Source organism: Ascidiella aspersa, chromosome 5 (genome assembly GCF_963924565.1).
Source record: "Ascidiella aspersa chromosome 5, kaAscAspe10.2, whole genome shotgun sequence".
NCBI lineage: Eukaryota > Metazoa > Chordata > Ascidiacea > Phlebobranchia > Ascidiidae > Ascidiella > Ascidiella aspersa.
The window spans coordinates 2,136,574-2,199,408 of NC_139451.1; the positions used below are offsets into that span (position 1 = coordinate 2,136,574).

General features: G+C 37.8%; 4 protein-coding genes across 4 annotated transcripts; all 4 read right to left on the reverse strand.

Annotated features, from left to right (window-relative positions):
* Window positions 1-1,874: 1,874 nt before the first annotated feature.
* Window positions 1,875-6,706, reverse strand: LOC146141457 (adhesion G-protein coupled receptor G2-like). The gene is made up of 7 exons (XM_083390129.1): window positions 6,686-6,706; window positions 5,912-6,021; window positions 4,888-5,095; window positions 4,283-4,433; window positions 3,401-3,567; window positions 2,867-3,037; window positions 1,875-2,203 (listed from the first exon to the last, which is right to left on the reverse strand). Exons 1-7 carry the CDS (start codon window positions 6,704-6,706, stop codon window positions 2,015-2,017), a joined length of 1,017 nt encoding a protein of 338 aa, XP_083246255.1. The 3' UTR covers window positions 1,875-2,014.
* An 8,256-nt stretch (window positions 6,707-14,962) lies between these two features.
* On the reverse strand, window positions 14,963-30,474 carry LOC146141458 (adhesion G-protein coupled receptor G2-like). Its single transcript, XM_083390131.1, has 13 exons — window positions 30,391-30,474; window positions 23,831-23,989; window positions 23,340-23,437; window positions 22,753-22,858; window positions 21,999-22,202; window positions 21,005-21,124; window positions 19,948-20,076; window positions 19,364-19,473; window positions 18,340-18,547; window positions 17,735-17,885; window positions 16,851-17,017; window positions 16,317-16,487; window positions 14,963-15,653 (listed from the first exon to the last, which is right to left on the reverse strand). Exons 1-13 carry the CDS (start codon window positions 30,472-30,474, stop codon window positions 15,465-15,467), a joined length of 1,896 nt encoding a protein of 631 aa, XP_083246257.1. The 3' UTR covers window positions 14,963-15,464.
* A 3,305-nt stretch (window positions 30,475-33,779) lies between these two features.
* Window positions 33,780-48,825, reverse strand: LOC146141459 (adhesion G-protein coupled receptor G2-like). The gene is made up of 13 exons (XM_083390132.1): window positions 48,742-48,825; window positions 42,277-42,435; window positions 41,786-41,883; window positions 41,199-41,304; window positions 40,445-40,648; window positions 39,451-39,570; window positions 38,394-38,522; window positions 37,810-37,919; window positions 36,786-36,993; window positions 36,181-36,331; window positions 35,297-35,463; window positions 34,763-34,933; window positions 33,780-34,099 (listed from the first exon to the last, which is right to left on the reverse strand). The coding sequence occupies exons 1-13, from the start codon at window positions 48,823-48,825 to the stop codon at window positions 33,911-33,913; spliced, it is 1,896 nt and encodes a 631-aa protein (XP_083246258.1). The 3' UTR covers window positions 33,780-33,910.
* A 3,054-nt stretch (window positions 48,826-51,879) lies between these two features.
* On the reverse strand, window positions 51,880-56,984 carry LOC146141460 (adhesion G-protein coupled receptor G2-like). The gene is made up of 8 exons (XM_083390133.1): window positions 56,964-56,984; window positions 56,723-56,851; window positions 56,139-56,248; window positions 55,114-55,321; window positions 54,509-54,659; window positions 53,648-53,814; window positions 53,114-53,284; window positions 51,880-52,450 (listed from the first exon to the last, which is right to left on the reverse strand). The coding sequence occupies exons 1-8, from the start codon at window positions 56,982-56,984 to the stop codon at window positions 52,262-52,264; spliced, it is 1,146 nt and encodes a 381-aa protein (XP_083246259.1). The 3' UTR covers window positions 51,880-52,261.
* Window positions 56,985-62,835: the final 5,851 nt, after the last annotated feature.

Below are 62,835 nucleotides of genomic sequence, written 5' to 3' on the forward strand. Positions count from 1 at the left end.
GCACCACAATGGCACCACAATGCAGACATGCAAGGGGCCTGTGGCTTGGAATCAGTGTTTTGAGGTTCGTACGATTTCCTTAAGTTGTTTGATGAATGTACTGTTGCTGTCAGGCATTGTATCAATTGTAAATTGTTTTTTCTTACGTTGTTTGCCGGCCAGAACTAAATGTTAAATTCTTTAATTTTAAGCATCATGGTCCAATAGCTAGAGTTTAAGTTTAACTGTGTTACTTCAACTTTGTAATTACCTGAACAAGTTTTCAGATTTGTGTTAATATTCCACCCTTGAAACACACCAACAATTAAAAAATCATTTGTGGTACACCTAACCAAATGTTTTAGAAACACTAATTCATCGGCTTTCTTTCACAGCCTGACTTTTTCTACATTTTTGCTTGACATAATCATGTATTCATGGCTGTATGTATACAGGGCAGTCCGAAGTAACTCATGTGCTTAAATAACTTATGCTTACACGTGTCAATATAAAGACAAAGGCGAAAACAACATTTCCAAAAAAATGCGTCCGAGCATGTTGTTCTCGGGTTTACGAACTTTACTTTAGTGGACTTACGTCGCAGTAGCTGGTCGCACCTAGGCTGAAAAGAATTTCGGATTTGAAAAGTCTTCAAGCGTTTGTCAGGTTTTAAAAGGATTTTAGCACAAAAGCACAGGTATGGGTTATTCTTTAAACGACGGATTGAATACAATTTCATTCAGTGAGCAATGTTCACGTGTATGGTCTTGGATTATATCCCCTTTAATGTCAGTTGCAATACAATAAAAGTAAGCCAATATTTCCAATTAACATCAAAAGGCGAAAACAATACATATGCATAGAATATCATCTTAAAATTTTTACATAAAGTACACAGAAATACGTTCGATAATAATTGGAACTTTACAAGCAATAGAAAAGAAACTTGATATTGAAAGCGAAATAATACAAAGGTGTTTCCAGAGCGAAACAAAATAAAACACGATTTTTAATGTAACCAACTAATTTACAATTTAAAAAAAAAATAAAATAAAAGATTATACTGAACTTTGTAGATGTTCTAATTATGGCTTTGATTGGGTTGCGAAAAACAAACAGAAAACTAAATCAAACGCAAATAGCCAACAAAATAACAGTGCTAGCTTAACATCGCAAGAACTCAAAATACAACACGGTTTCAGGAAATAAAACCGACAATAAAGCTACAGAAATCCCACAGATACTGCAAAATTAGTATTTACTTGTTATCCGCAAAAATGCAACTTTTTTGGCCTGTTTATAACAAATTAAATTCAGGCACTTTAAATTACGCAGAAAAACACACAAGAAACCAAAATAAACGATCAAAAGCTCTTAGCGGTAGATTTCAGTAATTCATGGCGCAATGCATTTACAGTACTCGTATTGCACAAATAAAAAATATCAAACAACATCTCTTTTAATACTTTAGACGACATTGGTTTTTCGAATCAGCAAAACAAAATTAATTAAAAAAACGCTATTTGGGTGCAAAGAGATTTTAATTAAATTAGACCAGACTGATAGCTGTCGTTATATAAAGCGGTGAAAAATCGAAAAGATATCGCTTTAGACGGTGGTACTTTTTGACCCACTTTACGTATTGTTTTCACGTAACATCATCGAAAAAATACAACTATCGGGCAACCCCTAATTCATCGAAAAACAGAATCGGCTTTCCAATTCAGTTGTCCAATTATATAAATTGCGTCATAGCGTTGGCTAATACGACCAGTTTGCAGAAAGTTTGTTATAAAAACGTGTTTTTTATTCAGTTAACCAGTTACAAAAACTTGATTAAAAATTGTTCAATTTGACCAGTTTGCAAAACGTTGGTTGTAACAAGTTGTTTTTTTAAGACGAGAATTGGTTGTGTATTGATTAAAAAGACCGTCCAGTTGACTAAATGTTGGTTGTTGATTGGTAATACAACTAACCAGTTTACGAAAAGTTATTCGCCAGTCCAACAAAACGTTCGTTGTAATCAGGTTTACGTCTAGGATTTTTTTCTTGGCAATGTTGAGGTTGTAGTGGATAAGTACTGGGGGTTTGAAGACGACAAGTTGTTGACCCGAGATCCCAACTGGTCGTATTTGCCACAACTTATCTTCTTTAGGAGAGGGTGGAGCCACAACTTTCTGATATTCGGTTGGCGAAGGCAGTTCATGATAAACATGGAGAGTCCCTGTGCAATTACAAGAGTTTTTAGCGTTAAACTATTGATACTTAAGCCCTAATCGTTGGTCAAAATGCGGGGACTGAAGGGCCTAGATCACAGTTGTTAAAGACATGTGTGTGTGTATCGTACATTTAACTCAGCGGGTAAAGCGACGGTTATGGTATGGCCGGAGGTCGTTAGTTCGAACCTCACTGCGGGCTAGTTGTTTTTCTAGCCTGCCTTGCTTGCATCAGTGATCGACAGCTTCGGTGAAATTGTAATGGTTTCGGGTGTACTAGTGATACGTTAGTTGTAAAAGTGGGTCAAAAAGCAGTTTCAGAAAGTCGGATGAAGGTTACTCAACACATATGTGTGTGTATTTTTCCGTTAAACTAGTATTTTGTATTAATATTACGGGTAGTTGCAGCTCGAATTGCAAAAATTGTACAAACATGATAAATCCTTTTTTTCTAATTGAGAGGCAAAAATTTTCTTTATTGTTAAGTAGTTTAGTTACCTTCAGTTGTTAACCTAATATTTTTTAATAATTTGCTTTTCAATGCAAAATCGCTGCATTGGATCACAAATAACGTCAAGAGTTCAATAATATGAAAAAACTATTTGCATATTGCCCGAACAGGTGGTCGAATTTTGGTACTTGAATAAAATAAAAACTTTTTTCAGGCTTACTTGTAGAGAATTGAAGATCGTGAATAGCCAAGCCATTATTTCGATGTAATAAACATTCTCGGAAAAGAGCATCAGAAATCCAAACACCCACGTCAGTCCCATCATAAGCACCAGCGTGACGACGACAATCAAGTCTTGTGACGTGGTGCGATCCGCTTTGGTTGATTGAACCTAAACAAGGTGAAAGTTTGCTTCTATTAACACAGTTATTTATCGTTGTGCTTCAAATTAAATTCCTTTTTATTGTGAAAAGGGGAGTTTCACACAACTTGAGCCAGAGCAGAGGTACCGTGTTTCAAACAAGTCATTTTGAAATGACTTAAGTCTTGCGACTTTAGTTCGCTTGAGTCAAGTCAACTCATTTATAAACTACGACTTAAGTGCGCTTAATCAAGTCAAGCCATTCACCAACAGTGACGTAAATGCACTTAAGTCATCTAAAAACAGTCATTTAAATGTCCCTAGTTTAAGTCAAGTCACGTAAAAACAGTGCCCAAGTGTACCCAAGTCATTACACCACCGATAATTACTTACAGTTCTTCGTTTGCATGTGAGATGAACCGTGATAGTGATGCAGAATACGGCGTTGGTGAGGGCCAGAAGCACCATTGGAAGCAAGAAGGCAAAGTTGAAGACGTGCTTGCCAACAGCCAACCAGCAGATGTTGGAAGCTTTGTAGCCGGAAACGTAGAATAACTCGTCTGCAACGAACAATCAAAGTTAGTAGTTTGTCAAACAAATGCCCCAATATACGAACATAAGACGCCCCAAAATACAAAAAAAAAAATTAGTTCCAAGGCTTTAAATGAGTATTTGGAGCTGTGTGCAACAGAACACATAATCTGAAAATAAAACTTACCCAAATAGTTATTACCATTGATAGGACATTTTTGTATTTAAAAAAAAAAAAAAAAAACAATTTTGTATTTTGTGGCAAAAATGTTTCGAATTTTCTTAGCAAATGATACCATGAGAAATTTATATTATTCTACGCGAAAAAAATATCTCGACTGGAATTTTTTTTATTTTCTAAACGCAAAAGAAAAAAAAAAGTTAAAAGTCATTACCGATAAAAAAGTGATTTACCGTTGCGCTTATTAATTAAAAACAATGCTAATTTGACTTCTTTTCGAAACGCCAAGAAAACTTACATTGAATGTTGTAAACAAGGCCCCAATATAAAACGCGTTATTCTATGTGAACAGATCTAAAAGTCATTAACAAGAAATGAAAAACTTATTTTCAGTACATACTATGCCTAATAACAACAACATATTTTTATGTAGGCTGAGGTTGCAAAGAAATGATTAAGAAAAGTATTGCCCCTTTAACCTCAACCGAAACATTGACATTTAATATTAAAAATAAAAAAGAACTTACTCTCAGTCAATTTTTTTCGACTTGCTTAAAACTTACTTCGCTCGTCGGGCAGAATCCCCGGTTGTTGGTCTCTGGGGTCCATGTAGAAGATAGTAACCCCAGCACTGAACGCCACTATTATGAATGGGACCCCGTATGAGAATAAAGCCGCGTATTTGCCAGTTGAAGGCGACGAGGCACCTAGGACCTTAAGCGAGAAAATTAAGTGTTATCTAGGCTTTCTGTCGTTATTAAATTATGTCATTTTTCATGCATTGTGCAGAGATATATATTTCGCAAAAAAGGCATTTTCGTCTCTTAATTGGATTGAATTATATTTTCAATTATAATTTCTATGAATTATATTTTAAGGGCAAGCTATCTTGTTTAGAAATATAAAAATAACGTTTAATCGAAGACAAATTGGCAGCAGGTTAGAACACTGCTCCGCTAATGCTTGTGTGAAAAATTAAAACTAAATATCTCCTTTACTTAATCTGTTAGATATCGACCTTTTTGGCTTTGGCAGTAATTATCAAGCTACATTACAGATCCGTGCATAGTGTACCTAAGCAATAATTTTACAGCTTTTTTTAAGTCTTTGTGGTGAACTTATAAAGGTGCTTTGCTAACTCTTATCAGATAAACGACCTTGACCTCACCTTGACGAGCACGCGGTACATGTTGAGTCCATTTGCAGCCATCCAGCACCACGCAACCAGCAGGAAATAGTGGAGAACTACTGTGTTGAAGTAGCAGAGAGATGTGTGGCCCACATTGGTGACCCCGAACAAAAAGGTAAGGTTAACTGCTAGCAACGCAACGCACGTGTTTGCTAGGTAGAGGGTAGGCTGGCGGCTTCGAAGCTCTCTGTGGAAGAATGTTAGGTGTTAATCTTTGCAAATTGTCCTATTTGTCTAAGTCTAAAGATGGTAATCAGTTGGCAGTATATAAAGCAAATTGTATCGAATTCTTGACAAACTTTCGCGTTATTAGGTCAAAGTAAATAACTTGGCTACTTTCCACATGATTTTCTACTTTGACCTGATAAAGCACGGTTGTGCGAAAGGGCACATGGTTTGCTTTCTATTTGACCCTTTCGTCCGGCTTAGGTGGTAATTTTTGTAAATGGCTGTATTTGTCCAATTCTTAATAGGGTAATCAGGCATAGGCGTAGCCAGGGGGCCACAGGGGCCATGCCCCTCATAAAATATACAAATATTTTACTCTTAATAATTTGTTTTGTAGCATTTATGAGCATTACCAAATCAGTCGATCACAGGCATGCCACACCTTCAATTGTCATGCACTGTTACGTCACGAACGATGTAGTTATTATTACGTTTGCTATACTTATTAATCTAGTTTTGCTACTTTTAAGTCAGTTTGGTTTTGCTCTCTTGGGTATTGCGCTAAAACTCAGTCAGGTTCTGCTCATATCGGCCATCCTTAACCATTTTTTGACTTTTTTTTTTCTGGAACCAATTAATGCCTTAAAGCCATGTTTTTACCCATTGTTTTCCTGGCCTAGACCAAATAAAAGCCTTGAGCCCATTTTTCCCGAGCCCAAAAAACACCATGACCAAATTATTTCACCCAATTTTTTTCCTGGTTTAAAAAAATGCCTTGCCCCAATTTCTGGACCCATTTTTTTGCTTGGCAAACACAGGTTAAAATAAAACTTACGGTACACAGACATAGACACAGAAAGTTATCAGGAGTCCAACTGTAGAAATGCCAAGTCCGATATAGGTGAAAATTGTGAGCGCTCCCGCAGATGGAAGGACCTCGGAACGCTGTCAACAGTCGAACAATTGAAACGTAACAATGGTAAAGAATGAATTGGAGGATCAATATCGAAGCCCATACAGAAGTGGGCGGCATTTTGTAAATCTTCGGAATAAATCCTAAGATGATGACTGGAGGTTGTAGTTAGACGTAGAATGAGCATCAAATATATTCGAAACGTTCCAAAAATGCTACGTACTTTTGTACGGGTTTTCATATTCATTCTACGTCTAACTACAACCATTAACCATTATCTTAAGATTTATTTAAAACGTTTAAAATGCTACCTACGTCTGTATGGGCTTTAATATTCCTACTGCTTACTACATATTTATCATATAACAAAAATGTGACAGAGTAACAAACGCTACCCAGCAAAAATGCTACCTACTTCTGTATGGGCTTTGATATTTGTTCTACGGCTTACGTTAAACCTCCAGCTATTGTGCCACAAAAATCAGACAGACTTACAAACAATGTCCAATGCTGGCCGATCGAATTCGTTCAAACTCAGCCAGTTTTTCGTTCCAAATCGTGCAGTAATGGATTGTGAAATTTCGCTGAAAACAAAAACATCTCCGTCAATTTTTATGGAACCTTTTTTAATTATTTTACTGTTTCTGAAACCATTGGCAGAACAAGTAGTGATCATAAATTTGTTTCGCTCATTACCTCATTAATGGGTTCTCCCATATTGTACACATCAAGTAGTGGAAATCAGGCAGACTTTAGCGATAAATTTTAACACAATCTCAAGCTTTCACACAAGCGTGCTTCGTCAGGTCAAAGTAAAGAAAATTACTTATTTTGGAATTGGTCGATTTTTTTTGAGATTCACATTAATTTTAGTCATTTTGGTCAATCTACTTGCCAAGTCAAGTCATTAGAATATATAGATTTAAGTGCACTTAAGTGTAGTCAAGTAATTAGAATATAATAGATTTGAGTGCACTTAAGTGTAGTCAAGTCATTAGAATATAATAGATTTAAGTGCACTTAAGTGTAGTCAAGTAAAAAAAAAAAAAAAAAAGTGAATTCTTATCATTTGAAATTCGGGACTTAAGTGCACTTAAATTTTTTAAATCATTCGAATTGACTTACCGTTCCTGTGTTAAATGACTTAACTTAAGTGACTCATAAGTCCCTTGAAAATATGGACTTAAGCCAAGAAAAACCTCACGTTTTGAAAAAACCCTAAAAAACTCACGTTTTTAAGAACACTTGCTGAGGTAGGCGGCGGCGCAAGGCACAACGGTTTGGTGGAAACGCTATATGCTCGAGCATATATCGAGTGGCCTGAAAAAAAAGAAACGAAAGAAATCTTTTAACACGAGAAGAATATAAATAAATAAACTACAATTGAGGAAACACTATATGCTTGCTAGGGATGTTCGTGCATTTAAAGTTAATGTCGGGTTAAAACCAAAATATCTAAATATCAGATATCGAAATAATTAAAAATTTGCCAAGTAAAACTTTTAAGCATAAAAGTTGAAATATGGTGTTTCGGAAAAAAAAGTTTCAGATATCGGAATTAAATTGAAAAATCTGGTATTGGAATAAAAAAAATGAATATCGAAAAATAAAATAAAATATCGCGTATCTAAAACAAGATTGCAATTTTGGGTATCAAAGTGAAGTGAAAAATAGGAAATCGCAATAAAATTAAAATATCGGGTATTGGAAAAAACAAAATAAGCGGTATCGAAGTAAAGTCAAAATACGCAGTATCAATATAATTTAAAAAAGTTGGAGCCATTGGACTCTCTGACTTAAATTGACTCAAGTCAATGTCGAGTGATTTGTTACGCTTTCTCAAGCCTTGGTTAATTTCTGTAAACAACTTATTTTTCACTTCTAAAAGCCCATTGTTTTTTCTTTTCGTTCGCAGGTGTTATCGCCAGCCAGCCAGCCAGCCAGCCAGCCAGCCAGCCAGCCAGCCAGCAAGCAAGCAAGCAAGCAAGCAAGCAACGTCGGTTAGAGCACGGCGCGACTGCCGCTAGACGTCTCGCGTGCAACTTGTTATTCCTCGGTGTTTTTTCACTTTTCGATGTTGCCGGTGGGTGTCGGATGCGGGGAAATCCCAGAGGCGAGCGCGGCTCTTTACCGTAGGCAGACGCTTTTCGCTTTCGATCGAGTCTTGTAAATTTACTGTTTTTGTTGAAAAAACAAGCCTCGTTGAAGTTTGCGCCGCGTATCTGTTTTTCGGACGTTTTAAAGATTTTTGTTTTAAGATTATTTTGACTTGATGTGGTTTTACGGACTTTTCGATGCTTTTTTGTTGTTTTCACCATTTTTAAGGCGTTCGTTTTCTTGCCGATTGTAAATGCATAATTGCGACGATTAAAAAAATGACATTTGCATCGTTTTTGTTGAATAAAACAAAGGCCCGAAGGAAGTTTTCGCGTTTTCGAAAGTCTTTTCAACTAAATATGGCCAATTAAAGTTGGGTCGAGTCCGATTGCGACGGATATCGAGAGGCTTGCTAAGACAGCGAGCAGTCGGCGAAAATTGAGCGTTGAGGTGCGAAATTTTTTTCGACGACTTTGAGCAGCAAGACAAAGACGGGCGCAGTTTCAAGCGAGACAAAAGGGGTGTCGTTTTTCCAATTTTAAGGCGTTTTCTGGCCGATTGTAAATGCGTAATTGCGACGATGTAAAAAGCGACATTTGCTTCGTTTTCGTCGAATAAAACAAAGGCCCGAAGGAAGTTTTCGCGTTTTCGAAAGTCTTTTCAACTAAATATGGCCAATTAAAGTTGGGTCGAGTCCGATTGCGACGGATATCGAGAGGCTTGCTAAGAGAGCGAGCAGTCGGCGAAAATTGAGCGTTGAGGTGCGGCGAAATTTTTTTCGACGACTTTGAGCAGCAAGGCAAAGACGGGCGCAGTTTCAAGCGAGACAAAAGGGGTGTCGTTTTGTCAGTCGATGGCGAAGGCCGCACAGCTAGAAAGAAAGTTCACTCCAACTGCGTCATATGTTAAAAGAAACAAGGCGGCCGCGTGGGGTGGTTAGAGAGCGTTGCTAGGTTGGAGGCTCGATGCGCATGTAATGGAGCAACGGGCAAAGTTTGTTGCTGAAGAGAAGAAACAGCCAGCACTGAAAGCAAAGGTCTGACCTGAGCGGTTGTGACGTCACAGCGGGCCGAGAGAGAAGCGAATATCTCGCAATGGTTTTAGGAAAAAAGCAGCTTTAGTATTAAAGGTTTTTGAGCGAGCGAAAGAAATGGCGGCTGCAACTTTCCAAAGCTACAATTTAAAAAAAATGTCTAATTCTTTTCGCAAAATCTCGGCACTAGTTATGAAAACGTAAAAAATATATACCAAAAAAACTGTAGTATAGGTATCAGTTTTTCGATTTGAACGACACATTATCGGGCGTTACCGATAAAAACAGCCGCCGTCAGCAAGCTTAGGCAACAAATTCCGCAATGAAAATGAAAATGCGCTGATTTTGTCGGTAATGTTGTGTTTCTGCCGTAACGTTTTGCTCATTTAAAAGTAAAAAAAGCAATATTTTGTTAATGTATTGCCGTGTTTTTTTTCATTTTAGCATTGATATTATTGGCGGTAAGCAAGCTCGCTTGAAAAACAATATCCTATTGCGTTGCTGCTGTATTTTTGCCCGTGTGATTTTTCGGTAATGGCTCGCCGAAACGAGGCGCGCGCCGAAATCACGAGAAAAAAACACGACTGGCGCACGCACGCACGCACGGCACGCCGAAACGTCGCCGCTTGCCTTTTTCTTTGCTCAAAGCATTGCGACATACCGACATCGCACCACTTCGAGGACACTGTGACGCTTCAGGTCAAACTGCTGTGCTACAACTTTGCTTTTATAGCCGGTTTTGTAAAAGATAAAAAACTTGTTATAATATAGACCGAACCAGAAAAAACAAACACGATTAAATGAAATAATAATCAATCCCAATTAGTATAAAAACTCGCGCACTCGCGCATTTTTCGCAGCGTTCGGGTCGCGCCTTTTCAAGCGCCTACTACGATGCGCGCTCATAACGCGAGTGTTTTTCGAGCTGGCAAAACAAAACTCGCACATCAGTTAGACACGTAAAATATCAGATGTTTGGTGAAAAAATTTTTCGTTTTCCTTTTGCGCTTCGGCGGCAATTCGATTTTTCGCCGACGGCCGCAGGGCTCTTCATTTTTCGCGGCGTTCGGGTCGTGCCTTTTCGAGCGCCTATACGATGCGCGCTCATAACGCGAGTGTTTTTCGACCTGGCAAAACAAAACTCGCACATCAGTTAGACACGTAAAATATCAGATGTTTGGCGAAAAAAATTTTCGTTTTCCTTTTGCGCTTGGGCGGCAATTCGATTTTTCGCCGACGGCCGCAGGGCTCTTCATTTTGTCGCAGCGTTCGGGTCGCGCCTTTTCATGCGCCCACTACGATGCGCGCTCATAACGCGAGTGTTTTTCGAGCTGGCAAAACAAAACTCGCACATCAGTTAGACACGTAAAATACCAGATGTTTGGCGAAAAAAATTTTCGTTTTCCTTTTGCGCTTGGGCGGCAATTCGATTTTTCGCCGACGGCCGCAGGGCTCTTCATTTTGTCGCAGCGTTCGGGTCGCGCCTTTTCATGCGCCTATACGATGCGCGCTCATAACGCGAGTGTTTTTCGAGCTGGCAACACAAAACTCGCACATCAGTTAGACACGTAAAATACCAGATGTTTGGCGAAAAAAATTTTCGTTTTCCTTTTGCGCTTCGGCGGCAATTCGATTTTTCGCCGAACGTCGCAAAGCGGACAGTTTTCGCTCGGTTGTGCCTGCGCGCTCACAACGCAAGTGTCAATTGGTAAAAAATACAAATGAGTCGAAACTTGATATTTATAGTATATACTTGTTTATCCCTGAGTTTGACAGATGTATCGAAGAGCTGTATTTTTTCGTGTGGTATTTGTACTTTTTTAATTTCCCATGTCGAGTTGCGAACGCGAACGTCTGTTATTTATTTTCGTGTTTTTGGACGTTTTTGTTTGGGCGCGGGCAGATTAATTAATGTGGGTTCGGGCAGCAACAAATGTATACGTTTAATTTATGTATTGCCCTTTTTGTTGCTGTGGGTTAACAACTGAAGGTAACCAAACTTTATAAATGTCAAAGGGTTTTGCCATGAAAAAATCATCTTTTCAAAATCTCAACTTCCTTATTTTGCTGCCTTTAATTGAGCATAGTAGTTACTTTATTTGGTATCGGGGGATCGCGATACTTTTGCTCAAAATATCGTGTAGCGCTTCGGAAAAAAAAAATCGTATCGGTCATCCATAGTGAAAACTGTTGTTGAGCGAATTATTTTTATTTTTTTTTATCGCTGTACCTACAATTCCATCAAAATAAACATATTTTGTTAATGTTTCTACTGCCGTGTTTTTGTATTTGCTTGTTGATATTATTGGCTGTAGACAAGCTTGTTTGAAAACCATTATTGCGTTGCTGCTGTGTTTCTGCTCGTGTTAGTTTCGCCAAAAAATAATGTTTTCACGTACTTTTTATGGCAAGAAATAGGCATTTTAAGTTCTAGGCTTTAGTTGCTCTGCTCGACTGATGTCTGAAACGATAACTAGGGCGGCCATTGCGAACAGTTGCTCGCCCGCCAAGTCACCTACCGAGCTCGTTTCGGCGCGGAGACGGACGATCTCGCAAGCGCATTCGGGTTTACAAACGGTCAGAGCCGACCGAAACGAGGCGCGCGCATCCGTCGCACACACACGCGCGCGCGCGCGAGAGAGGGAACGCAAAATTTGCCGCCGAAAAGCTGCTTCGCTTTGCTTGGCTTCGGAAATCGTTGTTGGCCGCTTTTGAAAGTTAAATTTACTATCGGGAAATTTTCAAGGCGGACTGCAATTTATATTGCAATTTGAAAAAGGTTTTGGAAAGTAATAGTTAGGCAACTTTTGTAAGCATTCTGGCGATAAATCTCCTGGTACAAGAATTACAGCAGCAACTAACAGTGGCATTTAAAACTGTAGTTGCAACAAGCTGCTGGTGGTAACGACTTTCGCCAGTAAACTGCTGAATTGACGGGCTCGGCATGAAGTCAAAGGCGTTCGCATTCACTTGAAAGTGTTGAAAGAAAATGTGTTGCCACTTTACAGAGAAAATAATAAAACTTAGGAAAGACTGAAAAATGTGCACAAGTGTTGTTGTTTCCTTCAAGTTCCCAAAAATAGCTTCCATCATACAATGTCAGCTGTGAACTTTGGTAAGTAAAAGCAATTCTCTTTGTAGAAACAGAAATGGACTGGGCTGCATTTCAACCGTTTATATTTGACAACATAACTTGCAAGTGTTAGTGTGTGAATTTTTTTAGCGTGTGAATTTTGGGCTTGCTTTAAAAATAATGCCAAGTTTTTGTTTTGGCAAAACCATATCTTTCAGTTTAAGAGACAGCTTTCAAGTTTTAGCTTCACCTTCTTTTGCACACTGTGTTTTTGTGATTCAACAATGTTTCACGACTTTGCCCAATACAATATGGGTAATGCAATAGTGGCATAAAATCACGCGGGGGTATTTCACTTTGTTGTTCGTGAGCAAACAAGTATGTACATATTTATTGCCTTTTTTTATAAGTTTCCGATATTGGACGAAAACGTGGATTGCTTCGACTGGTTGAATTTTTTTTGTTTCGCTAGTAGACTTAAGAAACCTGCTGTTCCAAGGGAAACTGAAATGGAAAAACAGGTTTTCAATGAAACAGCCTAATTTTGAAAAGGTTTTCCATTTTTCAATTAATACTTCAAGATTTAAATAGGCACCTAAAACTAGTCAACGTAGCCCCAAATGTCCATGGACCCCAGTTTAAGAATCCCTACTTTAAGGTGTCTCCTTGGGACACATGGCAGTCTTATGGGGCCATGAGCATATATGATAATGTTTATTACCCAGTATAGAAACAAATTTGTGATTTTCATGATGGCTTTGTAGACCTCCACAGTGACTTTTCATTGGCACGTTTTTCAAAATGCTAAAATTACCCGAGCAATGTCAAGTCCTTTGAAAAGAGTGACTTAAGTGTACTTGGTAGTCTGTATGTATTAGTTTACTCATCTTACAGTTAACCTCTAAAAAGTGTTTTAAAGCATGACTTTAGATACATTGGACGTTCTGTAACCTATTTTTCAAAATGGTTAAAAAACTTAAGCCAAGTCAATTTATTTGAAAAGAGTGAGTCTTAAGTGTTCTTGGTAGTCTGCAAACATTATTTTAATCATTTTACAGACCTTAAAATGTTTCCTAAAATATAACTTTAAAGGCCTTTTGAGGTTCTGTAAAGCATTTTTTCAAATGGTAAAAACACTTAGGTTCTATTATTTGTTGTAAAACAAAATTTATCATTTTTCACATTTTATTAAATTGTTGTTCCAGTATTGTTTGCGATAATCGGAGTGGCTGGTACAAGTCGACCATGCTTCAACCAAGCACCACAATGGCACCACAATGCAGACATGCAAGGGGCCTGTGGCTTGGAATCAGTGTTTTGAGGTTCGTACGATTTCCTTAAGTTGTTTGATGAATGTACTGTTGCTGTCAGGCATTGTATCAATTGTAAATTGTTTTTTCTTACGTTGTTTGCCGGCCAGAACTAAATGTTAAATTCTTTAATTTTAAGCATCATGGTCCAATAGCTAGAGTTTAAGTTTAACTGTGTTACTTCAACTTTGTAATTACCTGAACAAGTTTTCAGATTTGTGTTAATATTCCACCCTTGAAACACACCAACAATTAAAAAATCATTTGTGGTACACCTAACCAAATGTTTTAGAAACACTAATTCATCGGCTTTCTTTCACAGCCTGACTTTTTCTACATTTTTGCTTGACATAATCATGTATTCATGGCTGTATGTATACAGGGCAGTCCGAAGTAACTCATGTGCTTAAATAACTTATGCTTACACGTGTCAATATAAAGACAAAGGCGAAAACAACATTTCCAAAAAAATGCGTCCGAGCATGTTGTTCTCGGGTTTACGAACTTTACTTTAGTGGACTTACGTCGCAGTAGCTGGTCGCACCTAGGCTGAAAAGAATTTCGGATTTGAAAAGTCTTCAAGCGTTTGTCAGGTTTTAAAAGGATTTTAGCACAAAAGCACAGGTATGGGTTATTCTTTAAACGACGGATTGAATACAATTTCATTCAGTGAGCAATGTTCACGTGTATGGTCTTGGATTATATCCCCTTTAATGTCAGTTGCAATACAATAAAAGTAAGCCAATATTTCCAATTAACATCAAAAGGCGAAAACAATACATATGCATAGAATATCATCTTAAAATTTTTACATAAAGTACACAGAAATACGTTCGATAATAATTGGAACTTTACAAGCAATAGAAAAGAAACTTGATATTGAAAGCGAAATAATACAAAGGTGTTTCCAGAGCGAAACAAAATAAAACACGATTTTTAATGTAACCAACTAATTTACAATTTAAAAAAAAAATAAAATAAAAGATTATACTGAACTTTGTAGATGTTCTAATTATGGCTTTGATTGGGTTGCGAAAAACAAACAGAAAACTAAATCAAACGCAAATAGCCAACAAAATAACAGTGCTAGCTTAACATCGCAAGAACTCAAAATACAACACGGTTTCAGGAAATAAAACCGACAATAAAGCTACAGAAATCCCACAGATACTGCAAAATTAGTATTTACTTGTTATCCGCAAAAATGCAACTTTTTTGGCCTGTTTATAACAAATTAAATTCAGGCACTTTAAATTACGCAGAAAAACACACAAGAAACCAAAATAAACGATCAAAAGCTCTTAGCGGTAGATTTCAGTAATTCATGGCGCAATGCATTTACAGTACTCGTATTGCACAAATAAAAAATATCAAACAACATCTCTTTTAATACTTTAGACGACATTGGTTTTTCGAATCAGCAAAACAAAATTAATTAAAAAAACGCTATTTGGGTGCAAAGAGATTTTAATTAAATTAGACCAGACTGATAGCTGTCGTTATATAAAGCGGTGAAAAATCGAAAAGATATCGCTTTAGACGGTGGTACTTTTTGACCCACTTTACGTATTGTTTTCACGTAACATCATCGAAAAAATACAACTATCGGGCAACCCCTAATTCATCGAAAAACAGAATCGGCTTTCCAATTCAGTTGTCCAATTATATAAATTGCGTCATAGCGTTGGCTAATACGACCAGTTTGCAGAAAGTTTGTTATAAAAACGTGTTTTTTATTCAGTTAACCAGTTACAAAAACTTGATTAAAAATTGTTCAATTTGACCAGTTTGCAAAACGTTGGTTGTAACAAGTTGTTTTTTTAAGACGAGAATTGGTTGTGTATTGATTAAAAAGACCGTCCAGTTGACTAAATGTTGGTTGTTGATTGGTAATACAACTAACCAGTTTACGAAAAGTTATTCGCCAGTCCAACAAAACGTTCGTTGTAATCAGGTTTACGTCTAGGATTTTTTTCTTGGCAATGTTGAGGTTGTAGTGGATAAGTACTGGGGGTTTGAAGACGACAAGTTGTTGACCCGAGATCCCAACTGGTCGTATTTGCCACAACTTATCTTCTTTAGGAGAGGGTGGAGCCACAACTTTCTGATATTCGGTTGGCGAAGGCAGTTCATGATAAACATGGAGAGTCCCTGTGCAATTACAAGAGTTTTTAGCGTTAAACTATTGATACTTAAGCCCTAATCGTTGGTCAAAATGCGGGGACTGAAGGGCCTAGATCACAGTTGTTAAAGACATGTGTGTGTGTATCGTACATTTAACTCAGCGGGTAAAGCGACGGTTATGGTATGGCCGGAGGTCGTTAGTTCGAACCTCACTGCGGGCTAGTTGTTTTTCTAGCCTGCCTTGCTTGCATCAGTGATCGACAGCTTCGGTGAAATTGTAATGGTTTCGGGTGTACTAGTGATACGTTAGTTGTAAAAGTGGGTCAAAAAGCAGTTTCAGAAAGTCGGATGAAGGTTACTCAACACATATGTGTGTGTATTTTTCCGTTAAACTAGTATTTTGTATTAATATTACGGGTAGTTGCAGCTCGAATTGCAAAAATTGTACAAACATGATAAATCCTTTTTTTCTAATTGAGAGGCAAAAATTTTCTTTATTGTTAAGTAGTTTAGTTACCTTCAGTTGTTAACCTAATATTTTTTAATAATTTGCTTTTCAATGCAAAATCGCTGCATTGGATCACAAATAACGTCAAGAGTTCAATAATATGAAAAAACTATTTGCATATTGCCCGAACAGGTGGTCGAATTTTGGTACTTGAATAAAATAAAAACTTTTTTCAGGCTTACTTGTAGAGAATTGAAGATCGTGAATAGCCAAGCCATTATTTCGATGTAATAAACATTCTCGGAAAAGAGCATCAGAAATCCAAACACCCACGTCAGTCCCATCATAAGCACCAGCGTGACGACGACAATCAAGTCTTGTGACGTGGTGCGATCCGCTTTGGTTGATTGAACCTAAACAAGGTGAAAGTTTGCTTCTATTAACACAGTTATTTATCGTTGTGCTTCAAATTAAATTCCTTTTTATTGTGAAAAGGGGAGTTTCACACAACTTGAGCCAGAGCAGAGGTACCGTGTTTCAAACAAGTCATTTTGAAATGACTTAAGTCTTGCGACTTTAGTTCGCTTGAGTCAAGTCAACTCATTTATAAACTACGACTTAAGTGCGCTTAATCAAGTCAAGCCATTCACCAACAGTGACGTAAATGCACTTAAGTCATCTAAAAACAGTCATTTAAATGTCCCTAGTTTAAGTCAAGTCACGTAAAAACAGTGCCCAAGTGTACCCAAGTCATTACAGCACCGATAATTACTTACAGTTCTTCGTTTGCATGTGAGATGAACCGTGATAGTGATGCAGAATACGGCGTTGGTGAGGGCCAGAAGCACCATTGGAAGCAAGAAGGCAAAGTTGAAGACGTGCTTGCCAACAGCCAACCAGCAGATGTTGGAAGCTTTGTAGCCGGAAACGTAGAATAACTCGTCTGCAACGAACAATCAAAGTTAGTAGTTTGTCAAACAAATGCCCTAATACACGAACATAAGACGCCCCAAAATACAAAAAAAAAATTAGTTCCAGGGCTTTAAATGAGTATTTGGAGCTGTGTGCAACAGAACACATAATCTGAAAATGGAACTTACCCAAATAGTTATTACCATTGATAGGACATTTTTGTATTTAAAAAAAAAAAAAAAAAAAAAACATTTTGTATTTTGTGGCAAAAATGTTTCGAATTTTCTTAGCAAATGATACCATTAGAAATTTATATTATTCTACGCGAAAAAAATATCTCGACTGGAATTTTTTTTATTTTCAAAACGCAAAAGAAAAAAAAAAGTTAAAAGTCATTACCGATAAAAAAGTAATTTACCGTTGCGCTTATTAATTAAAAACAATGCTAATTTGACTTCTTTTCGAAACGCCAAGAAAACTTACATTGAATGTTGTAAACAAGGCCCCAATATAAAACGCGTTATTCTATGTGAACAGATCTAAAAGTCATTAACAAGAAATGAAAAACTTATTTTCAGTACATACTATGCCTAATAACAACAACATATTTTTATGTAGGCTGAGGTTGCAAAGAAATGATTAAAAAAAGTATTGCCCCTTTAACCTCAACTGAAACATTGACATTTAATATTAAAAATAAAAAAGAACTTACTCTCAGTCAATTTGTTTCGACTTGCTTAAAACTTACTTCGCTCGTCGGGCAGAATCCCCGGTTGTTGGTCTCTGGGGTCCATGTAGAAGATAGTAACCCCAGCACTGAACGCCACTATTACGAATGGGACCCCGTATGAGAATAAAGCCGCGTATTTGCCAGTTGAAGGCGACGAGGCACCTAGGACCTTAAGCGAGAAAATTAAGTGTTATCTAGGCTTTCTGTCGTTATTAAATTATGTCATTTTTCATGCATTGTGCAGAGATATATATTTCGCAAAAAAGGCATTTTCGTCTCTTAATTGGATTGAATTATATTTTCAATTATAATTTCTATGAATTATATTTTAAGGGCAAGCTATCTTGTTTAGAAATATAAAAATAACGTTTAATCGAAGACAAATTGGCAGCAGGTTAGAACACTGCTCCGCTAATGCTTGTGTGAAAAATTAAAACTAAATATCTCCTTTACTTAATCTGTTAGATATCGACCTTTTTGGCTTTGGCAGTAATTATCAAGCTACATTACAGATCCGTGCATAGTGTACCTAAGCAATAATTTTACAGCTTTCTTTAAGTCTTTGTGGTGAACTTATAAAGGTGCTTTGCTAACTCTTATCAGATAAACGACCTTGACCTCACCTTGACGAGCACGCGGTACATGTTGAGTCCATTTGCAGCCATCCAGCACCACGCAACCAGCAGGAAATAGTGGAGAACTACTGTGTTGAAGTAACAGAGAGATGTGTGGCCCACATTGGTGACCCCGAACAAAAAGGTAAGGTTAACTGCTAGCAACGCGACGCACGTGTTTGCTAGGTAGAGGGTAGGCTGGCGGCTTCGAAGCTCTCTGTGGAAGAATGTTAGGTGTTAATCTTTGCAAATTGTCCTATTTGTCTAAGTCTGAAGATGGTAATCAGTTGGCAGTATATAAAGCAAATTGTATCGAATTCTTGACAAACTTTCGCGTTATTAGGCCAAAGTAAATAACTTGGCTACTTTCCACATGATTTTCTACTTTGACCTGATAAAGCACGGTTGTGCGAAAGGGCACATGGTTTGCTTTCTATTTGACCCTTTCGTCCGGCTTAGGTGGTAATTTTTGTAAATGGCTGTATTTGTCCAATTCTTAATAGGGTAATCAGGCATAGGCGTAGCCAGGGGGCCACAGGGGCCATGCCCCTCATAAAATATATAAATATTTTACTCTTAATAATTTGTTTTGTAGCATTTATGAGCATTACCAAATCAGTCGATCACAGGCATGCCACACCTTCAATTGTCATGCACTGTTACGTCACGAACGATGTAGTTATTATTACGTTTGCTATACTTATTAATCTAGTTTTGCTACTTTTAAGTCAGTTTGGTTTTGCTCTCTTGGGTATTGCGCTAAAACTCAGTCAGGTTCTGCTCATATCGGCCATCCTTAACCATTTTTTGACTTTTTTTTTTCTGGAACCAATTAATGCCTTAAAACCATGTTTTTACCCATTGTTTTCCTGGCCTAGACCAAATAAAAGCCTTGAGCCCATTTTTCCCGAGCCCAAAAAACACCATGACCAAATTATTTCACCCAATTTTTTTCCTGGTTTAAAAAAATGCCTTGCCCCAATTTCTGGACCCATTTTTTTGCTTGGCAAACACAGGTTAAAATAAAACTTACGGTACACAGACATAGACACAGAAAGTTATCAGGAGTCCAACTGTAGAAATGCCAAGTCCGATATAGGTGAAAATTGTGAGCGCTCCCGCAGATGGAAGGACCTCGGAACGCTGTCAACAGTCGAACAATTGAAACGTAACAATGGTAAAGAATGAATTGGAGGATCAATGTCGAAGCCCATACAGAAGTGGGAGGCATTTTGTAAATCTTCGGAATAAATCCTAAGATGATGACTGGAGGTTGTAGTTAGACGTAGAATGAGCATCAAATATATTCGAAACGTTTCAAAAATGCTACGTACTTTTGTACGGGTTTTCATATTCATTCTACGTCTAACTACAACCATTAACCATTATCTTAAGATTTATTTAAAACGTTTGAAATGCTACCTACGTCTGTAGGGGCTTTAATATTCCTACTGCTTACTACATATTTGTCATATAACAAAAATGTGACAGACTTACAAACAATGTTGAGAAGCTACCCAGCAAAAATGCTACCTACGTCTGTATGGGCTTTGATATTTGTTCTACGGCTTACGTTAAACCTCCAGCTGTTGTGCCACAAAAATAAGACAGACTTACAAACAATGTTGAAAAGCTCCCCAGCATGTTAGAAGGACACTCTTTGGCGCCGATGCTGGCCGATCGAATTCGTTCAAACTCAGCCAGTTTTTCGTTCCAAATCGTGCAGTAATGGATTGTGAAATTTCGCTGAAAACAAAAACATCTCCGTCAATTTTTATGGAACCTTTTTTAATTATTTTACTGTATCTGAAACCATTGGCAGAACAAGTAGTGATCATAAATTTATTTCGCTTGTTATCTCATTAATAGGTTCTCCTATAACATATTGTACACATCAAGTAGTGGAAATCAGGCAGTCTTTAGCGATAAATTTTAACACAATCTCGACAAGCTTTCACACAAGCGTGCTTCGTCAGGTCAAAGTAAAGAAAATTGCTTATTTTGGAATTGGTCGATTTTTTTTGAGATTCACATTAATTTTAGTCATTTTGGTCAAACTACTTGTCAAGTCAAGTCTTTCGAATATATAGATTTAAGTGCACTTAAGTGTAGTCAAGTAATTTGAATATATAGATTTAAGTGCACTTAAGTGTAGTCAAGTCATTTGAATATATAGATTTAAGTGCACTTAAGTTTAGTCAAGTAATTTGAATATATAGATTTAAGTGCACTTAAGTTTAGTCAAGTCATTTGAATATATAGATTTAAGTGCACTTAAGTGTAGTCAAGTAATTTGAATATATAGATTTAAGTGCACTTAAGTTTAGTCAAGTAATTTGAATATATAGATTTAAGTGCACTTAAGTTTAGTCAAGTAATTTGAATATATAGATTTAAGTGCACTTAAGTTTAGTCAAGTAATTTGAAAGCAGGAATTTGAGTGCACTTAAGTGAATTCTTATCATTTGAAATTCGGGACTTAAGTGCACTTAAATTTTTTAAATCATTCGAATTGACTTACCGTTCCTGTGTTAAATGACTTAACTTAAGTGACTCTCAAGTCTCTTGAAAATATGGACTTAAGCCAAGTCAGGTCGTTTACAAAACTTGCGATAGTAATGATGCCACATATGGTAACGTCATGCAGTAGTGACGTCACAGAATTTGAAGCTACCTTGGTTGAGTCTTTGCTTATGATTTCTCCGTCCGGGTTGGACTTGCTCACATTGAAGGAGGTTATCACGTCTTTTTTGTTTGGAAGATTCGTAAAGTTCCCGAGAGTTATCATGATAATCTGAACAAAGTTAAAGTTGTTTTTGATAAACTGTTGTTACCAGGCATTATATTATTTGAAAAAGCATCTCTGGTAGCGTATTTTCTAAAGTTACAGAAACTTATCTATTTCAACCTTGCAAGTATCACATACGACTATTACTAACAATTTAAGACAATATTAGTAAAATCACTAATTTCCAAAAATTTATTAATTTCCCTGAAACACAAAAATCGAATAACTCATTAATTTTAACCCTTGCGGAAATACGAGAATATATAAGTTTCAACAAAAAAAAACACAAACCTAGATTTATTTCATTTCAATTTCTGTGCTTAATATAAAGTGATAACTTCGCCTATGAACCGCTTAATTTCGACCTTTGTGCCTAATTAATTATTTTAGCCCTATGGAAATTCATTTTCTTCCAAATTACACAAACCAAGCAACTTATAGAAGGAAAAAAAAATAATTTTCAAAATTTGTCTAACAAGTCTCAAAAGCCCAAGAACCAGCATAGTTTAACGACGTTAAATCTCCAAAACATCTAGATTTTTTTTTGGGGGGGGGTTGAAAAAATTGTTCAAATTTTTTTTTATTAATTTTTTTGTGGTAAGTTTGCGTAATTCATTATTTTATTCCCTGTGGAAATTTAAGAATGTAATAATTTAGCCCAAACCACAAAATTAGATAACATATTAATTTGAATTCTGTGAGCAACAAAATGTTGATATTAATACTTGTTAAAATGCAAGATGTTTTTGAATTTATCCCAAAAAAACCTAAAAAAACTCACTAAATAATATATTTTAACCTACAACCTCCGAAACACCTAGATTTATTTTGTTTCGACCTTTGTGCATGTGTTAAAGTGATAATTTCGCCCCCTGCTTACATCGGTCACGTGTTGTTTGGTCGGGTAGAGGTTCTTGTCGTAGAAAAGGACGAACGAAATCCTGACGTTTTTCGGCAAACCTTCGAAAACACTCCCTGGAATGGTTGCGTTCACCGGAACACTTTTACCCTTGGCCTCGGATTGAAAGGTCACCGGTTGAAAGGTCGTGACCCCGCCCACTGTGATGTTCTTAGGAATTGAGATCTGTTGAACATAAGAGATTACCGATAACCGATAATTTATTCCGATACCGATAACCGATAGTTTGGATGACAAGTATCGCGACTCATTGCGATACCAAATGACGTCATTACTGTGCTCAACCAAGCACAAAAGTTTTCGGACAAAAGTTTTGGAAGCCGTTTGTTTTTATCATAGTTATATAACGGCCTTTGTGAAAACAATGATCTTTAAATGTCCTGCTCGTGTGTCCGCTTTTGTTTGTACCTGTTTATTTATTATGATGCCTGATTATAAGCTTGTTGCAATGCGGTATCTCGTACACCCCAGTACTGCCTTTTAATGTGGCGCACCCTTTAAAAATTCTGGGACACCCTGGTATGTACAATACACCCGATTGAAAATCACTGTATTAATGGATGTGTATGTCTGTGTGCCTGCTTGTACGTCTATGTGTAGGGTAAGTATCTCTGTGTATGTCTTTGTGTCTATGTATCTGTACGTACTCGGGTACCTCGTGTATTTCTGTGTGTTTGTGTGTCGGTATGTCTGTGTGTATTAGGGTTTACCTCACCTGCAGTTTTGTATCCTTGGTGGTCAAGGTCAGGCTGTGTTGGTTCGGAGGCAAAGTCACCTTTTTCGAGAAACTTCTGATCACATTGCGTAGTTTCGCCGTCTCCCTAAAATCACGAAAAATGGAGGTGTTCTGACGCGGCTGTGACGTAATGGTCATTATGACGCAATAAAGGCGTCATTGGTGTTGAAGTTGATGAAACATATAGCTTTTGAACTCTCTTCTCGTTTTAAAAAAGTTTTCTATAAACACATGTCCGACCATAGAACACCGAAAGCAATCGCAGGCTAATTTGTCGATAATCATTTCCCTTATTAATATTTCCGGTTTAGGTTATCGAAACTTTATTAAAACATTTATTTTAAAAAATATGGCCGAACAATTTTATAATTGACACAATGCCAGAAAGCAACGGTAAAAACGCTTCTACCGGATTATTAAGTTTATTATTCTCACATAATTGTATTTAACGTGGATAGGATAGGTTAGGTAGTCAAATATATAAAATCAATAAATACCTTCATGATTTGTAATTTAAATTTTAAGTTATGCTAGACACTTAAAAACGCTTTACATCACGGACTCACGTTGCTTTTGTTTGTTGTGACGTGTCATTCTGTGACGTCAAGGTTCCCGATATAACGCTAACGACTGCGATCGTATTGTACAGGGTGGAAGCGGGAATCTGAAAGAACAAGGGTTGGCGGTTCGAATCCCACTTAGGTACATCTCATAAAAGTAAGTTACTTTGTTGTTCAGCGAGAAAAAGCAATGAGCTGTTTTGCAAATGAAGATGACATAAACACTGATTTTTATCAGAGAGGGACCTTACAAAATTTTCAGTGAAGAAAATTAGGTCACAAGAGCTTTGATGTTATACGTACGTTCTAGTAACGTTCTAGTAAAAAACAATTTGATTGCTGTATGTTGCGCTTTGTTTTTTATTTTAAGTTTTGCCTCAGGATAGGAGATGTTTGCAAATTTTATTTTTTGACTTGACTTCTTTTTATCCAAAGACTTGACTTGGACTTGAGTCATTTCAAAATGACTTATTTACAACCCTGTACATTACACAAACCTTCACGGTTGCTTTTGTGTAATAGTCGAGAACTTGTAGTGTTCGGCTGCTGTCCGCTTGCGTCACGTTAGTCGAGTTTGACGTCACAGTGAACAACTTGGCGATTGTGACGTCGACCTGTTTGCTTGTGACGTTTGCGGCGCCGCCTGTGGTCGTTACCTGAAGCGGTGTGAACACATTGGTGGCGATAATATTTTTTTCATATAAAGTTAGTTGATCACTCGAGTTAAAGTTTGAAGTAAAAATATAGTTCACAAAAGTTTTAAATTAAGTTAAAAAAGTGTTTTTTAACATTGAAGTTTTTTAGGTGTGAAAAGGTTTGCGTGACTTAGTGATTAAATTTTTTTCAAAAAAATTGGGTCAATTATTAAGTGATTGGAACAAAGTTTTAATTGAAACAACATTTGAAGAAATATTTTAACATTTTGAACATGGTAAAAAGTATAAATTTTTTCACTATTTTGTGTGTAAAGCAGTAGTGAATAAAATACAACTTTTTATGGAAAAGTTTTAGAAATTAAAGTTTTTAGTAAATATTTGTTTAAATTTTAGGTTAATGGTAAATCATCTAATCGGTCACTTCTAAAGTCGTCCGATACTTGACATTTTATTCCTACTTCATCGAAGGTGACTTTTTAAGGTTTTAAAAAAGATGATTTTGCGTCAAGTAATTTAACGTTAAAAAACCTCCAGTTGTTGACGTGAAAATTTTCTATAAACTTGAATTTCTCGGTAAAAATTGCAGCCTTGGTTTACGACTAATAACTTATATTCCCATAATAAGTTGGCATCGGATCGGCACCGATACCACTCTAGTATCGGACGAGTACCGATACTACGACTTGGTATCGGGTATCTGCTCCGATCCGATATTATGCCTCTACCTTTAATTAAGACACTATTTGATTTTCTTGGATCGCCGACTGCAGCACTTTCCATGCTTGAATTAATTGAGATTGGTTTTGAGTAACATTTCTCAAAAACTTGACAAAATTGCGCAAGTAATACAGAGACATGGCTCATATTTATTCAGCTTTATGAAAGGAACACATCTCCAGACAATTGGTATATATACAGTCCCACCTGATAACCTTATTCTCAACAAAGATTTTTAAAACTGAAAAGAAAAGCTCGCGTTCTAAACTTAACGGTGGACGAAATACTGAAAAAACTCACGTTTTAAAAAACGTAACAAAAACTCATGTTTTGAAAAAAAATCACGTTTTGACAAACAAAACAAAAACTCCCGTTTTAAATAACGTAACAAAAAAACTGACTTTTTTTGAGAAAAAAAATTTTTTTTTAAATCCTACGTTCAAAAAAACCTCACGTTTTGAAAAAACCCTAAAAAACTCACGTTTTTAAGAACACTTGCTGAGGTAGGTGGCGGCGCAAGGCACAACGGTTTGGTGGAAACGCTATATGCTCGAGCATATATCGAGCGGCCTGAAAAAAAAAGAAACGAAAGGAATCTTTTCACACGAGAAGAATATAAATAAACAAACTACAATTGAGGAAACACCATATGCTTGCTAGGGATGTTCGTGCATTTAAAGTTAATATCGGGTTAAAACCAAAATATCTAAATATCAGATATCGAAATAATTAAAAATTTGCCAAGTAAAACTTTTAAACATAAAAGTTGAAATATGGTGTTTCGGAGAAAAAAGTTTCAGATATCGGAATTAAATTGAAAAATCTGGTATTGGAATAAAAAAAATGAATATCGAAAAATAAAATAAAATATCGCGTATCTAAAACAAGATTGCAATTTTGGGTATCAAAGTGAAGCGAAAAATAGGAAATCGCAATAAAATTAAAATATCGGGTATTGGAAAAAAACAAAATAAGCGGTATCGAAGTAAGGTCAAAATACGCAGTATCAATATAATTTAAAAAAGTTGGAGCCATTGGACTCTCTGACTTAAATTGACTCAAGTCAATGTCGAGTGATTTGTTACGCTTTCTCAAGCCTTGGTTAATTTCTGTAAACAACTTATTTTTCACTTCTAAAAGCCCATTGTTTTTTCTTTTCGTTCGCAGGTGTTATCGCCAGCCAGCAAGCAAGCAACGTCGGTTAGAGCACGGCGCGACTGCCGCTAGATGTCTCGCGTGCAACTTGTTATTCCTCGGTGTTTTTTCACTTTTCGATGTTGCCGGTGGGTGTCGGATGCGGGGAAATCCCAGAGGCGAGCGCGGCTCTTTACCTTAGGCAGACGCTTTTCGCTTTCGATCGAGTCTTGTAAATTTACTGTTTTTGTTGAAAAAACAAGCCTCGTTGAAGTTTGCGCCGCGTATCTGTTTTTCGGACGTTTTAAAGATTTTTGTTTTAAGATTATTTTGACTTGATGTGGTTTTACGGACTTTTCGATGCTTTTTTGTTGTTTTCACCATTTTTAAGGCGTTCGTTTTCTTGCCGATTGTGAACGCCTGGTTGCGACGATTTAAAAAATGACATTTGCATCGTTTTTGTCGAATAAAACAAAGGCCCGAAGGAAGTTTGCGTGTTTTCGAAAGTCTTTTCAACTAAATATGGCCAATTAAAGTTGGGTCGAGTCCGATTGCGACGGATATCGAGAGGCTTGCTAAGACAGCGAGCAGTCGGCGAAAATTGAGCGTTGAGGTGCGAAATTTTTTTCGACGACTTTGAGCAGCAAGGCAAAGACGGGCGCAGTTTGAAGCGAGACAAAAGGGGTGTCGTTTTGTCAGTCGATGGCGAAGGCGACACCGCTAGAAAGAAAGTTCACTCCAACTGCGTCATATGTTAAAAGAAACAAGGCGGCCGCGTGGGGTGGTTAGAGAGCGTTGCTAGGTTGGAGGCTCGATGCGCATGTAATGGAGCAACGGGCAAAGTTTGTTGCTGAAGAGAAGAAACAGCCAGCACTGAAAGCAAAGGTCTGACCTGAGCGGTTGTGACGTCACAGCGGGCCGAGAGAGAAGCGAATATCTCGCAATGGTTTTAGGAAAAAGGCAGCTTTAGTATTGAAGGTTTTGGGCGAGCGAGCGAAAGAAATGGCGGCTGCAACTTTCCAAAGCTACAATTTAAAAAAAAATGTCTAATTCTTTTCGCAAAATCTCGGCACTAGTTATGAAAACGTAAAAAATATATACCAAAAAAACTGTAGTATAGGTATCAGTTTTTCGATTTGAACGACACATTATCGGGCGTTACCATAAAAACAGCCGCCGTCAGCAAGCTTAGGCAACAAATTCCGCAATGAAAATGCGCTGATTTTGTCGGTAATGTTGTGTTTCTGCCGTAACGTTTTGCTCATTTAAAAGTAAAAAAAGCAATATTTTGTTAACGTATTGCCGTGTTTTTTTCATTTTAGCATTGATATTATTGGCGGTAAGCAAGCTCGCTTGAAAAACAATATCCTATTGCGTTGCTGCTGTATTTTTGCCCGTGTGATTTTTCGGTAATGGCTCGCCGAAACGAGGCGCGCGCCGAAATCACGAGAAAAAAGCACGACTGGCGCACGCACGCACGGCACGCCGAAACGTCGCCGCTTGCCTTTTTCTTTGCTCAAAGCATTGCGACATACCGACATCGCACCACTTCGAGGACACTGTGACGTTTCAGGTCAAACTGCTGTGCTACAACTTTGCTTTTATAGCCGGTTTTGTAAAAGAAAAAAAACTTGTTATAATATAGACCGAACCAGAAAAAACAAACACGATTAAATGAAATAATAATCAATCCCAATTAGTATAAAAACTCGCGCACTCGCGCATTTTTCGCAGCGTTCGGGTCGCGCCTTTTCAAGCGCCCACTACGATGCGCGCTCATAACGCGAGTGTTTTTCGAGCTGGCAAAACAAAATTCGCACATCAGTTAGACACGTAAAATATCAGATGTTTGGTGAAAAAATTTTTCGTTTTCCTTTTGCGCTTCGGCGGCAATTCGATTTTTCGCCGACGGCCGCAGGGCTCTTCATTTTTCGCGGCGTTCGGGTCGTGCCTTTTCGAGCGCCTATACGATGCGCGCTCATAACGCGAGTGTTTTTCGAGCTGGCAACGCAAAACTCGCACATCAGTTAGACACGTAAAATATCAGATGTTTGGTGAAAAAATTTTTCGTTTTCCTTTTGCGCTTCGGCGGCAATTCGATTTTTCGCCGACGGCCGCAGGGCTCTTCATTTTTCGCGGCGTTCGGGTCGTGCCTTTTCGAGCGCCTATACGATGCGCGCTCATAACGCGAGTGTTTTTCGACCTGGCAAAACAAAACTCGCACATCAGTTAGACACGTAAAATATCAGATGTTTGGCGAAAAAAATTTTCGTTTTCCTTTTGCGCTTGGGCGGCAATTCGATTTTTCGCCGACGGCCGCAGGGCTCTTCATTTTTCGCGGCGTTCGGGTCGTGCCTTTTCGAGCGCCTATACGATGCGCGCTCATAACGCGAGTGTTTTTCGACCTGGCAAAACAAAACTCGCACATCAGTTAGACACGTAAAATATCAGATGTTTGGCGAAAAAAATTTTCGTTTTCCTTTTGCGCTTGGGCGGCAATTCGATTTTTCGCCGACGGCCGCAGGGCTCTTCATTTTGTCGCAGCGTTCGGGTCGCGCCTTTTCATGCGCCCACTACGATGCGCGCTCATAACGCGAGTGTTTTTCGACCTGGCAAAACAAAACTCGCACATCAGTTAGACACGTAAAATATCAGATGTTTGGCGAAAAAAATTTTCGTTTTTCTTTTGCGCTTCGGCGGCAATTCGATTTTTCGCCGACGGCCGCAGGGCTCTTCATTTTTCGCGGCGTTCGGGTCGTGCCTTTTCGAGCGCCTATACGATGCGCGCTCATAACGCGAGTGTTTTTCGAGCTGGCAACGCAAAACTCGTACATCAGTTAGACACGTAAAATATCAGATGTTTGGCGAAAAAAATTTTCGTTTTCCTTTTGCGCTTGGGCGGCAATTCGATTTTTCGCCGACGGCCGCAGGGCTCTTCATTTTGTCGCAGCGTTCGGGTCGCGCCTTTTCATGCGCCCACTACGATGCGCGCTCATAACGCGAGTGTTTTTCGACCTGGCAAAACAAAACTCGCACATCAGTTAGACACGTAAAATATCAGATGTTTGGCGAAAAAAATTTTCGTTTTTCTTTTGCGCTTCGGCGGCAATTCGATTTTTCGCCGACGGCCGCAGGGCTCTTCATTTTTCGCGGCGTTCGGGTCGTGCCTTTTCGAGCGCCTATACGATGCGCGCTCATAACGCGAGTGTTTTTCGAGCTGGCAACGCAAAACTCGTACATCAGTTAGACACGTAAAATATCAGATGTTTGGTGAAAAATTTTTTCGTTTTTCTTTTGCGCTTCGGCGGCAATTCGATTTTTCGCCGAACGTCGCAAAGCGGACAGTTTTCGCTCGGTTGTGCCTGCGCGCTCACAACGCAAGTGTCAATTGGTAAAAAATACAAATGAGTCGAAACTTGATATTTATATTATATACTTGTTTATCCCTGAGTTTGACAGATGTATCGAAGAGCTGTATTTTTTCGTGTGGTATTTGTATTTTTTTAATTTCCCATGTCGAGTTGCGAACGCGAACGTCTGTTATTTATTTTCGTGTTTTTGGACGTTTTTGTTTGGGCGCGGGCAGATTAATTAATGTGGGTTCGGGCAGCAACAAGTGTATACGTTTAATTTATGTATTGCCCTTTTTGTTGCTGTAGGTTAACAACTGAAGGTAACCGAACTTTATAAATGTCAAAGGGTTTTGCCATGAAAAAATCATCTTTTCAAAATCTCAACTTCCTTATTTTGCTGCCTTTAATCGAGCACAGTAGTTACTTTATTTGGTATCGGGTGATCGCGATACTTTTGCTCAAAATATCGTGTAGCGCTTCGGAAAAAAAAAATCGTATCGGTCATCCATAGTGAAAACTGTTGTTAAGCGAATTATTTTTATTTTATTTTTTTTATCGCTGTCCCTACAATTCCATCAAAATAAACATATTTTGTTAATGTTTGTACTGCCGTGTTTGTGTATTTGCTGTGTTGATACTATTGGCTGTAGACAAGCTTGTTTGAAAACCATTTCTGTGTTGCTGCTGTGTTTTTGCTCGTGTTAGTTTCGCCAAAAAATAATGTTTTCACGTACTTTTTATGGCAAGAAATAGGCATTTTAAGTTCTAGGCTTTAGTTGCTCTGCTCGACTGATGTCTGAAACGATAACTAGGGCGGCCATTATGAACAGTTGCTCGCCCGCCAAGTCACCTCCCGAGCTCGTTTTGGCGCGGAGACGGACGATCTCGCAAGCGCATTCGGGTTTACAAACGGTCAGAGCCGACCGAAACGAGGCGCGCGCATCCGTCGCACACACACGCGCGCGCGCGAGAGAGAGGGAACGCAAAAATTGCCGCCGAAAAGCCGCTTTGCTTTGCTTTGCTTCGGAAATCGTTGTTGGCTGCTTTTGAATGTTAAATTTCCTGTCGGGCAATTTTCAAGGCGAACCGCAATTTATATTGCAATTTTAAAAAGGTTTTGGAAAGTAATAGTTGGGTAACTTTTGTAAGCATTCTGGCGATAAATCTCCTGGTACAAGAATTACAGCAGCAACTAACAGTGGCGTTTAAAACTGTAGTTGCAACAAGCTGCTGGTGGTAACGACTTTCGCCAGTAAACTGCTGAATTGACGGGCTCGGCATGAAGTCAAAGGCGTTCGCATTCACTTGAAAGTGTTGAAAGAAAATGTGTTGCCACTTTACAGAGAAAATAATAAAACTTAGGAAAGACTGAAAAATGTGCACAAGTGTTGTTGTTTCGTTCAAGTTTTCAAAAATAGAGCTTCCATCATACAATGTCAGCTGTGAACTTTGGTAAGTTAAAGCAATTCTCTTTGTAGAAACAGAAATGGACTGGGCTGCATTTCAACCGTTTATATTTGACAACATAACTTGCAAGTGTCTTGCTTTACCAATTTAGTGTGTGAATTTTGAGCTTGCTTTAAAAATAATGCAAAGTTTTTGTTTTGGCAAAACCCCTTTATTTCAGTTTAACAACAGCTCTCCAGTTTTAGCTTCACCTTCTTATGCACACTGTGTTTTTGTGATTCAACAATGTTTCACGACTTTGCCCAATACAATATTGGTAATGCAATAGTGGCATAAAATCACGCGGGGTATTTCACTTTGTTGTTCATGAGCAATTTTCACTTTGTTGTTCATGTACATATTTTTCGCCTTTTTTATAAGTTTGCGATATTGGACGAAAACGTGGATTGCTTCCACTGGTTGAATTTGATTTGTTTCGCTAGTAGACTTAAGAAGCCTACTGTTTTCAGTGAAAAGGAAAAACAGGTTTTCAATTAAAGAACTTTATTTTGAAAAAGGTATTCCATTTTTCAATTTATGCTTCAAGGTTTAAATAGGCTTTCGTAAACCACCTAAAACTACTTAACGTAGCCCCAAATGTCCATGGACCCCAGTTTAAGAATCCCTACTTTAAGGTGTCTCCTTGGGACACATGGCAGTCTTATGGGGCCATGAGCATATATGATAATGTTTATTACCCAGTATAGAAACAAATTTGTGATTTTCATGATGGCTTTGTAGACCTCCACAGTGACTTTTCATTGGCACGTTTTTCAAAATGCTAAAATTACCCGAGCAATGTCAAGTCCTTTGAAAAGAGTGACTTAAGTGTACTTGGTAGTCTGTATGTATTAGTTTACTCATCTTACAGTTAAACTCTAAAAAGTGTTTTAAAGCATGACTTTAGATACATTGGACGTTCTGTAACCTATTTTTCAAAATGGTTAAAAAACTTAAGCCAAGTCAATTTATTTGAAAAGAGTGAGACTTAAGTGTTCTTGGTAGTCTGCAAACATTATTTAATCATTTTAGACCTTAAAATGTTTCTTAAAATATAACTTTAAAGGCCTTTTGAGGTTCTGTAAAGCATTTTTTCAAATGGTAAAAACACTTAGGTTCTATTATTTGTTGTAAAACAAAATTTATCATGTTTCACATTTTATTAAATTGTTGTTCCAGTATTGTTTGCGATAATCGGAGTGGCTGGTACAAGTCGACCATGCTTCAACCAAGCTTATCGGCACCACAATGCAGACATGCAAGGGGCCTGTGGCTTGGAATCAGTGTTTTGAGGTTCGTACGATTTCCTTAAGTTGTTTGATGAATGTACTGTTGCTGTCAGGCATTGTATCAATTGTAAATTGTTTTTTCTTACGTTGTTTGCCGGCCAGAACTAAATGTTAAATTCTTTAATTTTAAGCATCATGGTCCAATAGCTAGAGTTCAAGTTTAACTGTGTTACTTCAACTTTGTAATTACCTGAACAAGTTTTCAGATTTGTGTTAATATTCCACCCTTGAAACACACCAACAATTAAAAAATCATTTGTGGTACACCTAACCAAATGTTCTAAAAACAATAATTCATCGGCTTTCTTTCACAGCCTGACTTTTTCTACATTTTTGCTTGACATAATCATGTATTCATGGCTGTATGTATACAGGGCAGTCCGAAGTAACTCATGTGTTTAAATAACTTATGCTTACACGTGTCAATATAAAGACAAAGGCGAAAACAACATTTCCAAAAATAAATGCGCCCGAGCATGTTGTTCTCGGGTTTACGAACTTTACTTTAGTGGACTTGCGCCGCAGTAGCTGGTCGCACCTAGGCTGAAAAGAATTTCGGATTTGAAAAGTCTTCAAGCGTTTTTCAGGTTTTAAAAAGATTTTAGCACAAAAGCACAGGTATGGGTTATTCTTTAAACGACGGATTGAATACAATTTCATTCAGTGAGCAATGTTCACGTGTATGGTCTTGGATTATATCCCCTTTAATGTCAGTTGCAATACAATAAAAGTAAGCCAATATTTCCAATTAACATCAAAAGGCGAAAACAATACATATGTATAGAATATCATCTTAAAATTTTTACATAAAGTACACAGAAATACGTTCGATAATAGTTGGAACTTTACAAGCAATAGAAAAGAAACTTGATATTGAAAGCGAAATAATACAAAGGTGTTTCCAGAGCGAAACAAAATAAACACGACTGTTTAATGCGACTATCCAATTTACAATAGGAAAATCAAATTAAATTAAAAGATTATACTGAACTTTGTGGATGTTCTAATTATGGCTTTGACTGGGTTGCGAAAAAAAAACAGAAAACTAAATCAAACTCAAATAGCCAACAAAATAACAGTGCTAGCTTAACATCGCAAGAACTCAAAATACAACACGGTTTCAGGAAATAAAACCGACAATAAAGCTACAGAAATCCCACAGATACTGCAAAATTAGTATTTACTTGTTATCCGCAAAAATGCAACTTTTTTGGCCTGTTTATAACAAATTAAATTCAGGCACTTTAAATTACGCAGAAAAACACGCAAGAAACCAAAATAAACGATCAAAAGCTCTGAGCGGTAGATTTCAGTAATTCATGGCGCAATGCATTTACAGTACTCGTATTGCACAAATAAAAAATATCAGACAACATCTCTTTTAATACTTTAGACGACATTGTTTTTTCGAATCAGCAAAACAAAATTAATGAAAAAAAACGCTATTTGGGTGCAAAGAGATTTTAATTAAATTAGACCAGACTGATAGCTGTTGTTACATAAAGCGATGAAAAATCGAAAAGATATCGCTTTAGACGGTGGTACTTTTTGACCTACTTAACGTGGTACTTTTTGACCTACTTTTAGTATTGTTTTCACGTAACATCATCGAAAAAATACAACTATCGGGCAACCCCTAATTCATCGAAAAACAGAATCGGCTTTCCAATTCAGTTGTCCAATTATATAAATTGCGTCATAGCGTTGGCTAATACGACCAGTTTGCAGAAAGTTTGTTATAAAAACGTGTTTTTTATTCAGTTAACCAGTTACAAAAACTTGATTAAAAATTGTTCAATTTGACCAGTTTGCAAAACGTTGGTTGTAACAAGTTGATTTTTTAAGACGAGAATTGGTTGTGTATTGATTAAAAGGACCGTCCAGTTGACTAAATGTTGGTTGTTGATTGGTAATACAACTAACCAGTTTACGAAAAGTTATTCGCCAATCCAACAAAACGTTCGTTGTAATCAGGTTTACGCCTAGGATTTTTTTCTTGGCAATGTTGAGGTTGTAGTGGATAAGTACTGGGGGTTTGAAGACGACAAGTTGTTGACCCGAGATCCCAACTGGTCGTATTTGCCACAACTTATCTTCTTTAGGAGAGGGTGGAGCCACAACTTTCTGATATTCGGTTGGCGAAGGCAGTTCATGATAAACATGGAGAGTCCCTGTGCAATTACAAGAGTTTTTAGCGTTAAACTATAGATACTTAAGCCCTAATCGTTGGTCAAAATGCGGGGACTGAAGGGCCTAGATCACAGTTGTTAAACACATGTGTGTGTGTATCGTACATTTAACTCAGTGGGTAAAGCGACGGTTACGGTATGGCCGGAGGTCGTTAGTTCGAACCTCACTGCGGGCTAGTTGTTTTTCTAGCCTGCCTTGCTTGCATCAGTGATCGACAGCTTCGGTGAAATTGTAATGGTTTCGGGTGTACTAGTGATACGTTAGTTGTAAAAGTGGGTCAAAAAGCAGTTTCAGAAAGTCGGATGAAGGTTACTCAACACATATGTGTGTGTATTTTTCCGTTAAACTAGTATTTTGTATTAATATTACGGGTAGTTGCAGCTCGAATTGCAAAAATTGTACAAACATGGTAAATCCTTTTTTTCTAATTGAGAGGCAAAAATTTCCTTTATTGTTAAGTAGTTTAGTTACCTTCAGTTGTTAACCTAATATTTTTCAATAATTTGCTTTTCAATGCAAAATCGCTGCATTGGACCACAAATAACGTCAAGAGTTCAATAATATGAAAAAACTATTTGCATATTGCCCGAATAGGTGGTCGAATTTTGGTACTTGAATAAAATAAAAACTTTTTTCAGGCTTACTTGTAGAGAATTGAAGATCGTGAATAGCCAAGCCATTATTTCGATGTAATAAACATTCTCGGAAAAGAGCATCAGAAATCCAAACACCCACGTCAGTCCCATCATAAGCACCAGCGTTACGACGACAATCAAGTCTTGTGACGTAGTGCGATCCGCTTTGGTTGATTGAACCTAAACAAGGTGAAAGTTTGCTTCTATTAACACAGTTATTTATCGTTGTGCTTCAAATTAAATTCCTTTTTTTTGTGAAAAGGGGAGTTTCATACAACATGAGCCAGAGCAGAGGTACCGTGTTTCAAACAAGTCATTTTGGAATGACTTAAGTCTTGCGACTTTAGTTCGCTTGAGTCAAGTCAACTCATTTATAAACTACGACTTAAGTGCGCTTAATCAAGTCAAGCCATTCACCAACAGTGACGTAAATGCACTTAAGTCATCTAAAAACAGTCATTTAAATGTCCCTAGTTTAAGTCAAGTCACGTAAAAACAGTGCCCAAGTGTACCCAAGTCATTACAGCACCGATAATTACTTACAGTTCTTCGTTTGCATGTGAGATGAACCGTGATAGTGATGCAGAATACGGCGTTGGTGAGGGCCAGAAGCACCATTGGAAGCAAGAAGGCAAAGTTGAAGACGTGCTTGCCAACAGCCAACCAGCAGATGTTGGAAGCTTTGTAGCCGGAAACGTAGAATAACTCGTCTGCAACGAACAATCAAAGTTAGTAGTTTGTCAAACAAATGCCCTAATACACGAACATAAGACGCCCCAAAATACAAAAAAAAAATTAGTTCCAGGGCTTTAAATGAGTATTTGGAGCTGTGTGCAACAGAACACATAATCTGAAAATGGAACTTACCCAAATAGTTATTACCATTGATAGGACATTTTTGTATTTAAAAAAAAAAAAAAAAAAAAAACATTTTGTATTTTGTGGCAAAAATGTTTCGAATTTTCTTAGCAAATGATACCATTAGAAATTTATATTATTCTACGCGAAAAAAATATCTCGACTGGAATTTTTTTTATTTTCAAAACGCAAAAGAAAAAAAAAAGTTAAAAGTCATTACCGATAAAAAAGTAATTTACCGTTGCGCTTATTAATTAAAAACAATGCTAATTTGACTTCTTTTCGAAACGCCAAGAAAACTTACATTGAATGTTGTAAACAAGGCCCCAATATAAAACGCGTTATTCTATGTGAACAGATCTAAAAGTCATTAACAAGAAATGAAAAACTTATTTTCAGTACATACTATGCCTAATAACAACAACATATTTTTATGTAGGCTGAGGTTGCAAAGAAATGATTAAAAAAAGTATTGCCCCTTTAACCTCAACTGAAACATTGACATTTAATATTAAAAATAAAAAAGAACTTACTCTCAGTCAATTTGTTTCGACTTGCTTAAAACTTACTTCGCTCGTCGGGCAGAATCCCCGGTTGTTGGTCTCTGGGGTCCATGTAGAAGATAGTAACCCCAGCACTGAACGCCACTATTACGAATGGGACCCCGTATGAGAATAAAGCCGCGTATTTGCCAGTTGAAGGCGACGAGGCACCTAGGACCTTAAGCGAGAAAATTAAGTGTTATCTAGGCTTTCTGTCGTTATTAAATTATGTCATTTTTCATGCATTGTGCAGAGATATATATTTCGCAAAAAAGGCATTTTCGTCTCTTAATTGGATTGAATTATATTTTCAATTATAATTTCTATGAATTATATTTTAAGGGCAAGCTATCTTGTTTAGAAATATAAAAATAACGTTTAATCGAAGACAAATTGGCAGCAGGTTAGAACACTGCTCCGCTAATGCTTGTGTGAAAAATTAAAACTAAATATCTCCTTTACTTAATCTGTTAGATATCGACCTTTTTGGCTTTGGCAGTAATTATCAAGCTACATTACAGATCCGTGCATAGTGTACCTAAGCAATAATTTTACAGCTTTCTTTAAGTCTTTGTGGTGAACTTATAAAGGTGCTTTGCTAACTCTTATCAGATAAACGACCTTGACCTCACCTTGACGAGCACGCGGTACATGTTGAGTCCATTTGCAGCCATCCAGCACCACGCAACCAGCAGGAAATAGTGGAGAACTACTGTGTTGAAGTAACAGAGAGATGTGTGGCCCACATTGGTGACCCCGAACAAAAAGGTAAGGTTAACTGCTAGCAACGCGACGCACGTGTTTGCTAGGTAGAGGGTAGGCTGGCGGCTTCGAAGCTCTCTGTGGAAGAATGTTAGGTGTTAATCTTTGCAAATTGTCCTATTTGTCTAAGTCTGAAGATGGTAATCAGTTGGCAGTATATAAAGCAAATTGTATCGAATTCTTGACAAACTTTCGCGTTATTAGGCCAAAGTAAATAACTTGGCTACTTTCCACATGATTTTCTACTTTGACCTGATAAAGCACGGTTGTGCGAAAGGGCACATGGTTTGCTTTCTATTTGACCCTTTCGTCCGGCTTAGGTGGTAATTTTTGTAAATGGCTGTATTTGTCCAATTCTTAATAGGGTAATCAGGCATAGGCGTAGCCAGGGGGCCACAGGGGCCATGCCCCTCATAAAATATATAAATATTTTACTCTTAATAATTTGTTTTGTAGCATTTATGAGCATTACCAAATCAGTCGATCACAGGCATGCCACACCTTCAATTGTCATGCACTGTTACGTCACGAACGATGTAGTTATTATTACGTTTGCTATACTTATTAATCTAGTTTTGCTACTTTTAAGTCAGTTTGGTTTTGCTCTCTTGGGTATTGCGCTAAAACTCAGTCAGGTTCTGCTCATATCGGCCATCCTTAACCATTTTTTGACTTTTTTTTTTCTGGAACCAATTAATGCCTTAAAACCATGTTTTTACCCATTGTTTTCCTGGCCTAGACCAAATAAAAGCCTTGAGCCCATTTTTCCCGAGCCCAAAAAACACCATGACCAAATTATTTCACCCAATTTTTTTCCTGGTTTAAAAAAATGCCTTGCCCCAATTTCTGGACCCATTTTTTTGCTTGGCAAACACAGGTTAAAATAAAACTTACGGTACACAGACATAGACACAGAAAGTTATCAGGAGTCCAACTGTAGAAATGCCAAGTCCGATATAGGTGAAAATTGTGAGCGCTCCCGCAGATGGAAGGACCTCGGAACGCTGTCAACAGTCGAACAATTGAAACGTAACAATGGTAAAGAATGAATTGGAGGATCAATGTCGAAGCCCATACAGAAGTGGGAGGCATTTTGTAAATCTTCGGAATAAATCCTAAGATGATGACTGGAGGTTGTAGTTAGACGTAGAATGAGCATCAAATATATTCGAAACGTTTCAAAAATGCTACGTACTTTTGTACGGGTTTTCATATTCATTCTACGTCTAACTACAACCATTAACCATTATCTTAAGATTTATTTAAAACGTTTGAAATGCTACCTACGTCTGTAGGGGCTTTAATATTCCTACTGCTTACTACATATTTGTCATATAACAAAAATGTGACAGACTTACAAACAATGTTGAGAAGCTACCCAGCAAAAATGCTACCTACGTCTGTATGGGCTTTGATATTTGTTCTACGGCTTACGTTAAACCTCCAGCTGTTGTGCCACAAAAATAAGACAGACTTACAAACAATGTTGAAAAGCTCCCCAGCATGTTAGAAGGACACTCTTTGGCGCCGATGCTGGCCGATCGAATTCGTTCAAACTCAGCCAGTTTTTCGTTCCAAATCGTGCAGTAATGGATTGTGAAATTTCGCTGAAAACAAAAACATCTCCGTCAATTTTTATGGAACCTTTTTTAATTATTTTACTGTATCTGAAACCATTGGCAGAACAAGTAGTGATCATAAATTTATTTCGCTTGTTATCTCATTAATAGGTTCTCCTATAACATATTGTACACATCAAGTAGTGGAAATCAGGCAGTCTTTAGCGATAAATTTTAACACAATCTCGACAAGCTTTCACACAAGCGTGCTTCGTCAGGTCAAAGTAAAGAAAATTGCTTATTTTGGAATTGGTCGATTTTTTTTGAGATTCACATTAATTTTAGTCATTTTGGTCAAACTACTTGTCAAGTCAAGTCTTTCGAATATATAGATTTAAGTGCACTTAAGTGTAGTCAAGTAATTTGAATATATAGATTTAAGTGCACTTAAGTGTAGTCAAGTCATTTGAATATATAGATTTAAGTGCACTTAAGTTTAGTCAAGTAATTTGAATATATAGATTTAAGTGCACTTAAGTTTAGTCAAGTCATTTGAATATATAGATTTAAGTGCACTTAAGTGTAGTCAAGTAATTTGAATATATAGATTTAAGTGCACTTAAGTTTAGTCAAGTAATTTGAATATATAGATTTAAGTGCACTTAAGTTTAGTCAAGTAATTTGAATATATAGATTTAAGTGCACTTAAGTTTAGTCAAGTAATTTGAAAGCAGGAATTTGAGTGCACTTAAGTGAATTCTTATCATTTGAAATTCGGGACTTAAGTGCACTTAAATTTTTTAAATCATTCGAATTGACTTACCGTTCCTGTGTTAAATGACTTAACTTAAGTGACTCTCAAGTCTCTTGAAAATATGGACTTAAGCCAAGTCAGGTCGTTTACAAAACTTGCGATAGTAATGATGCCACATATGGTAACGTCATGCAGTAGTGACGTCACAGAATTTGAAGCTACCTTGGTTGAGTCTTTGCTTATGATTTCTCCGTCCGGGTTGGACTTGCTCACATTGAAGGAGGTTATCACGTCTTTTTTGTTTGGAAGATTCGTAAAGTTCCCGAGAGTTATCATGATAATCTGAACAAAGTTAAAGTTGTTTTTGATAAACTGTTGTTACCAGGCATTATATTATTTGAAAAAGCATCTCTGGTAGCGTATTTTCTAAAGTTACAGAAACTTATCTATTTCAACCTTGCAAGTATCACATACGACTATTACTAACAATTTAAGACAATATTAGTAAAATCACTAATTTCCAAAAATTTATTAATTTCCCTGAAACACAAAAATCGAATAACTCATTAATTTTAACCCTTGCGGAAATACGAGAATATATAAGTTTCAACAAAAAAAAACACAAACCTAGATTTATTTCATTTCAATTTCTGTGCTTAATATAAAGTGATAACTTCGCCTATGAACCGCTTAATTTCGACCTTTGTGCCTAATTAATTATTTTAGCCCTATGGAAATTCATTTTCTTCCAAATTACACAAACCAAGCAACTTATAGAAGGAAAAAAAAATAATTTTCAAAATTTGTCTAACAAGTCTCAAAAGCCCAAGAACCAGCATAGTTTAACGACGTTAAATCTCCAAAACATCTAGATTTTTTTTTGGGGGGGGGTTGAAAAAATTGTTCAAATTTTTTTTTATTAATTTTTTTGTGGTAAGTTTGCGTAATTCATTATTTTATTCCCTGTGGAAATTTAAGAATGTAATAATTTAGCCCAAACCACAAAATTAGATAACATATTAATTTGAATTCTGTGAGCAACAAAATGTTGATATTAATACTTGTTAAAATGCAAGATGTTTTTGAATTTATCCCAAAAAAACCTAAAAAAACTCACTAAATAATATATTTTAACCTACAACCTCCGAAACACCTAGATTTATTTTGTTTCGACCTTTGTGCATGTGTTAAAGTGATAATTTCGCCCCCTGCTTACATCGGTCACGTGTTGTTTGGTCGGGTAGAGGTTCTTGTCGTAGAAAAGGACGAACGAAATCCTGACGTTTTTCGGCAAACCTTCGAAAACACTCCCTGGAATGGTTGCGTTCACCGGAACACTTTTACCCTTGGCCTCGGATTGAAAGGTCACCGGTTGAAAGGTCGTGACCCCGCCCACTGTGATGTTCTTAGGAATTGAGATCTGTTGAACATAAGAGATTACCGATAACCGATAATTTATTCCGATACCGATAACCGATAGTTTGGATGACAAGTATCGCGACTCATTGCGATACCAAATGACGTCATTACTGTGCTCAACCAAGCACAAAAGTTTTCGGACAAAAGTTTTGGAAGCCGTTTGTTTTTATCATAGTTATATAACGGCCTTTGTGAAAACAATGATCTTTAAATGTCCTGCTCGTGTGTCCGCTTTTGTTTGTACCTGTTTATTTATTATGATGCCTGATTATAAGCTTGTTGCAATGCGGTATCTCGTACACCCCAGTACTGCCTTTTAATGTGGCGCACCCTTTAAAAATTCTGGGACACCCTGGTATGTACAATACACCCGATTGAAAATCACTGTATTAATGGATGTGTATGTCTGTGTGCCTGCTTGTACGTCTATGTGTAGGGTAAGTATCTCTGTGTATGTCTTTGTGTCTATGTATCTGTACGTACTCGGGTACCTCGTGTATTTCTGTGTGTTTGTGTGTCGGTATGTCTGTGTGTATTAGGGTTTACCTCACCTGCAGTTTTGTATCCTTGGTGGTCAAGGTCAGGCTGTGTTGGTTCGGAGGCAAAGTCACCTTTTTCGAGAAACTTCTGATCACATTGCGTAGTTTCGCCGTCTCCCTAAAATCACGAAAAATGGAGGTGTTCTGACGCGGCTGTGACGTAATGGTCATTATGACGCAATAAAGGCGTCATTGGTGTTGAAGTTGATGAAACATATAGCTTTTGAACTCTCTTCTCGTTTTAAAAAAGTTTTCTATAAACACATGTCCGACCATAGAACACCGAAAGCAATCGCAGGCTAATTTGTCGATAATCATTTCCCTTATTAATATTTCCGGTTTAGGTTATCGAAACTTTATTAAAACATTTATTTTAAAAAATATGGCCGAACAATTTTATAATTGACACAATGCCAGAAAGCAACGGTAAAAACGCTTCTACCGGATTATTAAGTTTATTATTCTCACATAATTGTATTTAACGTGGATAGGATAGGTTAGGTAGTCAAATATATAAAATCAATAAATACCTTCATGATTTGTAATTTAAATTTTAAGTTATGCTAGACACTTAAAAACGCTTTACATCACGGACTCACGTTGCTTTTGTTTGTTGTGACGTGTCATTCTGTGACGTCAAGGTTCCCGATATAACGCTAACGACTGCGATCGTATTGTACAGGGTGGAAGCGGGAATCTGAAAGAACAAGGGTTGGCGGTTCGAATCCCACTTAGGTACATCTCATAAAAGTAAGTTACTTTGTTGTTCAGCGAGAAAAAGCAATGAGCTGTTTTGCAAATGAAGATGACATAAACACTGATTTTTATCAGAGAGGGACCTTACAAAATTTTCAGTGAAGAAAATTAGGTCACAAGAGCTTTGATGTTATACGTACGTTCTAGTAACGTTCTAGTAAAAAACAATTTGATTGCTGTATGTTGCGCTTTGTTTTTTATTTTAAGTTTTGCCTCAGGATAGGAGATGTTTGCAAATTTTATTTTTTGACTTGACTTCTTTTTATCCAAAGACTTGACTTGGACTTGAGTCATTTCAAAATGACTTATTTACAACCCTGTACATTACACAAACCTTCACGGTTGCTTTTGTGTAATAGTCGAGAACTTGTAGTGTTCGGCTGCTGTCCGCTTGCGTCACGTTAGTCGAGTTTGACGTCACAGTGAACAACTTGGCGATTGTGACGTCGACCTGTTTGCTTGTGACGTTTGCGGCGCCGCCTGTGGTCGTTACCTGAAGCGGTGTGAACACATTGGTGGCGATAATATTTTTTTCATATAAAGTTAGTTGATCACTCGAGTTAAAGTTTGAAGTAAAAATATAGTTCACAAAAGTTTTAAATTAAGTTAAAAAAGTGTTTTTTAACATTGAAGTTTTTTAGGTGTGAAAAGGTTTGCGTGACTTAGTGATTAAATTTTTTTCAAAAAAATTGGGTCAATTATTAAGTGATTGGAACAAAGTTTTAATTGAAACAACATTTGAAGAAATATTTTAACATTTTGAACATGGTAAAAAGTATAAATTTTTTCACTATTTTGTGTGTAAAGCAGTAGTGAATAAAATACAACTTTTTATGGAAAAGTTTTAGAAATTAAAGTTTTTAGTAAATATTTGTTTAAATTTTAGGTTAATGGTAAATCATCTAATCGGTCACTTCTAAAGTCGTCCGATACTTGACATTTTATTCCTACTTCATCGAAGGTGACTTTTTAAGGTTTTAAAAAAGATGATTTTGCGTCAAGTAATTTAACGTTAAAAAACCTCCAGTTGTTGACGTGAAAATTTTCTATAAACTTGAATTTCTCGGTAAAAATTGCAGCCTTGGTTTACGACTAATAACTTATATTCCCATAATAAGTTGGCATCGGATCGGCACCGATACCACTCTAGTATCGGACGAGTACCGATACTACGACTTGGTATCGGGTATCTGCTCCGATCCGATATTATGCCTCTACCTTTAATTAAGACACTATTTGATTTTCTTGGATCGCCGACTGCAGCACTTTCCATGCTTGAATTAATTGAGATTGGTTTTGAGTAACATTTCTCAAAAACTTGACAAAATTGCGCAAGTAATACAGAGACATGGCTCATATTTATTCAGCTTTATGAAAGGAACACATCTCCAGACAATTGGTATATATACAGTCCCACCTGATAACCTTATTCTCAACAAAGATTTTTAAAACTGAAAAGAAAAGCTCGCGTTCTAAACTTAACGGTGGACGAAATACTGAAAAAACTCACGTTTTAAAAAACGTAACAAAAACTCATGTTTTGAAAAAAAATCACGTTTTGACAAACAAAACAAAAACTCCCGTTTTAAATAACGTAACAAAAAAACTGACTTTTTTTGAGAAAAAAAATTTTTTTTTAAATCCTACGTTCAAAAAAACCTCACGTTTTGAAAAAACCCTAAAAAACTCACGTTTTTAAGAACACTTGCTGAGGTAGGTGGCGGCGCAAGGCACAACGGTTTGGTGGAAACGCTATATGCTCGAGCATATATCGAGCGGCCTGAAAAAAAAAGAAACGAAAGGAATCTTTTCACACGAGAAGAATATAAATAAACAAACTACAATTGAGGAAACACCATATGCTTGCTAGGGATGTTCGTGCATTTAAAGTTAATATCGGGTTAAAACCAAAATATCTAAATATCAGATATCGAAATAATTAAAAATTTGCCAAGTAAAACTTTTAAACATAAAAGTTGAAATATGGTGTTTCGGAGAAAAAAGTTTCAGATATCGGAATTAAATTGAAAAATCTGGTATTGGAATAAAAAAAATGAATATCGAAAAATAAAATAAAATATCGCGTATCTAAAACAAGATTGCAATTTTGGGTATCAAAGTGAAGCGAAAAATAGGAAATCGCAATAAAATTAAAATATCGGGTATTGGAAAAAAACAAAATAAGCGGTATCGAAGTAAGGTCAAAATACGCAGTATCAATATAATTTAAAAAAGTTGGAGCCATTGGACTCTCTGACTTAAATTGACTCAAGTCAATGTCGAGTGATTTGTTACGCTTTCTCAAGCCTTGGTTAATTTCTGTAAACAACTTATTTTTCACTTCTAAAAGCCCATTGTTTTTTCTTTTCGTTCGCAGGTGTTATCGCCAGCCAGCAAGCAAGCAACGTCGGTTAGAGCACGGCGCGACTGCCGCTAGATGTCTCGCGTGCAACTTGTTATTCCTCGGTGTTTTTTCACTTTTCGATGTTGCCGGTGGGTGTCGGATGCGGGGAAATCCCAGAGGCGAGCGCGGCTCTTTACCTTAGGCAGACGCTTTTCGCTTTCGATCGAGTCTTGTAAATTTACTGTTTTTGTTGAAAAAACAAGCCTCGTTGAAGTTTGCGCCGCGTATCTGTTTTTCGGACGTTTTAAAGATTTTTGTTTTAAGATTATTTTGACTTGATGTGGTTTTACGGACTTTTCGATGCTTTTTTGTTGTTTTCACCATTTTTAAGGCGTTCGTTTTCTTGCCGATTGTGAACGCCTGGTTGCGACGATTTAAAAAATGACATTTGCATCGTTTTTGTCGAATAAAACAAAGGCCCGAAGGAAGTTTGCGTGTTTTCGAAAGTCTTTTCAACTAAATATGGCCAATTAAAGTTGGGTCGAGTCCGATTGCGACGGATATCGAGAGGCTTGCTAAGACAGCGAGCAGTCGGCGAAAATTGAGCGTTGAGGTGCGAAATTTTTTTCGACGACTTTGAGCAGCAAGACAAAGACGGGCGCAGTTTCAAGCGAGACAAAAGGGGTGTCGTTTTTCCAATTTTAAGGCGTTTTCTGGCCGATTGTAAATGCGTAATTGCGACGATGTAAAAAGCGACATTTGCTTCGTTTTCGTCGAATAAAACAAAGGCCCGAAGGAAGTTTTCGCGTTTTCGAAAGTCTTTTCAACTAAATATGGCCAATTAAAGTTGGGTCGAGTCCGATTGCGACGGATATCGAGAGGCTTGCTAAGAGAGCGAGCAGTCGGCGAAAATTGAGCGTTGAGGTGCGAAATTTTTTTCGACGACTTTGAGCAGCAAGGCAAAGACGGGCGCAGTTTGAAGCGAGACAAAAGGGGTGTCGTTTTGTCAGTCGATGGCGAAGGCGACACCGCTAGAAAGAAAGTTCACTCCAACTGCGTCATATGTTAAAAGAAACAAGGCGGCCGCGTGGGGTGGTTAGAGAGCGTTGCTAGGTTGGAGGCTCGATGCGCATGTAATGGAGCAACGGGCAAAGTTTGTTGCTGAAGAGAAGAAACAGCCAGCACTGAAAGCAAAGGTCTGACCTGAGCGGTTGTGACGTCACAGCGGGCCGAGAGAGAAGCGAATATCTCGCAATGGTTTTAGGAAAAAGGCAGCTTTAGTATTGAAGGTTTTGGGCGAGCGAGCGAAAGAAATGGCGGCTGCAACTTTCCAAAGCTACAATTTAAAAAAAAATGTCTAATTCTTTTCGCAAAATCTCGGCACTAGTTATGAAAACGTAAAAAATATACACCAAAAAAACTGTAGTATAGGTATCAGTTTTTCGATTTGAACGACACATTATCGGGCGTTACCATAAAAACAGCCGCCGTCAGCAAGCTTAGGCAACAAATTCCGCAATGAAAATGCGCTGATTTTGTCGGTAATGTTGTGTTTCTGCCGTAACGTTTTGCTCATTTAAAAGTAAAAAAAGCAATATTTTGTTAACGTATTGCCGTGTTTTTTTCATTTTAGCATTGATATTATTGGCGGTAAGCAAGCTCGCTTGAAAAACAATATCCTATTGCGTTGCTGCTGTATTTTTGCCCGTGTGATTTTTCGGTAATGGCTCGCCGAAACGAGGCGCGCGCCGAAATCACGAGAAAAAAGCACGACTGGCGCACGCACGCACGGCACGCCGAAACGTCGCCGCTTGCCTTTTTCTTTGCTCAAAGCATTGCGACATACCGACATCGCACCACTTCGAGGACACTGTGACGTTTCAGGTCAAACTGCTGTGCTACAACTTTGCTTTTATAGCCGGTTTTGTAAAAGAAAAAAAACTTGTTATAATATAGACCGAACCAGAAAAAACAAACACGATTAAATGAAATAATAATCAATCCCAATTAGTATAAAAACTCGCGCACTCGCGCATTTTTCGCAGCGTTCGGGTCGCGCCTTTTCAAGCGCCCACTACGATGCGCGCTCATAACGCGAGTGTTTTTCGAGCTGGCAAAACAAAATTCGCACATCAGTTAGACACGTAAAATATCAGATGTTTGGTGAAAAAATTTTTCGTTTTCCTTTTGCGCTTCGGCGGCAATTCGATTTTTCGCCGACGGCCGCAGGGCTCTTCATTTTTCGCGGCGTTCGGGTCGTGCCTTTTCGAGCGCCTATACGATGCGCGCTCATAACGCGAGTGTTTTTCGAGCTGGCAACGCAAAACTCGCACATCAGTTAGACACGTAAAATATCAGATGTTTGGTGAAAAAATTTTTCGTTTTCCTTTTGCGCTTCGGCGGCAATTCGATTTTTCGCCGACGGCCGCAGGGCTCTTCATTTTTCGCGGCGTTCGGGTCGTGCCTTTTCGAGCGCCTATACGATGCGCGCTCATAACGCGAGTGTTTTTCGACCTGGCAAAACAAAACTCGCACATCAGTTAGACACGTAAAATATCAGATGTTTGGCGAAAAAAATTTTCGTTTTCCTTTTGCGCTTGGGCGGCAATTCGATTTTTCGCCGACGGCCGCAGGGCTCTTCATTTTTCGCGGCGTTCGGGTCGTGCCTTTTCGAGCGCCTATACGATGCGCGCTCATAACGCGAGTGTTTTTCGACCTGGCAAAACAAAACTCGCACATCAGTTAGACACGTAAAATATCAGATGTTTGGCGAAAAAAATTTTCGTTTTCCTTTTGCGCTTGGGCGGCAATTCGATTTTTCGCCGACGGCCGCAGGGCTCTTCATTTTGTCGCAGCGTTCGGGTCGCGCCTTTTCATGCGCCCACTACGATGCGCGCTCATAACGCGAGTGTTTTTCGACCTGGCAAAACAAAACTCGCACATCAGTTAGACACGTAAAATATCAGATGTTTGGCGAAAAAAATTTTCGTTTTTCTTTTGCGCTTCGGCGGCAATTCGATTTTTCGCCGACGGCCGCAGGGCTCTTCATTTTTCGCGGCGTTCGGGTCGTGCCTTTTCGAGCGCCTATACGATGCGCGCTCATAACGCGAGTGTTTTTCGAGCTGGCAACGCAAAACTCGTACATCAGTTAGACACGTAAAATATCAGATGTTTGGTGAAAAATTTTTTCGTTTTTCTTTTGCGCTTCGGCGGCAATTCGATTTTTCGCCGAACGTCGCAAAGCGGACAGTTTTCGCTCGGTTGTGCCTGCGCGCTCACAACGCAAGTGTCAATTGGTAAAAAATACAAATGAGTCGAAACTTGATATTTATATTATATACTTGTTTATCCCTGAGTTTGACAGATGTATCGAAGAGCTGTATTTTTTCGTGTGGTATTTGTATTTTTTTAATTTCCCATGTCGAGTTGCGAACGCGAACGTCTGTTATTTATTTTCGTGTTTTTGGACGTTTTTGTTTGGGCGCGGGCAGATTAATTAATGTGGGTTCGGGCAGCAACAAGTGTATACGTTTAATTTATGTATTGCCCTTTTTGTTGCTGTAGGTTAACAACTGAAGGTAACCGAACTTTATAAATGTCAAAGGGTTTTGCCATGAAAAAATCATCTTTTCAAAATCTCAACTTCCTTATTTTGCTGCCTTTAATCGAGCACAGTAGTTACTTTATTTGGTATCGGGTGATCGCGATACTTTTGCTCAAAATATCGTGTAGCGCTTCGGAAAAAAAAAATCGTATCGGTCATCCATAGTGAAAACTGTTGTTAAGCGAATTATTTTTATTTTATTTTTTTTATCGCTGTCCCTACAATTCCATCAAAATAAACATATTTTGTTAATGTTTGTACTGCCGTGTTTGTGTATTTGCTGTGTTGATACTATTGGCTGTAGACAAGCTTGTTTGAAAACCATTTCTGTGTTGCTGCTGTGTTTTTGCTCGTGTTAGTTTCGCCAAAAAATAATGTTTTCACGTACTTTTTATGGCAAGAAATAGGCATTTTAAGTTCTAGGCTTTAGTTGCTCTGCTCGACTGATGTCTGAAACGATAACTAGGGCGGCCATTATGAACAGTTGCTCGCCCGCCAAGTCACCTCCCGAGCTCGTTTTGGCGCGGAGACGGACGATCTCGCAAGCGCATTCGGGTTTACAAACGGTCAGAGCCGACCGAAACGAGGCGCGCGCATCCGTCGCACACACACGCGCGCGCGCGAGAGAGAGGGAACGCAAAAATTGCCGCCGAAAAGCCGCTTTGCTTTGCTTTGCTTCGGAAATCGTTGTTGGCTGCTTTTGAATGTTAAATTTCCTGTCGGGCAATTTTCAAGGCGAACCGCAATTTATATTGCAATTTTAAAAAGGTTTTGGAAAGTAATAGTTGGGTAACTTTTGTAAGCATTCTGGCGATAAATCTCCTGGTACAAGAATTACAGCAGCAACTAACAGTGGCGTTTAAAACTGTAGTTGCAACAAGCTGCTGGTGGTAACGACTTTCGCCAGTAAACTGCTGAATTGACGGGCTCGGCATGAAGTCAAAGGCGTTCGCATTCACTTGAAAGTGTTGAAAGAAAATGTGTTGCCACTTTACAGAGAAAATAATAAAACTTAGGAAAGACTGAAAAATGTGCACAAGTGTTGTTGTTTCGTTCAAGTTTTCAAAAATAGAGCTTCCATCATACAATGTCAGCTGTGAACTTTGGTAAGTTAAAGCAATTCTCTTTGTAGAAACAGAAATGGACTGGGCTGCATTTCAACCGTTTATATTTGACAACATAACTTGCAAGTGTCTTGCTTTACCAATTTAGTGTGTGAATTTTGAGCTTGCTTTAAAAATAATGCAAAGTTTTTGTTTTGGCAAAACCCCTTTATTTCAGTTTAACAACAGCTCTCCAGTTTTAGCTTCACCTTCTTATGCACACTGTGTTTTTGTGATTCAACAATGTTTCACGACTTTGCCCAATACAATATTGGTAATGCAATAGTGGCATAAAATCACGCGGGGTATTTCACTTTGTTGTTCATGAGCAATTTTCACTTTGTTGTTCATGTACATATTTTTCGCCTTTTTTATAAGTTTGCGATATTGGACGAAAACGTGGATTGCTTCCACTGGTTGAATTTGATTTGTTTCGCTAGTAGACTTAAGAAGCCTACTGTTTTCAGTGAAAAGGAAAAACAGGTTTTCAATTAAAGAACTTTATTTTGAAAAAGGTATTCCATTTTTCAATTTATGCTTCAAGGTTTAAATAGGCTTTCGTAAACCACCTAAAACTACTTAACGTAGCCCCAAATGTCCATGGACCCCAGTTTAAGAATCCCTACTTTAAGGTGTCTCCTTGGGACACATGGCAGTCTTATGGGGCCATGAGCATATATGATAATGTTTATTACCCAGTATAGAAACAAATTTGTGATTTTCATGATGGCTTTGTAGACCTCCACAGTGACTTTTCATTGGCACGTTTTTCAAAATGCTAAAATTACCCGAGCAATGTCAAGTCCTTTGAAAAGAGTGACTTAAGTGTACTTGGTAGTCTGTATGTATTAGTTTACTCATCTTACAGTTAAACTCTAAAAAGTGTTTTAAAGCATGACTTTAGATACATTGGACGTTCTGTAACCTATTTTTCAAAATGGTTAAAAAACTTAAGCCAAGTCAATTTATTTGAAAAGAGTGAGACTTAAGTGTTCTTGGTAGTCTGCAAACATTATTTAATCATTTTAGACCTTAAAATGTTTCTTAAAATATAACTTTAAAGGCCTTTTGAGGTTCTGTAAAGCATTTTTTCAAATGGTAAAAACACTTAGGTTCTATTATTTGTTGTAAAACAAAATTTATCATGTTTCACATTTTATTAAATTGTTGTTCCAGTATTGTTTGCGATAATCGGAGTGGCTGGTACAAGTCGACCATGCTTCAACCAAGCTTATCGGCACCACAATGCAGACATGCAAGGGGCCTGTGGCTTGGAATCAGTGTTTTGAGGTTCGTACGATTTCCTTAAGTTGTTTGATGAATGTACTGTTGCTGTCAGGCATTGTATCAATTGTAAATTGTTTTTTCTTACGTTGTTTGCCGGCCAGAACTAAATGTTAAATTCTTTAATTTTAAGCATCATGGTCCAATAGCTAGAGTTCAAGTTTAACTGTGTTACTTCAACTTTGTAATTACCTGAACAAGTTTTCAGATTTGTGTTAATATTCCACCCTTGAAACACACCAACAATTAAAAAATCATTTGTGGTACACCTAACCAAATGTTCTAAAAACAATAATTCATCGGCTTTCTTTCACAGCCTGACTTTTTCTACATTTTTGCTTGACATAATCATGTATTCATGGCTGTATGTATACAGGGCAGTCCGAAGTAACTCATGTGTTTAAATAACTTATGCTTACACGTGTCAATATAAAGACAAAGGCGAAAACAACATTTCCAAAAATAAATGCGCCCGAGCATGTTGTTCTCGGGTTTACGAACTTTACTTTAGTGGACTTGCGCCGCAGTAGCTGGTCGCACCTAGGCTGAAAAGAATTTCGGATTTGAAAAGTCTTCAAGCGTTTTTCAGGTTTTAAAAAGATTTTAGCACAAAAGCACAGGTATGGGTTATTCTTTAAACGACGGATTGAATACAATTTCATTCAGTGAGCAATGTTCACGTGTATGGTCTTGGATTATATCCCCTTTAATGTCAGTTGCAATACAATAAAAGTAAGCCAATATTTCCAATTAACATCAAAAGGCGAAAACAATACATATGTATAGAATATCATCTTAAAATTTTTACATAAAGTACACAGAAATACGTTCGATAATAGTTGGAACTTTACAAGCAATAGAAAAGAAACTTGATATTGAAAGCGAAATAATACAAAGGTGTTTCCAGAGCGAAACAAAATAAACACGACTGTTTAATGCGACTATCCAATTTACAATAGGAAAATCAAATTAAATTAAAAGATTATACTGAACTTTGTGGATGTTCTAATTATGGCTTTGACTGGGTTGCGAAAAAAAAACAGAAAACTAAATCAAACTCAAATAGCCAACAAAATAACAGTGCTAGCTTAACATCGCAAGAACTCAAAATACAACACGGTTTCAGGAAATAAAACCGACAATAAAGCTACAGAAATCCCACAGATACTGCAAAATTAGTATTTACTTGTTATCCGCAAAAATGCAACTTTTTTGGCCTGTTTATAACAAATTAAATTCAGGCACTTTAAATTACGCAGAAAAACACGCAAGAAACCAAAATAAACGATCAAAAGCTCTGAGCGGTAGATTTCAGTAATTCATGGCGCAATGCATTTACAGTACTCGTATTGCACAAATAAAAAATATCAGACAACATCTCTTTTAATACTTTAGACGACATTGTTTTTTCGAATCAGCAAAACAAAATTAATGAAAAAAAACGCTATTTGGGTGCAAAGAGATTTTAATTAAATTAGACCAGACTGATAGCTGTTGTTACATAAAGCGATGAAAAATCGAAAAGATATCGCTTTAGACGGTGGTACTTTTTGACCTACTTAACGTGGTACTTTTTGACCTACTTTTAGTATTGTTTTCACGTAACATCATCGAAAAAATACAACTATCGGGCAACCCCTAATTCATCGAAAAACAGAATCGGCTTTCCAATTCAGTTGTCCAATTATATAAATTGCGTCATAGCGTTGGCTAATACGACCAGTTTGCAGAAAGTTTGTTATAAAAACGTGTTTTTTATTCAGTTAACCAGTTACAAAAACTTGATTAAAAATTGTTCAATTTGACCAGTTTGCAAAACGTTGGTTGTAACAAGTTGATTTTTTAAGACGAGAATTGGTTGTGTATTGATTAAAAGGACCGTCCAGTTGACTAAATGTTGGTTGTTGATTGGTAATACAACTAACCAGTTTACGAAAAGTTATTCGCCAATCCAACAAAACGTTCGTTGTAATCAGGTTTACGCCTAGGATTTTTTTCTTGGCAATGTTGAGGTTGTAGTGGATAAGTACTGGGGGTTTGAAGACGACAAGTTGTTGACCCGAGATCCCAACTGGTCGTATTTGCCACAACTTATCTTCTTTAGGAGAGGGTGGAGCCACAACTTTCTGATATTCGGTTGGCGAAGGCAGTTCATGATAAACATGGAGAGTCCCTGTGCAATTACAAGAGTTTTTAGCGTTAAACTATAGATACTTAAGCCCTAATCGTTGGTCAAAATGCGGGGACTGAAGGGCCTAGATCACAGTTGTTAAACACATGTGTGTGTGTATCGTACATTTAACTCAGTGGGTAAAGCGACGGTTACGGTATGGCCGGAGGTCGTTAGTTCGAACCTCACTGCGGGCTAGTTGTTTTTCTAGCCTGCCTTGCTTGCATCAGTGATCGACAGCTTCGGTGAAATTGTAATGGTTTCGGGTGTACTAGTGATACGTTAGTTGTAAAAGTGGGTCAAAAAGCAGTTTCAGAAAGTCGGATGAAGGTTACTCAACACATATGTGTGTGTATTTTTCCGTTAAACTAGTATTTTGTATTAATATTACGGGTAGTTGCAGCTCGAATTGCAAAAATTGTACAAACATGGTAAATCCTTTTTTTCTAATTGAGAGGCAAAAATTTCCTTTATTGTTAAGTAGTTTAGTTACCTTCAGTTGTTAACCTAATATTTTTCAATAATTTGCTTTTCAATGCAAAATCGCTGCATTGGACCACAAATAACGTCAAGAGTTCAATAATATGAAAAAACTATTTGCATATTGCCCGAATAGGTGGTCGAATTTTGGTACTTGAATAAAATAAAAACTTTTTTCAGGCTTACTTGTAGAGAATTGAAGATCGTGAATAGCCAAGCCATTATTTCGATGTAATAAACATTCTCGGAAAAGAGCATCAGAAATCCAAACACCCACGTCAGTCCCATCATAAGCACCAGCGTGACGACGACAATCAAGTCTTGTGACGTAGTGCGATCCGCTTTGGTTGATTGAACCTAAACAAGGTGAAAGTTTGCTTCTATTAACACAGTTATTTATCGTTGTGCTTCAAATTAAATTCCTTTTTTTTGTGAAAAGGGGAGTTTCACACAACTTGAGCCAGAGCAGAGGTACCGTGTTTCAAACAAGTCATTTTGAAATGACTTAAGTCTTGCGACTTTAGTTCGCTTGAGTCAAGTCAACTCATTTATAAACTACGACTTAAGTGCGCTTAATCAAGTCAAGCCATTCACCAACAGTGACGTAAATGCACTTAAGTCATCTAAAAACAGTCATTTAAATGTCCCTAGTTTAAGTCAAGTCACGTAAAAACAGTGCCCAAGTGTACCCAAGTCATTACAGCACCGATAATTACTTACAGTTCTTCGTTTGCATGTGAGATGAACCGTGATAGTGATGCAGAATACGGCGTTGGTGAGGGCCAGAAGCACCATTGGAAGCAAGAAGGCAAAGTTGAAGACGTGCTTGCCAACAGCCAACCAGCAGATGTTGGAAGCTTTGTAGCCGGAAACGTAGAATAACTCGTCTGCAACGAACAATCAAAGTTAGTAGTTTGTCAAACAAATGCCCTAATACACGAACATAAGACGCCCCAAAATACAAAAAAAAAATTAGTTCCAGGGCTTTAAATGAGTATTTGGAGCTGTGTGCAACAGAACACATAATCTGAAAATGGAACTTACCCAAATAGTTATTACCATTGATAGGACATTTTTGTATTTAAAAAAAAAAAAAAAAAAAAAATGTTTCGAATTTTCTTAGCAAATGATACCATGAGAAATTTATATTATTCTACGCGAAAAAAATATCTCGACTGGAATTTTTTTTATTTTCAAAACGCAAAAGAAAAAAAAAAGTTAAAAGTCATTACCGATAAAAAAGTAATTTACCGTTGCGCTTATTGATTAAAAACAGTGCTAATTTGACTTCTTTTCGAAACGCCAAGAAAACTTACATTGAATGTTGTAAACAAGGCCCCAATATAAAACGCGTTATTCTATGTGAACAGATCTAAAAGTCATTAACAAGAAATGAAAAACTTATTTTCAGTACATACTATGCCTAATAACAACAACATATTTTTATGTAGGCTGAGGTTGCAAAGAAATGATTAAGAAAAGTATTGCCCCTTTAACCTCAACCGAAACATTGACATTTAATATTAAAAATAAAAAAGAACTTACTCTCAGTCAATTTTTTTCGACTTGCTTAAAACTTACTTCGCTCGTCGGGCAGAATCCCCGGTTGTTGGTCTTTGGGGTCCATGTAGAAGATAGTAACCCCAGCACTGAACGCCACTATTATGAATGGGACCCCGTATGAGAATAAAGCCGCGTATTTGCCAGTCGAAGGCGACGAGGCACCTAGGACCTTAAGCGAGAAAATTAAGTGTTATTTAGGCTTTCTGTCGTTATTAAATTATGTCATTTTTCATGCATTGTGCAGAGATATATATTTCGCAAAAAAGGCATTTTCGTCTCTTAATTGGATTGAATTATATTTTCAATTATAATTTCTATGAATTATATTTTAAGGGCAAGCTATCTTGTTTAGAAATATAAAAATAACGTTTAATCGAAGACAAATTGGCAGCAGGTTAGAACACTGCTCCGCTAATGCTTGTGTGAAAAATTAAAACTAAATATCTCCTTTACTTAATCTGTTAGATATCGACCTTTTTGGCTTTGGCAGTAATTATCAAGCTACATTACAGATCCGTGCATAGTGTACCTAAGCAATAATTTTACAGCTTTTTTTAAGTCTTTGTGGTGAACTTATAAAGGTGCTTTGCTAACTCTTATCAGATAAACGACCTTGACCTCACCTTGACGAGCACGCGGTACATGTTGAGTCCATTTGCAGCCATCCAGCACCACGCAACCAGCAGGAAATAGTGGAGAACTACTGTGTTGAAGTAGCAGAGAGATGTGTGGCCCACATTGGTGACCCCGAACAAAAAGGTAAGGTTAACTGCTAGCAACGCGACGCACGTGTTTGCTAGGTAGAGGGTAGGCTGGCGGCTTCGAAGCTCTCTGTGGAAGAATGTTAGGTGTTAATCTTTGCAAATTGTCCTATTTGTCTAAGTCTAAAGATGGTAATCAGTTGGCAGTATATAAAGCAAATTGTATCGAATTCTTGACAAACTTTCGCGTTATTAGGTCAAAGTAAATAACTTGGCTACTTTCCACATGATTTTCTACTTTGACCTGATAAAGCACGGTTGTGCGAAAGGGCACATGGTTTGCTTTCTATTTGACCCTTTCGTCCGGCTTAGGTGGTAATTTTTGTAAATGGCTGTATTTGTCCAATTCTTAATAGGGTAATCAGGCATAGGCGTAGCCAGGGGGCCACAGGGGCCATGCCCCTCATAAAATATACAAATATTTTTACAAAAAATAATTTGTTTTGTAGCATTTATGAGCATTACCAAATCAGTCGATCACAGGCATGCCACACCTTCAATTGTCATGCACTGTTACGTCACGAACGATGTAGTTATTATTACGTTTGCTATACTTATTAATCTAGTTTTGCTACTTTTAAGTCAGTTTGGTTTTGCTCTCTTGGGTATTGCGCTAAAACTCAGTCAGGTTCTGCTCATATCGGCCATCCTTAACCATTTTTTGACTTTTTTTTTTTCTGGAACCAATTAATGCCTTAAAACCATGTTTTTACCCATTGTTTTCTTGGCCTAGACCAAATAAAAGCCTTGAGCCCATTTTTCCCGAGCCCAAAAAACACCATGAACAAATTATTTCACCCAATTTTTTCCTGGTTTAAAAAAATGCCTTGCCCCAATTTCTGGACCCATTTTTTTGCTTGGCAAACACAGGTTAAAATAAAACTTACGGTACACAGACATAGACACAGAAAGTTATCAGGAGTCCAACTGTAGAAATGCCAAGTCCGATATAGGTGAAAATTGTGAGCGCTCCCGCAGATGGAAGGACCTCGGAACGCTGTCAACAGTCGAACAATTGAAACGTAACAATGGTAAAGAATGAATTGGAGGATCAATGTCGAAGCCCATACAGAAGTGGGCAGCATTTTGTAAATCTTCGGAATAAATCCTAAGAAAATGACTGGAGGTTGTAGTTAGACGTAGAATGAGCATCAAATATATTCGAAACGTTCCAAAAATGCTACGTACTTTTGTACGGGTTTTCATATTCATTCTACGTCTAACTACAACCATTAACCATTATCTTAAGATTTATTTAAAACGTTTAAAATGCTACCTACGTCTGTATGGGCTTTAATATTCCTACTGCTTACTACATATTTATCACATAACAAAAATGTGACAGACTTACAAACAATGTTGAGAAGCTACCCAGCAAAAATGCTACCTACTTCTGTATGGGCTTTGATATTTGTTCTACGGCTTACGTTAAACCTCCAGCTGTTATGCTACAAAAAAGAGACAGACTTACAAACAATGTTGAAAAGCTCCCCAGCATGTTAGAAGGACACTCTTTGGCGCCGATGCTGGCCGATCGAATTCGTTCAAACTCAGCGAGTTTTTCGTTCCAAATCGTGCAGTAATGGATTGTGAAATTTCGCTGAAAACAAAAACATCTCCGTCAATTTTTATGGAACCTTTTTTAATTATTTTACTGTTTCTGAAACCATTGGCAGAACAAGTAGTGATCATAAATTTGTTTCGCTCATTACCTCATTAATGGGTTCTCCCATATTGTACACATCAAGTAGTGGAAATCAGGCAGACTTTAGCGATAAATTTTAACACAATCTCGACAAGCTTTCACACAAGCGTGCTTCGTCAGGTCAAAGTAAAGAAAATTACTTATTTTGGAATTGGTCGATTTTTTTTGAGATTCACATTAATTTTAGTCATTTTGGTCAAACTACTTGCCAAGTCAAGTCATTAGAATATATAGATTTAAGTGCACTTAAGTGTAGTCAAGTAATTAGAATATATAGATTTAAGTGCACTTAAGTGTAGTCAAGTAATTAGAATATAATAGATTTAAGTGCACTTAAGTGTAGTCAAGTAAAAAAAAAAAAAAAAGTGAATTCTTATCTTTTGAAATTCGGGACTTAAGTGCACTTAAATTTTTTAAATCATTCGAATTGACTTACCGTTCCTGTGTTAAATGACTTAACTTAAGTGACTCATAAGTCCCTTGAAAATGTGGACTTAAGCCAAGAAAAACCTCACGTTTTGAAAACAACCTAAAACGATTTGGTGGAAACGCTATATGCTCGAGCATATATCGAGCGGCCTGAAAAAAAAAGAAACGAAAGGAATCTTTTCACACGAGAAGAATATAAATAAACAAACTACAATTGAGGAAACACCATATGCTTGCTAGGGATGTTCGTGCATTTAAAGTTAATATCGGGTTAAAACCAAAATATCTAAATATCAGATATCGAAATAATTAAAAATTTGCCAAGTAAAACTTTTAAACATAAAAGTTGAAATATGGTGTTTCGGAGAAAAAAGTTTCAGATATCGGAATTAAATTGAAAAGTCTGGTATTGGAATAAAAAAAATGAATATCGAAAAATAAAATAAAATATCGCGTATCTAAAACAAGATTGCAATTTTGGGTATCAAAATGAAGTAAAAAACAGGGAATCGCAATAAAATTAAAATGTCGGGTATTGGAAAAAACAAAATAAGCGGTATCGAAGTAAAGTCAAAATACGCAGTATCAATATAATTTAAAAAAGTTGGAGCCATTGGACTCTCTGACTTAAATTGACTCAAGTCAATGTCGAGTGATTTGTTACGCTTTCTCAAGCCTTGGTTAATTTCTGTAAACAACTTATTTTTCACTTCTAAAAGCCCATTGTTTTTTCTTTTCGCTCGCAGGTGTTATCGCCAGCCAGCCAGCCAGCAAGCAAGCAAGCAACGTCGGTTAGAGCACGGCGCGACTGCCGCTAGACGTCTCGCGTGCAACTTGTTATTCCTCGGTGTTTTTTCACTTTTCGATGATGCCGGTGGGTGTCGGATGCGGGGAAATCCCAGAGGCGAGCGCGGCTCTTTACTTTAGGCAGACGCTTTTCGCTTTCGATCGAGTCTTGTAAATTTACTGTTTTTGTTGAAAAAACAAGCCTCGTTGAAGTTTGCGCCGCGTATCTGTTTTTCGGACGTTTTAAAGATTTTTGTTTTAAGATTATTTTGACTTGATGTGGTTTTACGGACTTTTCGATGCTTTTTTGTTGTTTTCACCATTTTTAAGGCGTTTGTTTTCTTGCCGATTGTGAACGCCTGGTTGCGACGATTCAAAAAATGACATTTGCATCGTTTTTGTTGAATAAAACAAAGGCCCGAAGGAAGTTTGCGTGTTTTTGAAAGTCTTTTCAACTAAATATGGCCAATTAAAGTTGGGTCGAGTCCGATTGCGACGGATATCGAGAGGCTTGCTAAGACAGCGAGCAGTCGGCGAAAATTGAGCGTTGAGGTGCGAAATTTTTTTCGACGACTTTGAGCAGCAAGACAAAGACGGGCGCAGTTTCAAGTGAGACAAAAGGGGTGTCGTTTTTGCAATTTTAAGGCGTTTTCTGGCCGATTGTAAATGCGTAATTGCGACGATGTAAAAAGCGACATTTGCTTCGTTTTCGTCGAATAAAACAAAGGCCCGAAGGAAGTTTTCGCGTTTTCGAAAGTCTTTTCAACTAAATATGGCCAATTAAAGTTGGGTCGAGTCCGATTGCGACGGATATCGAGAGGCTTGCTAAGAGAGCGAGCAGTCGGCGAAAATTGAGCGTTGAGGTGCGAAATTTTTTTCGACGACTTTGAGCAGCAAGGCAAAGACGGGCGCAGTTTGAAGCGAGACAAAAGGGGTGTCGTTTTGTCAGTCGATGGCGAAGGCGAGACAGCTAGAAAGAAAGTTCACTCCAACTGCGTCATATGTTAAAAGAAACAAAGCGGCCGCGTGGGGTGGTTAGAGAGCGTTGCTAGGTCGGAGGCTCGATGCGCATGTAATGGAGCAACGGGCAAAGTTTGTTGCTGAAGAGAAGAAAGAGCCAGCCAGCCAGTCAGCACTGAAAGCAAAGGTCTGACCTGAGCGGTTGTGACGTCACAGCGGGCCGAGAGAGAAGCGAATATCTCGCAATGGTTTTAGGAAAAAAGCAGCTTTAGTATTGAAGGTTTTTGGGCGAGCGAAAGAAATGGCGGCTGCAACTTTCCAAAGCTACAATTTAAAAAAAATGTCTAATTCTTTTCGCAAAATCTCGGCACTAGTTATGAAAACGTAAAAAATATATACCAAAAAAACGGCGCTGGTCTAGAATCCTACCACAACGTTGAAATGATTATTAAGCAATGCATAATATGTGGGTTAGGGTGTCGGTTAGTGTTTGGGTGTGGGTAGGTCAAGTAATATTGTTTAACACTATTACTGGACTCACCCAAACCCAAACGCTAACCGGCACCCTAACCCAAATAATGTTCGTTGTGGTAGGATTCTAGACGAGCGCCAAAAAAACTGTAGTATAGGTATCAGTTTTTCGATTTGAACGACACATTATCGGGCGTTACCATAAAAACAGCCGCTTCAAAAGGTTGCCGCCGTCAGCAAGCTTAAGCAACAAATTCCGCAATGAAAATGCGCTGATTTTGTCGGTAATGTTGTGTTTCTGCCGTAACGTTTTGCTCATTTAAAAGTAAAAAAAGCAATATTTTGTTAATGCATTGCCGTGTTTTTTTCATTTTAGCATTGATATTATTGGCGGTAAGCAAGCTCGCTTGAAAAACAATATCCTATTGCGTTGCTGCTGTATTTTTGCCCGTGTGATTTTTCGGTAATGGCTCGCCGAAACGAGGCGCGCGCCGAAATCACGAGAAAAAAGCACGACTGGCGCACGCACGCACGCACGGCACGCCGAAACGTCGCCGCTTGCCTTTTTCTTTGCTCAAAGCATTGCGACATACCGACATCGCACCACTTCGAGGACACTGTGACGCTTCAGGTCAAACTGCTGTGCTACAACTTTGCTTTTATAGCCGGTTTTGTAAAAGAAAAAAAACTTGTTATAATATAGACCGAACCAGAAAAAACAAACACGATTAAATGAAATAATAATCAATCCCAATTAGTATAAAAACTCGCGCACTCGCGCATTTTTCGCAGCGTTCGGGTCGCGCCTTTTCAAGCGCCTACTACGATGCGCGCTCATAACGCGAGTGTTTTTCGAGCTGGCAAAACAAAACTCGCACATCAGTTAGACACGTAAAATATCAGATGTTTGGTGAAAAAATTTTTCGTTTTCCTTTTGCGCTTCGGCGGCAATTCGATTTTTCGCCGACGGCCGCAGGGCTCTTCATTTTTCGCAGCGTTCGGGTCGTGCCTTTTCGAGCGCCTATACGATGCGCGCTCATAACGCGAGTGTTTTTCGAGCTGGCAAAACAAAACTCGCACATCAGTTAGACACGTAAAATATCAGATGTTTGGTGAAAAAATTTTTCGTTTTCCTTTTGCGCTTCGGCGGCAATTCGATTTTTCGCCGACGGCCGCAGGGCTCTTCATTTTTCGCCGCGTTCGGGTCGTGCCTTTTCGAGCGCCTATACGATGCGCGCTCATAACGCGAGTGTTTTTCGAGCTGGCAAAACAAAACTCGCACATCAGTTAGACACGTAAAATATCAGATGTTTGGTGAAAAAATTTTTCGTTTTCCTTTTGCGCTTCGGCGGCAATTCGATTTTTCGCCGACGGCCGCAGGGCTCTTCATTTTTCGCGGCGTTCGGGTCGTGCCTTTTCGAGCGCCTATACGATGCGCGCTCATAACGCGAGTGTTTTTCGAGCTGGCAAAACAAAACTCGCACATCAGTTAGACACGTAAAATATCAGATGTTTGGTGAAAAAATTTTTCGTTTTCCTTTTGCGCTTCGGCGGCAATTCGATTTTTCGCCGAACGTCGCAAAGCGGACAGTTTTCGCTCGGTTGTGCCTGCGCGCTCACAACGCAAGTGTCAATTGGTAAAAAAACAAATGAGTCGAAACTTGATATTTATAGTATATACTTGTTTATCCCTGAGTTTGACAGATGTATCGAAGAGCTGTATTTTTTCGTGTGGTATTTGTATTGTTTTAATTTCCCATGTCGAGTTGCGAACGCGAACGTCTGTTATTTATTTTCGTGTTTTTGGACGTTTTTGTTTGGGCGCGGGCAGATTAATTAATGTGGGTTCGGGCAGCAACAAATGTATACGTTTAATTTATGTTTTGCCCTTTTTGTTGCTGTAGGTTCACAACTGAAGGTAACCAAACTTTATAAATGTCAAAGGGTTTTGCCACGAAAAAATCATCTTTTCAAAATCTCAATTTCCTTATTTTGCTGCCTTTAATTGAGCATAGTAGTTACTTTATTTGGTATCAGGGGATCGCGATACTTTTGCTCAAAATATCGTGTAGCGCTTCGGAAAAAAAAAATCGTATCGGTCATCCATAGTGAAAACTGTTGTTGAGCGAATTATTTTTATTTTATTTTTTTTATCGCTGTACCTACAATTCCATCAAAATAAACATATTTTGTTAATGTTTGTACTGCCGTGTTTTTGTCTTTGCTTGTTGATATTATTGGCTGTAGACAAGCTTGTTTGAAAACCATTATTGCGTTGCTGCTGTGTTTTTGCTCGTGTTAGTTTCGCCAAAAAATAATGTTTTCACGTACTTTTTATGGCAAGAAATAGGCATTTTAAGTTCTAGGCTTTAGTTGCTCTGCTCGACTGATGTCTGAAACGATAACTAGGGCGGCCATTGCGAACAGTTGCTCGCCCGCCAAGTCACCTACCGAGATCGTTTCGGCGCGGAGACGGACGATCTCGCAAGCGCATTCGGGTTTACAAACGGTCAGAGCCGACCGAAACGAGGCGCGCGCATCCGTAGCACACACACGCGCGCGCGAGAGAGAGAGAGAGGGAACGCAAAAATTGCCGCCGAAAAGCCGCTTTGCTTTGCTTTGCTTGGCTTCGGAAATCGTTGTTGGCTGCTTTTGAATGTTAAATTTACTATCGGGAAATTTTCAAGGCGGACTGCAATTTATATTGCAATTTTAAAAAGGTTTTGGAAAGTAATAGTTGGGTAACTTTTGTAAGCATTCTGGCGATAAATCTCCTGGCGCAAGAATTACAGCAGCAACTAACAGTGGCATTTAAAACTGTAGTTGCAACAAGCTGCTGGTGGTAACGACTTTCGCCAGTAAACTGCTGAATTGACGGGCTCGGCATGAAGTCAAAGGCGTTCGCATTCACTTGAAAGTGTTGAAAGAAAATGTGTTGCCACTTTACAGAGAAAATAATAAAACTTAGGAAAGACTGAAAAATGTGCACAAGTGTTGTTGTTTCCTTCAAGTTCCCAAAAATAGCTTCCATCATACAATGTCAGCTGTGAACTTTGGTAAGTAAAAGCAATTCTCTTTGTAGAAACAGAAATGGACTGGGCTGCATTTCAACCGTTTATATTTGACAACATAACTTGCAAGTGTTAGTGTGTGAATTTTTTTAGTGTGTGAATTTTGGGCTTGCTTTAAAAATAATGCCAAGTTTTTGTTTTGGCAAAACCATATCTTTCAGT

Bases quoted from the DNA above. Each gene is read 5' to 3' on its own strand.
- LOC146141457 (XM_083390129.1), bottom strand. From the start codon at position 6,706: ATGGGAGAACCCATTAATGAG. The intron at 4,434-4,887 runs GTGAGGTCAAGG...TTCTCGCTTAAG, and splicing joins TGTACCGCGTGCTCGTCAAG to GTCCTAGGTGCCTCGTCGCC. The intron at 3,568-4,282 runs GTAAGTTTTAAG...TGTTCGTTGCAG, and splicing joins GATTCTGCCCGACGAGCGAA to ACGAGTTATTCTACGTTTCC.
- LOC146141458 (XM_083390131.1), bottom strand. From the start codon at position 30,474: ATGCCGAGCCCGTCAATTCAGCAGTTTACTGGCGAAAGTCGTTACCAC. The intron at 18,548-19,363 runs GTAAGTTTTATT...ATTCTTCCACAG, and splicing joins TGTGTCTATGTCTGTGTACC to AGAGCTTCGAAGCCGCCAGC. The intron at 17,018-17,734 runs GTAAGTTTTAAG...TGTTCGTTGCAG, and splicing joins GATTCTGCCCGACGAGCGAA to ACGAGTTATTCTACGTTTCC.
- LOC146141459 (XM_083390132.1), bottom strand. From the start codon at position 48,825: ATGCCGAGCCCGTCAATTCAGCAGTTTACTGGCGAAAGTCGTTACCAC. The intron at 41,305-41,785 runs GTGAGTCCGTGA...TCGTGATTTTAG, and splicing joins TCACAACAAACAAAAGCAAC to GGAGACGGCGAAACTACGCA. The intron at 35,464-36,180 runs GTAAGTTTTAAG...TGTTCGTTGCAG, and splicing joins GATTCTGCCCGACGAGCGAA to ACGAGTTATTCTACGTTTCC.
- LOC146141460 (XM_083390133.1), bottom strand. From the start codon at position 56,984: ATGGGAGAACCCATTAATGAG. The intron at 56,852-56,963 runs GTAATGAGCGAA...TTTTGTTTTCAG, and splicing joins TGGGAGAACCCATTAATGAG to CGAAATTTCACAATCCATTA. The intron at 52,451-53,113 runs GTAAGCCTGAAA...GTAATTGCACAG, and splicing joins CGATCTTCAATTCTCTACAA to GGACTCTCCATGTTTATCAT.